Source organism: Schistocerca serialis, chromosome 4 (genome assembly GCF_023864345.2).
Source record: "Schistocerca serialis cubense isolate TAMUIC-IGC-003099 chromosome 4, iqSchSeri2.2, whole genome shotgun sequence".
Lineage (NCBI taxonomy): Eukaryota > Metazoa > Arthropoda > Insecta > Orthoptera > Acrididae > Schistocerca > Schistocerca serialis.
The window spans coordinates 156,047,951-156,120,039 of record NC_064641.1 but is presented as its reverse complement, the minus strand read 5'-3'; the positions used below and the strand labels follow the sequence as shown (position 1 = coordinate 156,120,039).

Below are 72,089 nucleotides of genomic sequence, written 5' to 3'. Positions count from 1 at the left end.
ACTCATCTTCGCGATTTCCTGCGCTCTTCTTCAATTGGTAACAGAGTAACCGCAGATCTTTTACGCGCGTCCAGTTTCGTAAAGAAACTGTGTGGCTTGCGAGCCAAATAAAGCCGACAGCTGCCGCTGGAGAGCGGTGAAAGAGGAAATCACATTAACTCGTTGGTCAGCGTGTCGACGGCCGTGTCTATTGTGAGGTCGGGTGTCTCGACCGCGTCCACGTCAACGTTACTCGCTCCTAGCAACATCTGCCGATAATCATCGCTACGCCTAAAACGGAAATACACGGGTCGAACAAAAATATAGAAAAACAGCGATAAATGCAAGCCTGAATATAAGTGTAGGTACTAATCAAGCCTACTGACTGTGCTGTTTTTGTCCACGAACGGCAACCGTACAACGTCCTTAATACGTTTCAATCGTAGTCGTGGTCAGGACAATGTTCTGTGCAGATGTGAGTGCGTTATGTCGGAGCTAAGTGACTTCGAACGCGGCAGATTGTTGGTGCTCGCATGGTAGGTACTTCCGCAACAAAGGTAGCCGAAGTATTGAGTGTTTCAAGAGGCGCCGTGGCGAAGATTTATACTGCACACAGAAAAAGTGGAAACACATCATCCGGCAAGTCACAACGCACACAAACGTGTGTACCGGGCGATCGTGACAGACAGTCACTGACGACGGTTTTGATGAAAGATAGGGGACGACAGCTGCAAAAGTCACTGCAAAAAAATCTCGCACTCACGAACCCTGTCAGCACCAAAACACGAAAGGAGCTTCATAAGCAGCGAATTTCAGGGCGAGCTGTAGTTCGAAAATCACTCACCACTGATGGAAATTCCTGTAGATGGAAAACGTGGTGCCGAGGCCATAAAACCTGAACTAATGAGCAATGGAAGAAAGTCATTCGGTCAGAAGAACCTTGTTACACACTGTTTCCAACTTCTGGTCCAATTTACGTCCCAAACGGCGGGGTCCGGTGATGATTTGGGTAGCCATACCGTGGTATTCCGTGGGCCCCATGGTTACTCCGCAAAGTCTCATTACTGCCAAGGGTTACGTAAATATTCTGGCTGGTCAGGTCAGTCCCATGGTACAGTGTGTGTTTCCCAATTGTGATGCTGTGTTCCTAGACGACAAGGCTCCTGTTCACACAGACCCCATCGTCCAGGACTGGTTTTGTGAGCAGAATGATGAATTGTCTTATCTCTCTGGCTACTACAGTCATCAGATTTCAATATTACACTACTGGCCATTAAAATTGCTACACCAAGAAGAAATGCAGGTGATAAACGGGTATTCATTGGGCAAATATATTATACTAGAACTGACATGTGATTACATTTTCATGCAATTTGGGTGCATAGATCCTGAGAAATCAGTATCCAGAACAACCACCTCTGGTCGTAATAACGGCCTTGATACGACTGGGCATTGAGTCAAACAGAGTTTGGATGGCGTGTACAGGTACAGCTGCCCATGCACCTTCAACACGATACCACAGTTCATCAAGAGTAGTGACTGGCGTATTGTGACTAGCCAGTTGCTCGGCCACCATTGACCAGACGTTTTCAATTGGTGAGAGATCTGGAGAATGTGCTGGCCAGGGCAGCAGTCGAACATTTTCTGTGCCCAGAAAGGCCCATACAGGACCTGCAACATGCGGTCGTGCATTGTTCTGCTGAAATGTAGGGTTTCGCAGGGATCGAATGAAGTGTAGAGCCACGGGTCGTAACACATCTGAAATGTAACGTCCACTGTTCAAAGTTCCGTCAATTGCGAACAAGAGGTGACCGAGACGTGTAACCAATGGCACCCCATACCATAACGCCGGGTGATAAGTCAGTATGGCGATGGCGATCAGTATGTGCCTTCACCTCGATGTCGCCAAACACGGATGCGACCATCATGATGCTGTAAACAGAACCTGGATTCATCTGAAAAAATGACGTTTTGCCATTGTGCACCCAGGTTCGTCATTGAGTACACCATCGCAGGCACTCCTGTCTGTGATGCAGCGTCGAGGGTAACCGCATCCATGGTCTCCGAGCTTATAGTCAATGCTGATGCAAACGTCGTCGAACTGTTCGTGCAGATGGTTGTTGTCTTGCAAACGTCCCCATCTGTTGACTCAGGGATCGAGACGTGGCTGCACGATCCGTTACACCCATGCGGATAAGATGCCTGTCATCTAGACTGCTAGTGATACGAGGCCGTTGGGATCCAGCACGGCGTTCCGTATTACTCTCCTGAACCCACCGATTCCATATTCTGCTAATAGTCATTGGATCTCGACCAACGAGAGCAGCAATGTCGCGATACGATAAACCGCAATCGCTACAATCCGACCTTTATCAAAGTCGGAAACGTGATGGTACGCATTTCTCCTCCTTACACGAGGCATCACAACAACGTTTCACCAGGCAACGCCAGTCAACTGCTGTTTGTGTACGAGAAATCGGTTGGAAACTTTCCTCATGTCAGCACGTTGTAGGTGTCGCCACCGGCACCAACCTTGTGTGAATGCTCTGAAAAACTAATCATTTGCATATCACATCGTCTTCTTCCTGTCGGTTAAATTTCGCGTTTGTAGCACGTCATCTTCGCCGTGTAGCAATTTTAATGGCCAGTAGTGTATTAAGCCTTTGTGGTCTACTTTGGAGACAAGTGTGCGTGATCGCTGCCCATCTCCATCATCGTTACCCTGAACTTGACAATGTTTTGCAGGAAGAGCTGGGTAAGATCCCTTTCAAAACCGTACGAGACCTTTATCTACCGATTCTGAGACGAGCGAAAACGGTTTTGAATGTCAACGTTTGTCCTACACCGTTTTAGACAAGGTAATGTGTTGTGTTTTTGTTATTGTTACGTTTTTGCCCACTCCTACAGTTCAAAGTCAATATGGAAGAAGTCACACAGAACCATCACGCTCAAATTGCCACGAAAAATAAAGGGATTTATCGGAATCACTAAAACCTCGTGAAATCCGTTTCGTTTACTGAACACCACCTCCACACTTTGATATGAGGCTCTTTCTACCCAGTAAGTCTACGCTCGCTATGCCGTAACACCCGCCGAGAAGTTAGTTGCATGTTCCTTAGACAACTTTAACGAATCTTATCGAAATGAAGTGGAACAAGTCAGTTTACAGGATAGGCATACGTGACATCAATGGACATATAATTTTTAGTCCTAATCACGGAAGTACACTTAAAACTAGTTTTCTAAGTGCTAACAGTTCTTAAATAAAAATTCGTCCATGGAATAGGAGATTCTAGGAGAAAAGATTTTAGACTGGATTTAAAACTTGCTTGTCTACCAGTCAGACATTTTATGGTATTGGGCAAACGATCAAAAATTTTTGTTGCTGCATATTGAGTGCCTTTCTGAGCAACTGAGAGATTTAAAAATGGGAAATAAAGGTCGTTTTTGTCTAATGTTGTTGGTATGGACATCGTTAGTCTTCTCAAATCCTGATTCATTATTTATGACGAATTTCATTAGAGAATATCTGTATTGTGCTAGTACAGTTAAAATGCCTTACTGCTTGAAGAGGTACCCACATTACGACCATGGGTGAACACCACGTGTCACTCGTACTGCTCACTTTTGTCTTTTTTCTAACCTACAACTCACCCCAAAACCCCACAAGCTCCCCTGACTAGAACTGACTCACAGCCACTAGTTCATTGCTGCAAGAAGCTCATACCCACCCACTCCCAGTTGCCCATTCTCTCTCACTTGTGCATTCTTTCAGCCAAACCCATTGTTATTATCTCTTTGTGTCTCTCCGCCGTTGTCTCAGTTGTCACAGTCCCCTTAGTTCCGTCCTACTAGTAAAGCCTCTGCCACTGCCACCGTATTTCTCGCTCGCTCTCTCTTACAGCTAACATCTCATTCCTTCCTACTGCTGTGCCCCTTCTATCGTTATCTCTCTTCCTCTTTGTCATTTTCATGCCTCTCATCTGTAATCGTCAATAGCTCTGACCAATCACCCCTGCCTCCCCCCCCCCCCCCCCCCCAACTGTCTCCTTCACCCTTTTCCTGGCACTGTGTTGTCACTGTCAACTGCACTAGTGTCCAAAATTGAAGCAACAAACCGCTATTTGCCTGTCCTATGTCTAATTCACGGCATAATCATACAAACTGTCACCACATGTCCGTACGATCGTGTTCTACATGGATGATGGCATTTCGGTCAACAGAAAACCACGCCAATGATGACGTCAGGATACCTATCAAACGGAATGGGGTTTGCCTGGTAGTCCCACAGCCACGCTGTGTACAAAGTCACATATGGTGCAGTATGGCATAGAGAAGACACCTACCACACACTCTGCGGTGGAGGGCCATAGGAAGAACAGAAACAGGACAGTGAAAATTAATTTGGCCCGATGGCTCAATGTAAATCGTTCAGTTGTTTCTCGGATGTGGCAGCAGTTTAGAGAGACCTAAACTGTACCCCAAATACCAGGACAGAGCCGACCAGTGTGATATCATTAGAAAGGGAGGACCGTTATTTGGCTTCAAGGGCACGACGGTACAGCACACCAATGGCCTCGGACATAACAGCATCCACTAGACGTGTCGTATTGAGGCAAACGATACAGAAAAGGCTTCGAAAGAGTGGTTTTACTGTCGGAGAACAGCTGTATGTGTGCCTCCGACATGTCTTCACAGAAGGGAAAGTCAAGAGTGGAGTCGTCAACATATCTCCCGATTAGGTCTGAAGAGTAACTCTCGACGGATTTGCATCTGGAGGGAATGTGGAACACGATTTCGAGATCCGAACATTGTGGAAAGAGACCGATATCGAGGAGGATCGGTAATGGTGTGGGTAGGGCTTATTTTACCACTCTAACACCTCTTCATGAAATTGTTCTGGTTAATCGAAAAGGTTTAACTGCTGTCGGGTATCGTGACGAGGTATTGAGACCTCATGTACAGTTGTTACAAGGTGCTGTGCGCCCTGACTTCGTACTGATTGACGATAATGGTCGACCTCAGAGAGCACGAGTGGTTGATGTTTCCTTGGAAACTGATGATACTGCATGTGTGGCGTGGTGTGGTGTGCTCGCTTTCCCGATTTGAATCCCATAGATCATGTCTGGGATGCAGTAGGGAGAGCGGCTGCATCACGTCAACACCCACCAACCACTCTCCAAGACTTGCGAGCAGCTCCACTGGAAGAATGGGTGTTACAGCCTTAACATGACATTGCTGACATTATTCACAGCATACTCCATAGTTGTCATCAGACCTGTATTGCTGCCAAAGGTAGTCACACCACGTAGTGAGCACATCAGCCAGTTGTCGGAATGTGTGTGAACATCTGTTAAGTTGGAAAAAAAGAAAAACGAGGAACATTTTCGTCTGCTGTTATGGATGTTGCAATTGTTTACGGTCTGTGTTCTTTACATTGTTTCTACTTTGCTATCTCCTGTTTATACTATTTTGTGTCACAATAAACGCAACCTTGTAAAATTACCGCTCGTTTCATTAATTTTGCACACCAGTGAATGTCCTACTGCTTCTCTCTCTCTCTATCTCTATCTCTCTCTATCTCTATCTCTATCTCTCTCTATCTCTATCTCTATCTCTTTCTATCTCTATCTCTATCTCTTTCTATCTCTATCTCTATCTCTTTCTGTCTCTGTCTCTATCTCTATCTGTCTCTCTATCTCTATCTGTCTCTCTATCTCTATCTGTCTCTCTCTCTCTATCTGTCTCTCTCTCTCTATCTGTCTCTCTCTCTCTCTATCGCTCTCTCTCTCTCTATCGCTCTCTCTCTCTATCGCTCTCTCTCTCTCTCTCTATCGCTCTCTCTCTCTATCGCTCTCTCTCTCTCTATCGCTCTCTATCGCTCTCTCTCTCTCTCTCTCTCTCTCTCTCTATCGATCGCGCTCTCTCTCTCCCTCTCTCTCTATCGATCGCTCTCTCTCTCTCTCTCTCTCTCTCTCTATCGATCGCTCTCTCTCTCTCTCTCTCTCTCTATCGATCGCTCTCTCTCTCTCTCTCTATCGATCGCTCTCTATCGATCGCTCTCTCTCTCTCTATCGATCGCTCTCTCTCTCGCTCTCTCTCTCTCTATCGATCGCTCTCTCTCTCGCTCTCTCTCTCTCTATCGATCGCTCTCTATCGATCGCTCTCTATCGATCGCTCTCTATCGATCGCTCTCTATCGATCGCTCTCTATCGATCGCTCTCTATCGATCGCTCTCTATCGATCGCTCTCTATCGATCGCTCTCTATCGATCGCTCTCTATCGATCGCTCTCTATCGATCGCTCTCTATCGATCGCTCTCTATCGATCGCTCTCTATCGATCGCTCTCTCTCTCTCTATCGATCGCTCTCTATCTCTCTATCGATCGCTCTCTATCTCTCTATCGATCGCTCTCTATCTCTCGCTCTCGCTCTCTATCTCTCGCTCTCGCTCTCTCTTCTCTATCGCTCTCTCTGTAACAAACAAAAATGGTTCAAATGGCTCTGAGCACTATGGGACTTAACTACTGAGGTCATCAGTCCCCTAGAACTTAGAACTACTTAAACCTAACTAACCTAAGGACATCACACACATCCATGCCCGAGGCAGGATTCGAACCTGCGACCGTAGCGTGTAACAAACACTGTCTACTATCTTTTAGTATTTGTTACTTTTCCCATCTCTTTGCCACTGCCACTGTATTGTCTCTCAATATAAAAAAGCGTGAATATGGAAGTTTTTGGAAATTTGTGGTAAGTTCCTATAGGACCAAACTGCTGAGGTCATCGGTCCCTAGGCTTACACACTACTTAATCTAACTTTAACTTACGCTAAGGGACACACACACACACACACACACACACACACACACACACACACACACACACACACACACACACACGCCCGAGGGACGACTCGAACCTCCAATGGTGGAAGTGAGCGAACCATGGAAAGGCGCCCAAGACCGCGCGGCTACCCCGCGCGGCCGCGTAAGTATGATTGCATGCCAAAATTTTTTTAAAGGTGCCATGGAAAATAGAATGAGACAGCTGATACCCCACCTTTCAGTCAGTCTTTCAAATAAACAGGGACGTATTTAATTACTATTAAAAACAGTCTTGATCACAATTTATTTTGCAAGGTGACCGGTTTCGACCACTGCTGTGGTCATCTTCAGACCTACAAGATGTATACAAAGCATTAATTAGAGGGCTACATGCATTAATGAAAATACATAGAGTTATACGGCTATAAAACGTTGAATTACCATTGAGTGGAAACCCCTTTCTGTTGGAGAATCACAACTGGAGAAACCAGTGCACGTCTTACTTTATATAATGGAGGCTCCACCCACTTCTGACTGCATGATGTCATTATTAACCAATGAGTTATAAGTCGAATTACAATTTAAAATTTCTTAGTTAAAAGAACATTGTCAAGAATTAGAAATAAATATACATTAAACTTTGCTTATTTAACAGCTATTGTCAATTAAAAAGCGTTAAAAATATTTAAAAATGTAGGAAAATGAACTTCAGTTTGGCAGTACATGGGTTGCCCTCTCGTGGCCTGTCAGTGAACCATTTGAAACCACTGGTTGCTATGGTGAAGTTAGACGCCGTTACAACGATGAAGGAGCAAGCTTTTTCCACTGAAGTTGTTGTAGAGTCGATAGTTGAACTAGTGGTTGCCATGGTGAGGACAAACGCCAATGCAAAGATGTGGCAGCAGGCTTCTTTCCAATGAAGTTGTGGCGTCAGACGATGTATTATTGAGCAGCAACTTGTCTTTATTGAAACGAAAAGAGTAAGCTACAATAATCTGTAGCTGATATATATAACTCATGCTGCACAAATACGCTATGAAGTAGTTGACTGTATATATAAAATATTATCTATGAAGTTAGTATGTAGATTACCAGTGCCATTTTTTTATAAGGCATTGCTATTCTTCAAGTTACATACCAGTCATATAAGCAAATAAAATTGAAAGAATTTAAAATTATAAAATTATTAAATTATGAGCCATTGTCAATAATAAAATAAAACGATGTGAATTAGCAGTCTGAAAGCATAAAAGCAATAATTCTAAAACAGGTAGTCAATCATAAAATAATGTTTGGTAAAATACAATTACAATGTAAAGATAAAAGTATTTGCTAAAAGTCTTAATAATTAGAAAGACCTTTTTTTAAAACAAATGCAGAAGAGTAGACATTCTAAAGCAGATCATCGAAAAGCTCAAAGAAATGTTTGTCTTTGAACTGAAGTTGTTCGTTTAAAACAGATAATGGATTACTTTTGTGATGTGAAAAAATTTCAATTTCTTCTAAGGTATTTAGCAGTGGTCCTTTTGGCACAGTATGTAATATTTTCAAATTCCTAGAAATGCAACCCTCAGAATGATTGTATTCATCAAGATGTTGACCGAATATTGATTTGATACGTGCAGCACCAGTAGTATGTTCTCTGAAACGTGTTAAAAAGTTACGGCCAGTTTGGCCAATATACTGTTTCTCACAGTCATTACATATTATTTTATAAACACCTGACTTTTGGTATCTATTTGAGTCTCCAATTGTGTGTTTCAGTTTCATCTGTAGGGGGTTATTAGTTTTAAATGCTATTGCCACGCTTGTGTTCTTAAATAATTTATTTATTTTATCTGAGATAGGTCCCATGTATGTCATTTGTGTAAATCTCTTCTTGGAATTTATAACGGCATCATTTTTTTCTTGTAATTTTTTATATAACAGATCAACCTGATGGGAATTATAATTGTTAGCAACTGCTATCTGTTTTAATGTATCAATTTCCTTTTGGATAGCATCATGTTGGAGAGGTAATTTCAGTATCCTATGTATCATAGTTTTAAAAAATGCCATTTTGTATCTTAATGGATGGCATGATGTAGCATTTATTATTACGTCGGTTGATGTGGGTTTTCTATAAATAGAAATATTATGTCTTCCATTCTGTTTTGTAATTGTGAGGTCAAGGAAATTAATACTATTTTTACTTTCATGTTCTACTGTAAATACAAGTTTTGGATGTAAATTATTTAAGTTGTTAGCGAAAGCATCAATTTCTTCCTTAGAGCCGTTATATAATAGCAGTGTGTCGTCAACATATCTTTTGTAGTATATAATTTTATTTGTTATTTCTGGATTATTTTTGAAAAATTGGATTTCAACATAGTTGACGAAGATATCTGCTATAGTGCTAGCCAGGGAATTTCCCATTGCAAGTCCATCTTCTTGTATGTATATTTTATTATTAAATGAAAAATAATTAAAATCTAGAGTAATTCTTAACAGTTCAATGAATTCTACTATTTCTTTGGGGCTCATGATTTTGTGATGCGTTAGGTTATCATTAATAATAGAGATAGTCTCTTGAATAGGTATATTTGTGTAAAGATTTGTGATGTCTAACGATGCAAACCTTGCGTTTTTTGGAATATCCACATCATAAATTAACTTAGTTAATTCGAAACTGTTTTTAATACTATAATTTTCTTCATAAACATAGAAGGATTTTAAGATTTGATTGAGCTTTTTGTTTAAGTTATAAGAGGGACAGTTGGTATTATTAACAATTGGACGAATTGGTAAGTTTTGTTTGTGTAATTTGATTTGCGATCTCAACTTAGGTAAAGTGGGGTTCATAACTTTAAGTGTTATTTTATCTTTAGGTGAAAGTAAAGAGTCATTATCATCAATCAGTTTTCTAATTTTTGTTTGAAATCTTGAAGTCGGGTCTTTATTAACTTCAGTTATTCCATTAGCGTTAAAAAATTGTGAAGTTTTAGAAACATAATCCTCTTCGCTAACAATGACTAGAGTATTCCCTTTATCTGCCTTGATTGCAATAGCTTTATTAGTTATTAACTTCTGGTTGATTTGCTTTACAAGTTTTAATTCATTATTATATTTATTTTTATCTTTTTCATTAGTAATAACATTCTTAGTTTTACGTGCAATGTCACATATTTCAGACCTACTAAATTGTGCATGTTTTGCAGCAATCTTTACATCAGCAATCACACGTTTAATATTTACATTGCTCAATTGTGGAGCTAAATTATATTTTAGGCCTTTGTTTAAAAGTGTTGTCTCGGCAGGAGTAAAAGAAATTTTGGTTAGATTGGTTACTCTTGGATGAAAGTGATGTACATTTGGTGAAACATCTTGTGAACACATATTTTGATGACTAACAAGGGCTGCAATTTTTTTATTATGCTTATTAAAAATAGTTTCTCGCACTGCATTAATTTTCTCATCTGTAAAGTTAAGTAGCTGTGAAAATATTAATGGTGACAACTGACTGCTAATTTTTAAATGTAAATTGTACATTTCAAGATTTAATGTATCTTTTTCTTTATATGCATCTCTAATTTCAGATCTGATCCACAGAATGCTACTCTTCTGTCGTAGAAACTTTTCTATATTTGATGACATCATGACATCATGACATCATGCAGTCAGAAGTGGGTGGAGCCTCCATTATATAAAGTAAGACGTGCACTGGTTTCTCCAGTTGTGATTCTCCAACAGAAAGGGGTTTCCACTCAATGGTAATTCAACGTTTTATAGCCGTATAACTCTATGTATTTTCATTAATGCATGTAGCCCTCTAATTAATGCTTTGTATACATCTTGTAGGTCTGAAGATGACCACAGCAGTGGTCGAAACCGGTCACCTTGCAAAATAAATTGTGATCAAGACTGTTTTTAATAGTAATTATTTACAATTTTATTGATCACTGCTGTTCCCATAATGCATTCAAAAGGGACGTATTTGCTACGATAGGAGTATTTTTTCCGCTGGTTCCCTTCTTTTCCCTGCACTGCAGGGCATGTAACTCATATGAAAAGAAATGTATTGGTTAGTGTAATTCTGATAATTTACTTGTGTCAAATAGAAATAACTCGAGACTAATTTTACACCTCAACCCCCATTTTACGCGGTTCAGTACTACAACACGGGGTTCCCAGATGATAACAGAGGCACTTATATTCTTCCCCATGCTACGTCACTACGTTTTGTCTTCACACCAGACTTTTCGTGCTTATTTTACGTGTACAGGTTGGATAATTTCGGACCTCTGTATCTCAGAAACGGATGAAGACGTGAAGAAAATTTTCAAGGTTGTTCGATATCGTGATCTTAGGAATACATCATTAAAACTACAGAAATTTCCTCTACATAGGAGTCTCCGATTCCGCGGCTATGTTTTGGCAACCAAAAAATAAGTTTTTGGGGCATTTCTCGATAACGGATAAACATTTTTGAAAACTGGAGTTGGATATTCCAGATAAATGTCTAGTGAATATACAGTTAAAATTTGTGCAATTTGCTGCAGTTATTTATTATTTAGATTTCGCCTCATACCGGCTTTTACTTGTAGACGTAGAGTAACTGTGAACCCTTGTATCTTGGATACATAGAAAGGTATCACGAAAATTTTCAAGGCTGTCTGTGATCGGGATTTTAGGAATATACCACAAAATTTTCAAGCATTTGCTGTGCATAGCCGTCCTGGAATCCTCGACTGGGATTTTGTCCGCTGGTGACGGCGAAAACATAGGGGGGAAAAAAGCCATTTCGTGGGGTTTTCCGAGAAACCGCCCATGGACTAATGGTGTCCCCGTAAGTCCCATCAAGCTCACCGTAGACCACATCAAATGCAAAAAGATCCAAGCGATTTGCTACATTTGCCTATACAGGAGGAAGTGTGTAATATTCATACTTTGTCGCTGTGCTGTCGGAAAGTGACCCCAAGACGATTCTTCTGTTGGATATACATACGTTCCTTAGCCCAAGGGCTATGCAGAACACTTGTCCCAACCTTTTTATCACCAATAATAGAACCCGAGGTATGAGCACCGGAAAATCCCGCTTTTATGCGCGGCGTCTTGGAACATATTAGGTACGCAAGCGCAGCCGTCTCCGGAGGCGCTATTTCGGAATGGACAACTTCTGGTTGGTCTGAAACGTTCCTTTCGCTTCCGTGACGTCACACACACTCCTTTGAATGTGCGTAGCGCGAGACGAATTACGAGGTCCACTGCTCCGCAGATGTAACTGAAAACATTCAGCGACTTACGCGAATCAATTCTCTCTATTGCAAAACATGTCCGCAGCTCGTGGTCTTGCGGTAGCGTTCTCGCTTCCCACGCACGGGGTCCTGGGTTCGATTCCCGGCGGGGTCAGGTATTTTTCCTGCCTCGAGATGATTGGGTGTCGTCGTCTTCATCATCGTCATTCATCCCCTTTACGGTCGGAGGGAGGTAATGGCAAATCACGGTGCGGGTCTCCCGCCCTGTCTCCCTACGCTCCTCGGAGTATGGGACATCATTGTTAAACATGTAACATTAGTTTAAATAAAGGACGCCATCCTCCCTAACCCGCAAAACAATGGTTAAAATTATCACTACTCTTATACCAGGAATAAACGCTCTGTAGCAGTCCAGTTACTTCCAAATACTCCGAGATCTGACTACTAGATTGGAAAATGAGCACCGCAAACAGTCACTACATCGTGTCCAACTGAATTACAGCCTCTACCGCTCATAATTTCCCACATGAACAAGTGGAGTACAGTGTAAGGGCATAGGGGAAAAGTCAAATTCAATACATTCGAATTGCCATGGAAACAAATAGAATTTACCAACTTCTATCAAACCTTGTCAACCCGACATTCTCCTCCAACACATACGGAGTCTGACAGTCGTCGTTTCTACGCTCTGTTTGCGAACGAAACATGAATGGCGGAAGTTGTTGCACACTGCTCTGCAAAACTTAAACACAACATTGAACGTTTTTGGAAGGTGACTATCAACAGTCGTCAAGTAATGTATAAAATGCATGGCGGACCATCAGCTGCTTTTATTTTAAACCTAAAACATAGGCCGGTTTCAGTCACGGACCATCTTCACGGATAAAGGTCAGAATGGTTTAAGCCACAACTTTACATCTGTCATTACTTAAATAACGTGGAGAGCATGTCACGAATATCAAGATACGACACAGGACTTTTAGAAGCAAACATACTAATTCGAAGTGTACACTTCGAAGCTATCATACCAATGCTAAGTGTACGTGTAGTATTTGTATGTTTGCTTCTAAGAGTCCTCTGTCGTATCTTGATATTCATGAAATGCTCTATATATTATTTAAGTAGTGACAAATGTAAAGTTGTGGCTTAAACCATTCTAAACCTTAACCGTGCAGATGGTCCATAACTGAAAGCGGTCGACATTTTGGGTCTAAAATAAAAGCGGCTAATGGTCAAACATGCATTTTATACATAACATTAACTACGCGCGGAAATGAATGAAAGCGAGGAAGCATATTGCAAGCGGCCCCCCAGTCGTGCAGGCCGCTTGGCGTGAGGTGATCACATGGCGTGAGGTAATCGTGACTACAGAGCCAAATGGGGCTGGCCACGCAATACGAGACAGTTTGAAGAAACAGGAGAAGACAGTGCGTGTCAATTAGCGAGCAGTTGCGGTGCACTGTGGTGGCCTTCTCCATTACAAAATGGCCCGGAGACATTTGGATGACTTCATACGGGGAAGCATCTCCTCACGTGTATGAGGAGAGTCCCGGACCACTGGTACTCCTGCCCGAAGAAGGGGAAGTGGTCGACCAGTTAACTACAGCAACAGATGGTTGTGCAACAGGCAACATGGGACGCAAGTCAAACAAGAGGTGTAACTGCGACCACAGGTAATAAGAGGTCTGCAAGGCACGCTCCACAGCGGCAAGGCGACTGCACGAGGGTGGTCTCGTTGACCGATGTCTTCCGTTGACACCAGCAAAACGGCGGCACGATTGCGATGGTGCCAAGAGCATAGGTCTGGACCAACGACGACTGAGTTCGCGTGGTCTTCTCGGATGAGAGCAGATTCAGTCTGACCAGTGATTCTGGACGTACCCTCATAGGGTGATAGGTGGGAACACCTAATGCACCCAGGAACATTGTCGAACATTATCGTTTTCGTGGTCCACGCGTTGCACGGGCGTAGCGGCCCCCAAATCTTTGAACACTGCACACACACCAGTCAGCGTTATTGTTGCAATGTACTCTTTCTCCACGGGCATCCGAGTATGTGTGGGATGCCTTGGATGATGATGATCGGTTTGCGGGGCGCTGAACTGCGCGGTTATCAGCGCCCATTCAAATTCCCAACTTTTGCTCAGTCCAATCTCGCCACTTTCAGGAATGATGATGAAATGATGAGGACAAAACAAACACCCGGTCACATCGAGGCAGGTGAAATTTCCTGACACTGCCGGGAATCGAACACGGGACCCCGTGCCCGGGAAACAAGTACGCGACCGCGAGACCACGAACTGCGGACGGCCTAGAAGAGATGTATTGCACCATGTCCACATGCACCATCGACCGTCCATCAGTTGTCAACTGCGCTAGTGGAGGAATGGCACGTTCTACCGGAAGAAATCCTTACCGACCTTGTGACCAGCATGGAAGCACGTTGTGGAGCATACATTCTCGTCCGCGGTGATCACGGACCCTATTGAGAACCATGTCACGCCGTTTGTTTTGTCCAGAGGACCTTCATAAACCGCGGTGACTTCACTGTAATTATCGCCTTTGAATAAAGGTGTAATTTCTGTCCGTCTCATAGCGTAATTCTGTCAGTTACCTCTGTACTATACTACAGCATTTCCTTGGATGTAATGTCCAAGTCTCAAAGAGCTATGTTACTTGGTAGTGTCATATGTGAAGATAACACAACAGAACGATATAGAAATTGTCTTTTTTGTTGTACTTTAGTTTCGCGATACATAGAAAAAAATACGTCAGGATAAGTTTTCTACAGCTATTGCTTGGCACAACTACGTTTTTGTTTACGCCACGCAGTGGTCATGAATGTAACTGCTATTTTCATTTTGTTCTAATGTTGCATTTTTTTTTTTTTTTGCTTTATTAACGAAGTCTATAAATTCTTTTTCCAAGAAACGGAGTAATCTGAGTCAGTGATTTTATAGCAAATTGTAAGCCAAAGTAATTGTTATTTTTGAAAGTGTATGGGATGAGCGGTGTAGAAGCATATCGATAGGTCGACACAAAGTATCAACAAAGAATCGGGAGCGAGAACATGAATGCGACTGTCGTGCCACCTGAGTGCTAGTGTGTGTGTGTGTGTGTGTGTGTGTGTGTGTGTGTGTGTGTGTGTGTGTCCGTGGCCGATTTAACTGCTTTGAACAGTGGTATTTATTGTAATTTTGGTATGTACCGCGTACAAACAATTATTTACGTGTCGCGTTGCTTATTAGTCAGAACTGCTATTCGGCACATTGAGCTTAAGAAAAGTGATGTGAAGACCGCTAAGCTGTGTGAACACTTACGCGCACTGTTGATTGTATACAGCACGGGCTGCTCATTACCGTAAATTTGAAACTGACCAGTGACAGCTAACGAACATTATGACGCGAGCCTTACTTTCGTCGAAGCTTGTAGATACCCTAATTACGACAGTTCTACAAACATTGCGCGTTCCTGCAACATTCGCAACGTTACAATCGAGTGGATCAGCACGCCGGTAAGTACTAGATTACATGCTCAAGGAATTACGGACCTCGACGCCTCGCCGACAGCACCAGCTAAGGGAAGATCGATTTATTACACCAAAAACCTCAACCCACGCGAGCTATTGATAAAAGAACTGTATATTCAACTTAACAATTTTGCGAAAGTTGTTACTTTTTCATGGTCCCTGTCTTTCAAATAACTGGAGTTGCGCTCAACATTGAGTTACACATTCTTTTGGTAGCTTTCAAAATTAAAGATTAAAATTACTTTTGTCAGTAAATCAACTGGTTTTAGATATGAATTTTTTTTTCACGCCTGTTATCTTGCGACATAGTGATTATTGCAAAAAACTGCAGTTATAATCAGTGAGACTGAAATTATTGTCTTTAATTTCATTTGCTTTAATTGCTGATGGATATATTTTTTGCACCAATTCTCGTGCCGATCATTTTGTGTTGCCCAGTTGTTCATTGTCCGCCTTTACATTAGCAACAGTAGCTAACCACAATTTACCCAGTGTGTTTAGTGAATAAATATGTTAAAGGCGAAACATTTTTGATTTTGACAGACGTGTGAGTACTAATCATGTTATAGTTTTACGTGATATGCTTGCATGAGAGGGCTTAATGTATAGTTACTGCTGGGTCAAGTTAAATATTTCTGGTTTCAGTTACTTTAAAACTTTTGTTTGCAAAAAATTAGAGGAGACAGATCAGGGTTTCGTTAGTCTTAGTAGTTGAACACGGTCGGTTCATGCCCAACCAATATTCGATAAGGTACTGTTTCGGATGAGGTAGCTAAATTTTGTGGCACCACAGATCCGTTATTTTCACATACGTCATGCGAAAGTTACTTTCATCGTTACGTTTTGCACAGCAGTGTATTGTGGAAACTAGACACTCGTCGTATGTCAAAGGCAGCAACTGAAAATGATGAAATGTTGATGAAACAGCTGAAGACCAGATAGACGTTTATGCACCTTACGAAGAATGGCTGAAAATCATTATGGATGAACCACTAACAAAGCTGCCCAAGGCCAGGGGAAGAAATTGGTCTGCTCTTGTAGCAAACATCCTGGTTTTCATCTGATGCCGTTTAGGGAGTCCATGGAAAATCTCTTACCCCATTCATCTTGAGGTGGTTCTTCTTTAGGAAAGTTCATTATTTGTTTTAGTGTTTGCTTTATCATTAAATATGATTTGAAGAACCTGCCTTTAACAAAATATAATTTGTTTTTTCTCTCTTTAGCCACAAATGTTTCTGTGATATTACACCATCATCAGTGGGTTTATTTGTTCATGGTGAGAAGGTCTCCTATTCAGAAACAGAAGAGCAGATTCAATGAGTCAAGATCCTGCTGTACAGCCTTTATTGTGATGACCGCTTTCTGCAAACTACGTTGCCATCATCAGATCTTCTTCACTACATTTCTTGACCAAATGCATCTTGTATCGTATCACAGAACAATATTTCATGAACATGAGAACAATAGTATATCAGAAAGTCAAGCATAAAATAAATAACTATTATATAAAACAACGTACATATTGCACTGATTATACAAGCTCATGTTCGCACATTAGTGGAATGAAAAGTACATTCTGCTAATATACGAAAATGACATTGCATAATCATTGCAATACGTGTGTTATTTTGTATAGTAGTTATTTTACGCTTGACTTGCTGATATATTGTTGTTCTCAGATTCATGAAATATCGTTCTGTGTGTTTTGATACGATACAAGATGCATTTGGTCAAGACTCAGTGAAATGCAGCGCAGAAGATCTAATGACGGCAAAGTAGTTTGCTGAAAAAGGTCATCACAATAAAGGCTGTACAATAGCGATCTTGGCTGTTTCAAGTTGAACTTTTTTGCATTGATCTAGATCGCCCTCTAGCTTGACGATGTCAAGCATATATGAAGGTCTCTATTCTTGGAGATCAAATCTTTTCGATCTTTAAATTTCGCACATACTTTCTCTTCTATTGAAGAAAATGCTATTTTCTTTTTCAAATGTTTTTAGCCCCACATATTAAGTACAGGTGCACTGTTGTGTAGTCGGGCTGTTCAAGGTACACTACAATTGCTCTGCCGCGCAGTACAATGTAAGAAACAGGAAGCCATCATGAGCTTACTTCGTTTTGCACAAACTGTGAACTACTGTTGTAAAGGATTGGATCGTTTGGGGGAAGAGACCAGACAGCGAGGTCATCGGTCTCATCGGATTAGGGAAGGACGTGGAAGGAAGTCGGCCGTGCCCTTTCAAAGGAACCATCCCGGCATTTGCCTGGAGCGGTTTCGGAAAATTACGGAAAACCTAAATCAGGATGGCCGGACGCGGGATTGAACCGTCGTCCTCCGGAATGCAAGTCCAGTGTGCTAACCACTGCGCCACCTCGCTCGGTACTGTTGTTAAGCACACGGAGGTAACGTTCTTGTTTGAGTTAGATGACAGGCATGTACACTGTGCTAGGGATACACTGTTTGAATTTGTTCTCGTGGGTGTTGGACCATTTCCTTCCTGCTGCACAATAATAGCGTTAGGAGAATGTGGAAAATACTGGTTACATTATTTCGGCGTGAAATTAGTTCCAACTATTGAGCATGAAGTCGTACAAGTGGTCAAAAGCAAAAGCCTTAATGCAAAATGTCAGCTGGTATAGATGTTCCAGTGTCATCCAGTGTCACTTATAATCTATATTGCTCCACAAATTGCAAAGCCCTTGGGGCTCACTTAATTTATCATTTACTGAGGGTGTGTTCACAGAAAGATTAAAAATATCAAAAATGCGACCTTTATTGAAATGTGGAGATCAGCAAAAATTTAAAAATTACTTACTCATTTAACTGCTCTCGACATTCTCTAAAGTAATTTTGAGATTAATGAAACAACGAATCGCTACGTACCTAGATGACCACAGCCTACGGAATAATAATCAGCATGCCTTTCGAACAGTTAGCAATATAGAAACTGCGATAAATTACTACTCTGGCGAAATAGTAATTTGGGTAACAACAATAGTGTTGTCAGAGTTAATTTAGATCTTTCTAAAGCTTTCGATAAGGTTAGTCACGAAATCCTTTTAGATAAGATGGATGCAACGGGGATAAAAAGAATAGAAAACATATTTGAAAATATGATTTCAGGTTGAGGAGCTCAAATCAGCTCACGCTAATTATAAAATCCGATAATCATCTGATGCAAGGAAAGTCGATGTAAGTGTACCCCAGCGTAGCGCCTTAGGTCCCCAACTTTTCCTTACTCATATAAATGATATACCCACCTCTGACACTGCTGCTGCCGCCAATTAGTGACATTAAGAAATCTCTGTCCACTACAACTGATGAAGTCCCTGCATTAAGGATCAATGCTTAACAGGATAACCCTAAATGTGCAGAAAGCGAACTATACGCAATTTGGGAAGGTGAGTCAGAACCAAGATCTCTGTCTGGTACTCGATGAGTTACAAAGGGTATGATGTGCAGGACTTTTAGGAATTTGTGTTGGCCAAGGCTTAAACTGGAAAGAACATACTATAATCATGCCCAGAAATTCAGTTCTGCTTGTTTTGCTCTGAGAATTATTTCTACAGCTTGCTCTCCAGGTGGTGCTAGAATGGCTCATTTTGGCTACTTCCAGTCCTTTGCAGCCTATGAAACAGTTTTCTGGCGTAAAATTATTAGTCGATTAAATAAAATGTTTAAATTACAGAGAATAGTTATTCGAATATTGTCACAAAGTTCGGCTAGGGCTGACTGCAAGACCCTGATTAGAAAGTTGTTTGCTTACTGTTCCCTCCACATACATACATACATAAATGTGTGATGATGACGAGGGCTAGATCTTGTGATCTGCAGACCAACTCCTATTAACATAGTTAAAATACTTGCAACTGAGGGTCCTCCACACAGAACTAGTTATGGCTCTGAGCACTATGGGGCTTAACTTCTGAGGTCATCAGTCCCCTAGAACTAGTTAGAACTAATCGCTCTCCAAAACAAGTGAGTCACTTTGGTGCCATTCTTTACAATGCGCTGCCAAGAGTTCAGAGACGGAAAATCCTCTTAGGTCAGAGTTAATATAAATTATTGTTGGTTTTACGATGTAAATGAATATGTTTGCTTATAGGATTACTAAGTCTTTATTCATTTTTTGGTTCTCTGATTCTTTTAACTATGTACCATCGATTCTGTGGTTTTCTTTGCAAAGAACGTTTCTGCTGTTGGGTTTCTGATTCCTCTGTTTCAGGCACAGTGCAATACACCTCTACTGGGAAAGAATCTGGCGCTAACGTCGTCGTGATAATTGCAGTGTCGGCAGGTTTCCGTGTATTCGTGCTTTTTACCTTTTAGCGGTGCTGCATAATTAACTCTTGTGTTTTATTGTTATGTTTTGTGGGGTGTTTTACATCAAAGTTTGATGTTTGACCTACATCACTGATTGACTTATTGTTCATTTTGTACTTTTCTGCATTGTTATATAATTTGTTCATGTGTTTTCTCTTTTTCAATACTGTTTTTGTTTACAAAATTCATTGCCCATTCAAATGGTTCTGAGCACTATGGGACTTAACTTCTTTGGTCATCAGTTGGTTGGTTGGTTGGTTTGGGGAAGGAGACCAGACAGCGTGGTCATCGGTCTCATCGGATTAGGGAAGGATGGGGAAGGAAGTCGGCCGTGCCCTTTCAGAGGAAACATCCCGGCATTTGCCTGGAGTGATTTAGGAAAATCACGGAAAACCTAAATCAGGATGGCCGGACCCGGGATTGAACCGTCGTCCTTCCGAATGCGAGTCCAGTGTCTAACCACTGCGCCACCTCGCTCGGTTTGGTCATCAGTCCCCTGGAACTTAGAACTACTTGAACCTAACTAACCTAGGGACATCACACACACCCATGCCCGAGGCAGGATTCGAACCTGCGAACCGTAGCTGTGGCGCAGTTCCAGACTGTAGCGCCTAGAACCGCTCGGCCACTCAGGCCGGCCCATTGCCCATTAATTAACATTTTGCAGGTTACATTCACAATGAAGATGATGTATTTTGTGATTGCCCTTCCAATCATGTACCGAACGAGGTGGCTACTCCAGTCTTAATGTATCGGACTCGCATTCTGAAGGACGGGGGTTTATTCCCCATCCGGTCATCCTGACTTGGGTTTTCCATGGTTTCCCTTATTGCTAAGGTGAATGCTGCGCTTTTCCTTTGATCAGGCCATGGGCGATTTTCTGCCCTATTCTCACATTATCGAATACTATTTTGTTAATGTTTTTATGCATATTCACTGAAGCGCCATAGAAACTGGTATAGGCATGCATATTCAATTACAGATATATGTAAATAGGCAGAACACGGCGCTGCGGTCGTCAACGCCTATATATGACAAGTGTCTGGCGCAGTTGTCAGATGGGTTAATGCTGCTACAATGGCAGGTTATTAAGATTTAAGTGAGTTTGAACGTGGTGGTGTAGTCTGCGCACGAGCGATGGGACACAGCATCTCCGAGGTAGCGATGAAGTGAGGATTTTCCCGTACGACCGTTTCACGAGTGTACCGTTAATATGACACTGTAATTCTGCCAGAGACAGCAAAGGACCTGAAGAGCAGCTGAAGGGATAGACAGTGCCTTGAAAGGAGGATATAAGATGAACATCAACAAAAGCAAAACGAGGGTAATGAAATGCAGTCGAATAAGTCGGGCAATACTGAGGGAATTAGATCAGGAAATAAGACACCTAAAGTAGTAAATGAGTTTTGCTATTTGGGGAGCAAAATAACTGATGATGGTCGAAGTAGAGAGGATATAAAATGTAGACTGGCAATGACATGGAAAGCATTTCTGAAGAAGAGAAATTTGTTAACATCGAGTATAGATTTACGTGTCAGGTAGTCGTTTATGAAAGTATTTGTATGGAGTGTAGCCATGTATGGAAGTGAAACATGGACGATAAATAGTTTGGACAAGAAGAGAATAGAAGCTTTCGAAATGTGGTGTTACAGAAGAACTCTGAAGTTTAAATGGGTTGATCATGTAACTAATGAGGAGATACTGAATGGAATTGAGGAGAAGAGGAGTTTGTGGCACAACTTGACAAGAAGAAGGGACCGGTTGGTAGGACATGTTCTGAGGCATCAAGGGATCGCAAATTTAGCATTGGAGGGCAGCGTGGAGGGTAAAAATCGTAGAGGGAGACCAAGAGATGAATACACTAAGCAGATTCAGAAGGATGTACGTTGCAGTAAGTATTGGGAGATGAAGAAGCTTGCACAGGATAGAGTAGCATGGAGAGCTGCAACAAACCCGTCTCTGGACTGGAGACCACAACGAACGAACGAACCGTTAATATCAGGTACCCGGTAAATCATCGAATCTCTGACATTGCTGCGGCCAAAAAAAAAAAATCTCAAGAACGGGACCAACGACGACTGAAGAGAATCGCTCAAAGTGACAGATGTGCAACCCTTTCACAAATTGCCGCAGATTTCAATGCTGAGCCATCAACAAGTGTCAGCGTGCAAACCATTCAACGAAACATCATTGACATGGGTTTTTTTGGTAGGGTTTAAGGGCGCTCAACTGCTGAGGTCATTAGCGCCCAGTCACTGGTGTTAGAGCAAATGGAATCTGCTAAAACTCAAGGGGATGGGGGGACACCAGAAGTACCTGACAAAGATGCAGATAAAATAAGTAAAAAGGTTAAATGTCTTTGGACAAGCCAGTTAAAGTTATAAAACGCAGAATATGAGCAGCTGCTCGAGCGTCATCAGCTAAAACATCCGGTAAAGTAGATGGCAGGGACAGGATAACACGAAATTGACTAAAACGGGGACACGACAATAAAACATGGCGCACTGTTAATGCCTGACCACAAGGGCACTGCGGGGCTGGATCACCGGAGAGCAGGTAGCGGTGGCTAAACCGGCAATCCCCAATCCGCAACCTGGTCAGAAGGACCTCTTCTCGCCGAGATGGTCGGGAGGATGTTGTCCAAGCAGTGGGGAGCGGTTTTACTGCCCTGAGCTTGTTTCCTTGGAGGGATGACCAAGCATCCCACCACAACGACACAAGCCTCTAACATACATCCCCACGAACGTCAGATGACGGGACACAATGGGAGGCTGGCCGAGGCAGGAGGACTGCAGCCTTGGCTGCAGCATCCGCAGCCTCATTCCCAGGCACTCCTACATGTCCGGGAACCCACAGAAAGCTGACAGAACCACCTTTATTAGTGAAAGAATGGAGGGTCTGCTGTATCCGTTGAATCAAGGGATGGACCGGATAGGGAGCTCCAAGGCTCTGAAGAGCACTGAGTGAGTCAGAGCAGAGTACATACGATGAATGGCGGTGGCGGCGGGCATACTGAACGGCCTGATGGAGAGCAAAAAGTTCGGCCGTAAAGCTCGAACATTGGTCGAGGAGCCGGTATTTAAAGGTGGCGGCCCCGACGACAAAGGCACAGCCGACACCATCGTCAGTTTTGGAGCCATCGGTGTAAATAAAGGTGTGACCGGCAAGTCGAGCACGAAGTTCGACAAACCGTGAGCAATACACTGCAGCCGGAGTACCCTCCTTCGGGAGTGAGCTGAGGTCGAGATAAATAGGAACCGGAGCCTGGAGCCAAGGTGGTGTCGGGCTCTCACCCTCTCTGAAGGTGGTAGGGAGGGCAAAATTCAATTGTCGAAGCAGGCGACGGAAGCGGACTCCGGGGGGCAGCAGGGCAGACACATACAACCCGTACTGACGGTCGAGAGAATCGGCGAAGAAGGACTCGTAAGAGGGGTGGTCGGGCATAGACAACAGCCGGCAGGCATACCGACACAGCAGTACGTCGCGCCGGTAGGTCAATGGTAACTCGGCAGCTTCAGCATAAAGACTCTCCACAGGACTAGTGTAGAAGGCTCCGGTCGCAAGACGTATCCCCCGATGGTGGATGGAGTTGAGCCGGCGTAAGAGGGACGGCCGAGCGGACGAGTAGACGAAGCTCCCATAATCCAGCTTCGATCGGACTATGGACCGATACAAGCGAAGCAGGACAGTGCGATCTGCTCCCCAAGATGAACCGCTAAGAACTCTTAGGACATTAAGGGAACGTGTACAACGGGCCGCCAAATAAGAGACATGTGGAGACCAACACAGTTTCCTGTCCAAAGTGAGCCCTAGAAACTTAGTTGTGTCCACGAATGGGAGAACAACGGGACCGAGATGTAAGGATGGCGGAAGGAACGCTTTATATCGCCAAAAGTGGATACAAACTGTCTTCTCTTCAGAGAACCGGAAGCCATTTGCCACGCTCCATGAGTAGAGGCTGTCTAGACAACGCTGAAGGCAGCGCTCCAGGAGGCATGTTCTCTAGGCACTGCAGTAGATCGCGAAGTCATCGACAAAGAGAGAGCCTGAGACATTAGGTGGAATGCAATCCATAATTGGATTGATCGCTATGGCAAAAAGGGCTACGCTCAAGACGGAGCCCTGAGGCACTCCGTTCTCCTGGAGGAAGACGTCGGACAATACGGAACCCACACGTACCCTAAACTTTCGATCCGTTAAAAAGGAATCAATAAAAAGGGGCAGGCGACCGCGTAGGCCCCACCTGTGCATAGTGCGGAGGATACCTCCTCTCCAACAGGTATCATAAGCCTTCTCCAAATCGAAGAACACGGCTACCGTTTGGCGCCTTCGCAAAAAGTTGTTCATGATGAATGTCGACAAGGTCACAAGGTGGTCAACAGCGGAGCGGCGGCGACGAAAGCCGCATTGGACATTAGTAAGTAGTCGTCGAGATTCAAGAATCCAGACTAACCGAGCATTAGCCATGCGCTCCATCACCTTACAGACACAGCTTGTAAGAGAAATGGGGCGGTAACTAGAAGGAAGGTGTCTATCCTTCCCGGGTTTGGGTATAGGAACAACAACGGCGTCACGCCAACGCATGGGGACTTTACCTTCGGTCCAGACGCGATTGTAGGTACGAAGAAGGAAGCTTTTGCCCGCCGGAGAAAGGTGTGCCAGCATCTGAACGCGAATGGCATCTGGCCCCGGAGCAGAGGACCGGGACAGTGCAAGCGCACGTTCGAGTTCCCGCATTGTAAAGGGGGCATTATAAGTTTCCAGATTCAGCGAGTGGAAGGAAGGTCGCCGAGCCTCTTCTGCCTCTTTCCTGGGAAGGAAGGCAGGATGGTAATTGGCGGAGCTTGAAACCTCCGCGAAAAAGCGGCCAAAGGCGTTGGAGACAGCCACAGGATCAACAAGGACCTCATTACCTGAGGTCAGGCCAGGTACTGAGGAGTGGGCCTTAATGCCCGACAGCCGGCGCAGGCTACCCCAAACGACAGAAGAGGGAGTGAAACTGTTAAAGGAGCTGGTGAAAGAGGCCCAACAAGCTTTTTTGCTGTCTTTGATGACTCTACGGCATTGCGCTCGGAGTCGTTTGTATTCTATACAATTCGCCAACGTAGGATGGCGGCGAAAGGTGCGTGAAGCACGTCGTCGAGCACGGATAGCGTCCCTACAAGCCTCGTTCCACCAGGGGACGGAAACGCGACGTGAAGAAGAAGTAGTACGAGGAATGGAACGTTCGGCAGCATTGATGATAACAGCCGTGAGGTATTCGACATGACTGTCACAACTGGGAAAATCGTGGTCCGGAAAGGTCGCCAGGGAGGAGTACAGTCCCCAGACAGCTTTCAGTATGTTCCAGCTCGAAGGACGTGGGGATGGGGTGTGGTGCAGGAGACGAACGACACAGGGGAAGTGGTCGCTCGAATAGGTGTCAGAAAGGACATACCACTCGAACCGACGGGCAAGAGTGGCAGAACAGATCGAGAGGTCCAAGTGGGAGTAGGTATGAGTAGAGTCCGAAAGGAAAGTCGGGGCGCCGGTATTGAGGCAGACAAGATTGAGATGGTTGAAGACATCCGCCAAGAGTGAGCCTCTTGGACAGGGCGCAGGAGAGCCCCAAAGGGGATGATGGGCATTGAAGTCGCCAAACAATAAAAACGGCGGGGGAAGCTGAACGATCAGGTGCATCATGTCAGCCCGACTAACAGCAGATGATGGTGGAGTGTAGATGGTACAAACTGAAAAAGTAAAAGCAGAAAGAGTAATGCGGACAGCTATTGCTTGGAGTGGGGTGGTCAATGGGATGGGATGGTAATAAACATCGTCCCGAACGAGCAACATGACCCCACCATGAGCTGGGATACCGTCCACAGGGGTGAGGTCATACCGCTCCGAGGTATAGTGGGTAAAGGCAATACGGTCAGTCGGGCGCAACTTGGTTTCCTGGAGACCAAGGACGAGCGGACAGTGCAGGCGGAGGAGCAGTTGTAATTCCTCCCGATTAGATCGAATACCTCTTATGTTCCAATGAAACAACGCCATCGCTAGTCAAAAGGTTGGGGGAACGAGACGGGGGAAGAGCTGGTCACCTCCACGGCCGCGGAGGGCCAGGTTGCGAGGGAACTACGCTACAACCGACGGGAGGCGGATCCGGTTCCATTGACTCGTCGCCAGCTGCAGCCGCTGTCCCTGGTTGTGTAGGACGGGCCGCATCATTTGCCGACGAAAGGCCGGCGGAGCGCCTGGCAGCAGAGCGTCCCGGCGAAACTGAGGACGGCCGGAAGCAGCGACTCACGGATGGAGCGTCAGACGAAACGCGCCGGGGTGGAGAGGGGGATAGAGACTACTTCTTGTAGGCCTTCTTGGAATGCCGAGGAGGCACAGGGATGGTGGGTTGGACCCGAAGAAGGTCCTCACGCGCGGGGTCCGTTTTGGAACGCCGGACCTCGGAAGCTGGGGTCCGGAACGTTTCCCCGATGGACACCTGAGAAGAGGATCGCTTCTCAGGTGGCGTGGGGGGAGGAGGAGGAGGAGGAGGAGGAAGGGTGGCCCCTGGGGCAGAGGGGGTGGGGGCCACGGGGGAGGAGGATTTGGAAGGGAGGGATTTGGGAGGCGGAGGCAGAGCCCCCTGGTGGGCGGAGGAGGTGGAGGGGGGACAGGATAGGGGTGCGGATACCGCGGAAGGAGTGGACACAACTGAGGCAAACGAGGTGGTCAATGGCACGGGATGGAGGCGGTCGTACTTCTTCCGGGCCTCAGAATAAGAGAGCCGATCCAAAGTTTTGATTTCTTGTATCTTCTTCTCCTTCTTATATGCGGGGCAGTCTGAGGATCTAGGCGAGCGGACGCCACGACAATTAACGCACCGAGGTGGTGGGGTGCATGTATGTTCCTCACGAAGAGGACGTCCACAATCGCCACAAAGGGGCTCAGCCTCACACTGTGATGACATGTGCCCAAAGCGCAAACACCTAAAACAGCGCATAGGAGGTGGGACGTAAGGTCGCACGTCACACCGGTAGCACATCACCTTTACCTTCTCCGGGAGAACGTCCCCCTCGAAGGCGAGGATAAAGGCCCCGGTGTCGATGCGACGGTCTTTGGGGCCGCGCTGGACTCGCCGGACGAAATGCACGCCTCGGCGCTCCAGGTTGGCCCTGAGCTCCTCATCAGATTGTAGCAGGAGGTCACGATGAAAAATAACCCCCTGCGTCCTATTTAGTGCCAGATGTGGGACAATGGATACTGGGATGTCCCCTAGGCGGTTGCACGCCTGGAGCGCCGCCGACTGTGTGGCGGAGGTGGTCTTGATAAGGACGGACCCTGAATGCATCTTGCTGAGAGCCTCGAGTTCCCCGAAGACGTCCTCAATGTGCTGAACGAAGAACATGGGCTTGGAGGTGGCGAACGTCCCCCCCATCGGTTCGAGAACAGACCAAATAGCGGGGGAAGTACTTTGCCCCAAGCCGGCGGGCCTGTCCTTCCTCCCATGGAGTGGCCAAGGGGGAAAGGGCAGGAGAACCAGAACTAGAAACGGTACCTCTTCTTTTGAAAGACTCGGCCACAGAGCGACCTGATACATGTTGACGTTTCATCTGCAAGACGTCCGCCCCGATACCACCCACTCCGACCAGGGGCTCTCCCCACGGGCGCCACCCAGCCGCAGCAAGGGCCACCTGGCAGGATGACCATTGCCGGGAGTCCTGATGCCCCAAGGAGATGGGCATCTACTCCTTGGCCGACGTGGGGGGGTGTGCAGCTCAGGTATCGGCAGTACGATCCCTGTGTTGTCAGGGGGCTACAACCTAGAGGGTACATGACGACCCCACCACAACAGGCTGGCTACCGTGCTGGATTTCTGGTGCCATGGAAAGTCCATCATGATCGCTGGTGCAGATGGAGATGCACTATGGGCGTAACTTGGGCAACCCATCAGGCGTTTAGGCCCAATTTGAGGAATAGTGGGTATGGTTACAACGCCGGTGCAATGCTGAGTGCCAAGGTCTTAGTGCACTTAGGACCAGTGGTACACCATGTAAGGTGTCCTTCCCCAAAAGGCTCGTACTTCTGTAGAATTTTGAAAAATGGAGGTCAAACCCCAAGGGGGACCATTACATGGAAGGCCGAAACGGTTGAAACTCCTTTTAGTCGCCTCTTACGACAGGCAGGAATACCTCGGGCCTATTCTTACCCCGGACCCGCAGGGGTCATTGACATGGGCTTTCGTAGCTGAAGGCCCACTCGTGTACCCTTGATGACTGAACCACAGAAAGCTTTACGCCTCGCCTGGGCCCGTCAACATAGACATTGGACTGTTGATGACTGCAGATACGGTCAATGGTTAGATAAGTCTCGTTTCAAATTGTACGGGTATGGAGACAAACTCATGAATCCATGGACCCTGCATATTAGCAGGGGACTGTTGAAGATGGTGGAGGCTCTGTAATGATGTGGGGTGTATGCAGTTGGAGTGATCTGGGCCCCCTGACACGCCTAGATACGACGAACAGTTGACATGTACGTAGCATCCTGTCTGATCACCTGCTTCCATTTATGTCAGTTGTGCGGGCTATTGCAGCACGACAATGCGACATCCCAAACGTCCAGATTTGCTACAGAGTGGCTCCAGGAACACTATTCTGCGTTTAAACACTTCCACTGGCCAGCAAACTCCCCAGACTTGAACATTACTGAGCATATATGGGATGCCTTGCAACATGCTGCTCAGAGGAGATCTCCACTGCCTCGTACCCTTACAGATTTATGGACAGCCCTGTAGGATTTATGGAATAAGGTCTTTCCAGCTCTACTTCAGACATTAGTCGAGTCCATGCCACGTCGTGTTGCGGCACTTCTGCTTGCTCGCGGGTGCCTATACCATATTAGGCAGGTGTACCAGTTTCTTTGGCTCTTCAGTGTATTATTTCTGTGTGGTACTGATATGACTGGTACTACAGTACTAAATGGTCTTTGGACAAATATATAAACGGAAAAAAAAATTAATAAACATCTATCGCAATTGCGGAACAGTGCCGAAACCGTCGCCCTTAAAAGTAATCGGCACAATTTCTGTGAACAGCGTGACAAGCAAAAGATTCCAAGATACAGTACCTGATCAGAAGACTGTGTACACCCCCATGAAATGTGAAATTCAAGACTTTGTCACGAGAGGCGAACTCACTCATTGTAACAGGAGACGGGGAGTATCGTACCGTAATTAGATTCTATAACGTGAGAGAGAGGACTTTTTACAGTTATCTTCAGTTAACAGTAGGTGGTTGCTACAGGGTGTTTCAAAAATGACCGGTATATTTGAAACGGCAATAAAACCTAAACGAGCAGCGATAGAAATACACCGTTTGTTGCAATATGCTTGGGACAACAGTACATTTTCAGACGGACAAACTTTCGAAATTACAGTAGTTACAATTTTCAAGAACAGATGGCGCTGCAAGTGATGTGAAAGATATAGAAGACAACGCAGTCTGTGGGTGCGCCATTCTGTACGTCGTCTTTCTGCTGTAAGCGTGTGCTGTTCACAACGTGCAAGTGTGCTGTAGACAACATGGTTTATTCCTTAGAACAGAGGATTTTTCTGGTGTTGGAATTCCACCGCCTAGAACACAGTGTTGTTGCAACAAGACGAAGTTATCAACGGAGGTTTAATGTAACCAAAGGACCGAAAAGCGATACAATAAAGGATCTGTTTGAAAAATTTGAACGGACTGGTAACGTGATGGATGAACGTGCTGGAAAGGTATGGCGACCGCGTACGGCAACCACAGAGGGCAACGCGCAGCTAGTGCAGCAGGTGATCCAACAGCGGCCTCGGGTTTCCGTTCGCCGTGTTGCAGCTGCGGTCCAAATGACGCCAACGTCCACGTATCGTCTCATGCGCCAGCGTTTACACCTCTATCCATACAAAATTCAAACGCGGCAACCCCTCAGCGCCGCTACCATTGCTGCACGAGAGACATTCGCTAACGATATAGTGCACAGGATTGATGACGGCGATATGCATGTGGGCAGCATTTGGTTTACTGACGAAGCTTATTTTTACCTGGACGGCTTCGTCAATAAACAGAACTGGCGCATATGGGGAACCGAAAAGCCCCATGTTGCAGTCCCATCGTCCCTGCATCCTCAAAAAGTACTGGTCTGGGCCGCCATTTCTTCCAAAGGAATCATTGGCCCATTTTTCAGATCCGAAACGATTACTGCATCACACTATCTGGACATTCTTCGTGAATTTGTGGCGGTACAAACTGCCTTAGACGACACTGCGAACACCTCGTGGTTTATGCAAGATGGTGCCCGGCCACATCGCACGGCCGACGTCTTTAATTTCCTGAATGAATATTTCGATGATCGTGTGATTGCTTTGGGCTATCCGAAACATACAGGAGGCGGCGTGGATTGGCCTCCCTATTCGCCAGACATGAACCCCTGTGACTTCTTTCTGTGGGGACACTTGAAAGACCAGGTGTACCGCCAGAATCCAGAAACAATTGAACAGCTGAAGCAGTACATCTCATCTGCATGTGAAGCCATTCCGCCAGACACGTTGTCAAAGGTTTCGGGTAATTTCATTCAGAGACTACGCCATATTATTGCTACGCATGGTGGATATGTGGAAAATATCGTACTATAGAGTTTCCCAGACCGCAGCGCCATCTGTTGTTGAAAATTGTAACTACTGTAATTTCGAAAGTTTGTCCGTCTGAAAATGTACTGTTGTCCCAAGCATATTGCAACAAACGGTGTATTTCTATCGCTGCTCGTTTAGTTTTTATTGCCGTTTCAAATATACCGGTCATTTTTGAAACACCCTGTACGTTCGCCGGAGGGGCACTGGCGTCGTTATCCAGTGCGGTCTAGTTGCGCGCCGGCACAGTAGCTCAGCGTGTTCGGTCAGAGGGTTAGCAGCCCTCTGTAATAAAAAATAACTGAGCTAATCGATCAACAACGAACTTGAGCGGATGTCTTACGACGTCCGCCCCGAGCAGATGCAACGAACAAAAGCGAACAAAATCAGATCTAAAAAAAATTGCTAGGATACCTGGCTCTCACCCAGGAGGCCCGGGTTCGATTCCCGGTACCGGAAATGCGCATTTTTGTTGCTACCCTTATGCGACTTGTCTCGACTTAAGAATGAATCAGCCATGATGGCTCAGTGACTTCGAATGCGAGCTAGTCATCGGATGTCAACTGAGTGGCACATCCATCAGGGACATTACAAACCTTCTAAAGCAGCCCAAGTCAACTGTTGGTGATGTGATTGTGAAGCGAAAACGCGAAGGAACAACCACAGCTGAATCCAGACCTCATGTACCTGACGGACAGGGACCATCGAGCACTGGGAAGTGTGGTTGTAAAATATGCACGAGATCTGCTGAAGGAACCACTCGTCAGTTCCAAAGTGCTATCAGCAGTTCAGCTACCACAGTATCTATGCGTAGGGAGTTAAGAGAGTGGGGAATCCTGGTCGCACAGCTCCTCACAAGCCACACATGTCTAGTCAGTGCTAAGTGACGGTTGAGGTGGTGCAAAGAGCGATGCCACTGGACAGTGGATGATTAGAAACGATTGACTTGGAATGATGAAGCACGCTATACTCTGTTGCAATACGATGGATGGGTTTGGGTATGGCGATTGACTGGAGAACGTCGCCTGCCATCATGTGTGTTGCTAACACTGAAGTACAGGGGAGGTAGTGTTACGGGGTGGGGTGTTTTTCATGATTAGGGTGTAGTCCCCTTATTGCACTTAACAAAATGCTAAATGTGAAAGGATAAGAATACATTTTACAACACTGTGTACTTCACACAGTAGAGAAACAGTTTGGGGATGATGACTGATTATATCAACATGACAGCACACCCTGTGATAAAGCGGCGTTTGTGAAGCAGTGGTTTGTGATCAGTAACTTTCCTGGAAGTGACTGAATTGCCCAGAGTCCAGACATGTAACCAATGGAACACCTTTGTAATGAGTTAGAACGTCGACAGTGCTTCAGGCCCTAGCGGCCAACGTCACTACTTTCCCTGGTTTCGGCTGTAGATGTCGGCACAGGTCATGTTTGAACGAGGATGTGGCCTACGTGGTGGAGTCAGGACATTGACAATGTGGGCTGAGGACTAGTAAGCTGTCTCTGACGGCGTGAGGGAGAGAATCTAATGGCTCTGAGCACTATGGGACTTAACTTCTGAGGTCATCAGTCCCCTAGAGCGTAGAACTACTTAAACCTAACTAACCTAAGGACATCACACACATCCATGCCCCAGGCAGGATACGAACCTGCGACATAGCGGACGCGCAGTTCCAGACTGTAGCGTCTAGAACCGCTCGGCCACTCCGGCCGGCCAGAAAGAGAATCTCCTAGGATGCTTAGCACAGGTGAATTTGTAAAGGAATAGACAAACTGGTGGCTTAATAGGAAGTGAATAGGGGTGCACCAACTTACTTCTCAATAGTTCAACTTTATTTGTAGAGATGTCTTCACAGTGGCTCGGCAAATCAATGGGCACACCCTACCATTCTACACGTTAGTACTCCCCAGAAATTCCGAGTTGTACAGAGCCTTACCGACAGCATTTTTATATCATCTTTCGTGACATGAATGGCTGGGCAAATGAGAGCAGGAGATTTTGACATACTATGTCCCGTCTGTCGCACATTATGTCAACGCGAAACACCCTGATGGTTTTCATAGCAAACAAAGTCCGCCCCAGTAGCTGAGTGGTCAGCGTGACGGATTGCCGTCCTCTGGGCCCGGGTTCGATTCCCGGCTGGGTCGGAGATTTTCTCCGCTCAGGGACTGGGTGTTGTGTTGTGTTCATCATCATTTCATCCCCATCCGGCGTGCAGGTCGCCCAATGTGGCGCCGAATGTAATAAGACCTGCGATATGGCGGCCGGACCTGCCCCGCGAGGGGCCTCCCGGCCAATGACGCCAAACGCTCATCATCATCATAGCAAACAAAATGATGTTAAGAATGAAAATTTGTTTTTGCTATTGATGCAGAGTCGATATAAAATACTTGCGCGATATTCTGTTCGAAGATCTTCGTTGACGGTGACTGCGAAACATGAAGACTTTGAGTACGATATTTCCAGTACTTTGAATATTTTGTTTGTAATGAGAATCAAAAAGCATGAGCATCGTTATGTAGTCTTCTTCACCGACAAATTAAAGCAATGCAGTTTCATAAATGCTACACAAAGGGCTCAATGGAGAAATAATTTGTTGGACAAGTCTCGTGTGTTTGTGTTTGTGTGTGTGTGTGTGTGTGTGTGTGTGTGTGTCGGCGGGAGAGAGGGAGAGGGAGGGAGAGGGAGAGAGAGAGAGAGAGAGAGAGAGAGAGAGACCACAGAACCTGCATTTAACGAAGGACAACAGTTGTAGAGGGTTAAGCGTTGCGACGCAGTCCTCAATGAGCGAATCGTCAATCTTTGAAGAGCATCTCCTCACTGAACGGCGTGACATTTACTGACAAAAACGCGGACCATCAAGATGATTGCTGTGCTTGTATATCCTAAACCTCTTCTGAACCAATAAGGAAACGGTCAGTTCCACCATGCAAAATACACACTTAACCATTACAAATATTTTTGGTGTTAAGCTTCCAGATATCTCCCGCTTAGAAACTAAGTAGTTCACAACAACGTTTCGTAAATTCACTGAAGATTGTTAAAGGTTGGATGAATCGCTTCCGTGCACGCAAAGAGCTGCTGGGTACCGGAAGTTTCTAGGTTATAATTCTTCTGTGTCCATGGACGACTTCCTCTTGATGTCTCCCATTATTGGCGATATCTATGAGTGGTGCACAACAATAACGAAGGTATAGCGCAGTCTACGACGCTACGGACAGACCTTGCGGGAAACGGCAAGGGGTATCAAACACTTGAACATATCCAACAGCTTTATAAGGCCACATGTTTCAGTGGAAAACTACTATTAACCCTATTCTTAATGACTCCAGTTTCGCCTTCACAGTATCAACGACGTACCGTAAATCCGATTGATGCTTTCTACAGTTTCAATGTTCGCTCCCAACTGCAATTCTTTCTCCACCTTCATTTAACGATAGGCTATATTTGAGTGAAATTTCAAACTTGTTTAAAAACTATTAACATGAAAGTGAAGTAGTTTGCATGATAACGATATCTGTTTAATGTTATTAAAGAATTTCTTAATGCATATACAGTAATAAAACTTTTCTACCTTAGGTTACACAACTGCTTCTTTGAAATTGTCTAACAGTAGCCTATAGAAAAGTACTATTAAAATAAGATACCGTTATACACGCCACTATCAAATAAGTTAATTGCATCCGATGCAAACTCACTGCACATCCCAATTTGACATTCTTGAGACATTTGATTTCTGGCAGAAAAATGCGCGACTATAAACAACGTAATGATGCGGAAAAAAAACTGTAATAAGTTTTATATCATACACAAGCTATCGCACTGCATTAATCGTATGTTACTTGGTTCAAAGAAGCAACAGTTTTTAACATTACAAACGCTGAATTTGTGTACAATTTTTTAAGACTCCTGCACTTCAGAGTCATTCCTACGAAACTACTAGATTATGCTAGCACGAAGCGTCCTTAAGACAGGCTTCTACTTGACGTATATTTTGGGAAGTTGTAATCTATGCATACAACGAGTATTGTACAGCGCAAATTCCGAAAGCAAACCATTACAGGTACGCCCCAGCTGCAGAATGCGAATGGTATATGGATACTATTAGTTTGAGAGACAAGTGTGACTTTCTTACTTGTGGAGCAGGACAAATAACACGTAATTATAATGTTTGGACACTTATGTTATAGAAAGATATGTGCGAAATCACACAAGCAAAGTAAACATTTTACTCATGACAGATGTAGAACTCACCTTCAAGCTCCACAACTTTCCCTGCTCGTTTCAGCGCCTTCACTGCCTCATCGTGAGTGGCTTCCCGCAGATCTTCTCCATTCACTGACAGAATCGCGTCTCCTACGTACAGTTGTTCTGTCTGATCGGCGGCCATGCCTTTAAATATTTTTGAGATCAAGATGGGCATTTTATTTTCTTTTCCGCCTTTTATAGAAATTCCTAGTCCATTGTTATCCGATTTCACTACTCTAACAAGTCTCTTCTGGTTAGCTACAGCCTCTGGGACATCAACTGCATCTAACAAGCCGCCAGTGTTATCAATATTATTGTTGTTGTTGTTGTTATTTAGACTTCCATTTAAAGTAGTTGAATTTTCGTAGCTCTCGTCTAGGCTGATACTGAGATAATCGTCTTCCAGTGTCACAAATACGCGGTACCACTGTCCCCTAACATGCGTCTCTAGCACTCCTGACCGGCCGTAGCCAACACCTGCCATCTCAACCATGGTGAACAAAACCCACTAAATTGTCAGAACATAACCTTAAAAACACGATACGCCAAATTTTCGGTGATTTATAATGCACAGAATTCGATCTGCTGTGGTGTGGTCAATATTTACAATGAGTACTTTTAATCACCCGATGTATTTCAATTAACAACAATGTTTACTATTAGCAGCAAATGCCACACACCGCGTGCTTCTAAGCTTCCACAAAGTCACGCTGTAACCAGTACGCACACGACTGACAACACTTCTGCAACTGATTCCATAACAAAATACACAGCCAACGTTGCCAACCGATCTGACAAAAACGTAAACAACGATATTCCTTTAGTCGCTGATTACCTTTTGTAGTTTGACGCCGGATTTCTGCATTGAGGTATAAAATTGTACAGCATATATTGTTTCGTTACATTTACTAAATAAATTGTATTAATTACTGTTTATCTTTGAAAAGCCAGAGCTGATTTATATTTTACAATATATCTTATTATCAAACAAATTATAAATGTGGAATCAAATTATTTGTATAATTTTGTTTCTCATATCATTCTAATAATTTTAATAACTTAGGGTGATTTGATGTAATTTAGACGCAGCGCTTGTCACAGGAAAAGGATATAGTTGGCTAACCTGTCCGTTTGACAAATGACAATGTGAGTTATTATCGCTGGTGTTGGGTGTGGGTTATGAGGAACAACAAAATTATCCGTTCATCGTGGTAGGGATTGCTTTAGTGTTGCAATACGTGATTTATTTTGTGAACAGGCTTAAGTCACAAGAGAAAATGGATGAAACAGACTACGAATCATCAGTATCTTCTTACGATGAGGAAGATGAGCGTCTGCGACCTTTATCTTCGTTGGTTCAGACGGTTCCACGTCCTGTGATAGACATCGACACCAGAAGTAATTTTTAACGTATTGTCTTTAAATTAGATACAGATAGTTTTTCTACTTTTTCTGAATGTTTCTCATATTCTATATAGAAAATATTACTCTAACATTAAACGCTCGATATCTGTTGGAGCGCGAATAGTTTAGCCTAGTTTACTTCTGTGTATAGATATGTCAGGTTGCCAGTTTTTATACAGAATAAACACAATGACTAAAACATTTACAGCTGATGCAAAAAATTAATATTGTAGTAATACTTAATAATGATAAACACCAAGAACCTGCATTAATTTACACACAGTTTTGCAGGTATCAGGAAAACGGGCAAAGTTACGTATTATACCTTACTGCAGGAAAGTACTAATACATTTTAAAAATCGTATTTAGACTAATATGTAGCATCAGACACCAAGTTTTTCCACTTGGTCTATACATTCTTGTCGTCCATCTTTTTAGAACTACACTTGGTATTAGTTTTTTTCCCTCCTCAGGAAGTTAGTTTCCACATGAAGCAGTCTCTTAGACAGTTTCCAATTTTAAATTTACCTTTGTTTTATGAATTTGCCTCTCACATTTTACATACCTTAAAAATGTTCGTTTCCTTTGGAAGATGCTCAGTTGCTTTATGCTATGCATGCTTAACTGTGCCTCTCTAGTATAAGCTTCTGAAGTTCTAGGTTCCCTGTCATTTTCAGCCATTTGTGACAGATATGGTAATTTTTGTAGTTATCGTGTTGTTACAAAAATCTCTTAAGAGGTGCTGCTGGGGTTGGATACCAGACCAATCCCAGGATTATTATCTCTCACTTAGCAATCCTTTCACTTCTGACAGTGTTTGTTGATGTGAACAATGCTGAGTTGCACTGTGGCTAGGCATACCATCTCAAACAGGACTGTGTGTCGTAAAGCACTGTGGTGTTCAAAGCACTTACTGGATTGATGACTGCTTTACTTTTCTACTGGTCACCAATAGAAGTATTGTTTCGTATATATGCAGACTTGGTACAGTTAATGTATTAATACTTTATATTTTTTTGCATAGTTTTCGTGGTGTTAGGTTCGCTATGCATTGGATGGATTTCTTATGAAAGTTTAAAATTCTCTGACTATGTACATCTGTTCCTGCTCCCCATATCAGTATACAGTACAGTTTGCATCAGAAGATAAGTCTGTAGTACATTTTTAGCAGAGTATCTGTTTCCACTGTATAACACATTTTCTTCATTAAGGATGTATTGCCGCGCGGGGTAGCCAGGCGGTCTGTGGCTCCTTGCCATGGTTCGGGCAGCTCCCCCCCCCCCCCCTCCCCAATTGCAAGTTGAAGTTCTCCTTCGGGTATGGGTGTATGTGTTGTCCTTAGCATAAGTTAGTTTAAGTAGTGTGTCAGCCTAGGGACCAATGACGTCAGCAGTTTGGTTCCATAGGAACTTACCACAAATTTTCAATTTCCAAGAATGTATTTTTACATAATTTTGAGCTTATCTGTGTGATTTTCCAGTGTCAGAAATTTTTCCTTATGTATCCTCAGAAAATCTATTACATTTTGCTACTTCTAGGTCTGCATCCCCAATGCTCAAAATAAAATCCTCTGATCTGATAGCTCTGTTTGTTTAAAATGTTGTACTGCTACATGTTATTTCTTGTTGTTAATAGATTGTTTTCCCTAAAATACCTTTTTTACCATTTGCATGTTCTCACTAGTTCTCCTTTCCAAGTTTTTTACTGAATCACTACATACTAATAAAATTGTTGTTGGCAAACATAATAACTTCTTTATTTACAGCAGTGGCCATGTCACTTGTATATAAGACAAAGAGCAGAAGTGTTAGTACTGACCTCTAAGCTACTCCAGACATTTTTCTTTGTATATATGGATTTTTGTTCTATTTTAGCTCACTGCTACCTGTTTTCAAATGAGGATTTTATAATGTTCACAGCCTTTCCTCTTCTGCCATAGCAGTGTAGTTTCTCAAGAAGAATTGTATGACAGACACAATCAAAAACTTCACATAAGTTTCAGTTTGTACCAGATACTTAGCTCAGTTCAGTCATGGCCTCAACTATATGAATGATCTTTACCATTGCGATCTTTGTGGGATCTCCCTTTTCTGAACCCGTATTGTGCTTGATTTAAGATACCTTGTTTCTGTGTGAAGTTTATCGGCCTGTCTTTAATCACTATTTCTGCTGTTTCAGACAGAACAGTCAATTCAGGTCTACAGTTTCTGGATCTCCTTTATCCATTCCTTTAAATGCTGGCACTAACATCTGGGCCGTTCACATCTGCCTGCTTCTCAACACGGTGGCCACCCGTGTTTCAAGCATATTCAAGATGGCAGTCACAAGATAGCTCATAATGCCCGCAAACAAACTTTAGCAACATGTGAAATATTTCACTCGACCAATAAAATGAAACTAACAGGATAACTGCGAGAATTGGAGGTTTGCCAGTGGGACAAACTAAATATATTACAATAAGAATAATGTTGTCATTCCAACACTAACACAAAACAAAAACGCATACATGAAATCCTTGAGAATAAATGAAACAAAACAACATACAATTGTAATTGAATATTTAATTTGATCTATATATAACTCAAAGATGATGATGATGATGATGATGATAATAGGAGACCCCCTACCATCCTCCCTCACAATCATAAAAACGGATATCACAAATTTCACGTCATCTATATAGATCACACAGTCAGGGATCCAAGAACCCACACACAGCTCAAACCTGCCATCGCAAATTTTGCTTTAGTTGTACAGCTCAAACAAAGCCCATGATACCACCAACCCATATGTAGCAAAACTATTATCAAAAAGTAATGAGACCTAAATAACTGCAATGATACCCACCACTGTAAACTACTAAATATAAACTTCAGCTACATATGCAAACCAAAAAAAACCATAAAAAATTACTCCAACACACATTTCGATACACACCTCTGAAAGGAAATTACAAACGTGAGAAAATTCACAATAATTCTTACAATAAAGGCCAAAAATAAGTAAAAAAAAATAGTTACCACCTGGTCAAGTAACAAATAAATGTAGACACGTGCATACGCATGTGCCCCCTTCACCCCCCCCCCCTCCCAACACGCGCGCGCGCGCGCGCACACACACACACACACACACACACACACACACACACACACACACACACACACACACACACTCTCACTCTCTCTCTCTCTCTCTCTCTCTCTCTCTCTAGAGAAATTTAATTGTGGATGCCACATGGTCCCCCATGGTAGCAACCAACAGACAACCTAGTAAATTTTGTTGAAAGCTCCATATCTAGTACCAAATGAAATACCAAGGAAATAACTGTCAGATAATGAGCAACACAACAAACTAATAATTTCGAAACCACAAACAAAACAGAAGCCAGTAACTTCTTCTTTCGCTAATGCCTTTATCACACATTGGACGCAGGGTCGGCAGGGTTATGTATGGATTTGGCATGGTTAAGTTACGGGGTGGCCGGATATCCTTCCTGCTGCCACCCCATACCCCCCGGGACGGAATTAGTGTACCCCAGCTGTCTGCATGTAGTGTAAATCGTGAAATAGTGTGAATGTGTTTCAAATGTCTGTGAGTCGTGTAACTGAGGTGGGACGTGGGGACCAGCCCGGTATTCACCTAGCAGGTTGTGGGAAAGTGCCTAAAAACCACATCCAGGCTGGCCGGCACAGCGGCCACCATCGTTAATCCGCCGGACGGATTCGATCCGTGGCCGCGGCGCGTCTACCTGAGTCCAGGAAGCAGTGCGTTAGCGCTCTCGGCTATCCTGGCGGGTAAAACAGAAGCCAGTAACTAACAACATTAAAATAGTTCACTGACAAGATAACAAAAACAAACATCCAAAACACAGCATTCAGTCCAGTGCCACACTAACATTACTCACAGTCAATGTAGAAACATAAACATTCCACACTAGAGTGCACCACCACTCTTAACACCCTCTCTACAAACACAGTTGTGATGTCACGCAGCACAAGTGCCTAAAAGGCCAAAGCCGAGAAGTGGGCAAACTGTTGACCCAAGTGTATCACCATTTTGTGTGGTTATGCCAACCAGGTCCCCTCCTTTTTTTATTTTTTAGTGTGGCAGTTATTTTTGAAACTTGGTCTGCAGGGAGTAAGTTTTCCATGATCTTCGGTACTGCACGGGTTTGTTGCTGCAGTTTCTCTGCTACAGTTATATGATGCTGACTGATGCTATTACACACTTGTTTGGATCTGTCTCTTCTTTCTACTCCTTTGTGAGTATGGTTTTAAACGTGGCTGTTTCTCAGCAGCAACTGTATGTAATTTTCAAACATAATAATTATACAGCCAGCTGGTTGCAAATAACTACTTGGTACAGTGACCTATTTGGCACCTACTAAGAGTGTCTTCATCATAATGAAATTTCGAGAAACAGTAAAATTACACTGCTTTCTCACAATGGTCGGAATTTAGAGCAGCTATGCTCAAGTCAAAAATAAAATAACACACATTCCAGCCTTGTCACATGTGCCTAGCTAGTAACATCAGAATGTTGTCCTAGCTAGGCATATGTCTCAAGGCTGGAAAATGTTTTGTTTTATTTTTGACTTGAGCATAACTGCTCTAAATTCTGACCATTGCTTTGTCACAATGTAATTTTACGATTTCTCAAAATTTCATTCTGGTCAAGACACTTTTAAGAGGTGCTGAAACGTAGGTCAGTGTACTAAACAGTTATTTTCAATTGGTTGGGTGTAAAATTCCTTTATCAGTATTAGATTTGTATCCCTTAAGACACGTGACTCTTGTCAGTTTTAATTTGTATAATTTCAGACAGTTTCATAGATAGAAGTAGTTTGTATTTTTACTTTTTGGTTGATGGCCTTCGCTATTCTCAACATTGTAGTACATGCTTTCTTCTTGTACATATGTAAGGCTCAAGGCAGGTATGTCCTTTATGTATCTGGTAATTTTTGTAAGGGACAGTCACTTTATTTCCTTCTTTTTTTTTTTAAAAAAAAAAAAAAAAATTCCATTCTGATCCATTTCGTGTTTGGTTTACAAAAAAATAATTCTGCGTACTTTAAGATGCAGTAGTACCTTAATGTGGTGTCTTAATATTTCAGATTTACAGCTCGTTTGCACATTGTCTTCTACATAAATGTCGCCCTATTTTTCTACTTTTAGCAAAATTTGTAACCTACTCAAATTATCAAGTTTGTTGTTAAATAAGCTTACTCATAACCAACCATTCAGCCACTATGTTGTCCTCATCAGTTCTATTATCACACAGTTCAGTTATTTGTCGAAACTGGTCTGAAACAACTGTATTCACAACTGAATGTTTTGTATAACTGTAGGTATATATGGTCTGTTAACCTGCCTGATGTTCCTATACATCTTACTGGATTTTCACATGAAACTGGACATTGTATGTTCTCATAATGTAATGAAAACTTATTGTGTAGCAATTGTCTTTCAGCATATCTATATTTTTGTGCTATTGTGTCAAAAGTGTATTTCTTCATGATTTTGTACTGTAGTATATCAACTACCAGTTGAGGTTATTGATTGACATATCACTACTAAAATGCATTTTTCCCCCAGAAGTCTATTTTTACTGCTGCTTCTTTAAAGCAAAATGTTTGAGATCTGTTGTGGAGTACAGTCACCTACGTAACTGGCAACACGGATTGCTACTCCCCCACGTTTTTGTGTCGCATTAGACAGAAAATCTTTAATTCTCTCTCCTGTAAACCATTCTCTGTTTGTATGAAAATATTGGGTACTTCACCACCTAATAATACTTGAAATTCTTCTCACTTTTTAGATGCAAATTGGACATTTTGATGCATTGTTTTTAAATAGAATTTGTGGCTCAATTTGTTTGATTCCCCCCCCCCCCCCCCCCCCCCCAAAACTTCTGGATACCAAAGATTTGGCTCTTCTGTGTGGGCTTCCCATTCCTGATGCTTTTTTCACGGGTACAGCTGTCAGAAAAGCTGCTGCTGGTGTTTGCTCTACTGCTTGTGACACTGATAGTTGTTCATCATCTTCCCGAACTGCTGCTGATACTAGTGATGATGTTGCTAGTGATCGTTTCACATGCTGATACCGATGTAACTTCTTCCTCATGTGATGTAGCTAGATATGCAGCTTCCTCATATGCCGTTAATGGATCACTACCTTCTTCCAGAATTGGCAGTGAGCCTGTTGCAGGCAGTGTAATTTTTACGTGGCTGTTGACTCCTGTAGTATTTATTACATGGAAAATTTCTTTGGACGAGATAGTGTATCTTTCAACTAATGAAACAAGAGTCCGTTCAAAATGCACCAGTTACTCTCACCTGTAGTTATATATGGACACAATTTGCCTTTCTGCATTCCTCATGTCTTGAACACTGTTAATACTTAATGTTATGGAAATTTTTAACAATAATGAATCTTCAATTTTCTTTGTATAAATGTTTATAATAGTGCTTCACTTCTGGGGCAATAAACTTGCTCTTCACCATAATTGGGATTTAAAGATCCACTAATAACTAAATACAGGGTGTCCCTCCCGCCCCGCCCCCCCCTCCCCCCTCCTCCCCCAGGTGATTGGTATAATGCGTCCCACTACGGAATTCATCTCCTCTGTCAACCCGACCTGGTACGGATCCCACACTGATAAGCAATACTCAAGTATAGGTCGAACGAGTGTTTTGTAAGCCACCTCTTTTGTTGATGAACTAAATTTTCTAAGGACTCTCCCAATGAATCTCAACCTGGCACCCGCCTTACCAACAATTAATTTTATATGATTATTCCACTTCAAATCGTTCCGCACGCATACTCTGATATTTTACAGAAGTAACTGCTACCAGTGTTTGTTCCGCTATCATATAATCATACAATAAAGGATCCTTCTTTCTACGTATTAGCAATGCATTACATTTATCTATGTTAAGGGTCAGTTGCCACTCCCTGCACCAAGTGCCTATCCGCTGCAGATCTTCCTGCATTTCGCTGCAATTTTCTAATGCTGCAACTTCTGTATACTACAGCATCGTCCACAAAAAGCCGCATGGAACTTTAGACACTATCTACTAGGTCATTTATATATATTGTGAAAAGCAATGGCCCCATAACACTCACCTGTGGCACGCCGGAGGTTTAACGTCTGTAGACGTCTCTCCATTGATAACAACATGCTGTGTTCTGTTTGCTAAAATTCTTCAATCCAGCCACACAGCTGGTCTGATATTCCGTAGGCTCTTACTTTATCAGGCGACAGTGCGGAACTGTATCGAACGCCTTCCGGAAGTCAAGAAAAATAGCATCTACCTGGGAGCCTGTATCTAATATTTTCTGGGTCTCATGAACAAATAAAGCGAGTTGGGTCTCACACGATCGCTGTTTTTGGAATCCATGTTGATTCCTACAGAGTAGATTCTGGGTTCCCAGAAATGACATGATACGCGAGCAAAAAAACATGTTCTAAAATTCTACATCAGATTGATGTCAGAGATATAGGCCTATAGTTTTGCGCATCTGCTCGACGACCCTTCTTGAAAATTGGGACTACCTGTGCTCTTTTCCAATCATTTGGAACCTTCCGTTCCTCTAGAGACTTGCAGTACACAGCTGTTAGAAGGGGGGCAAGTTCTTTCACGTTCTCTGTGTAGAATCGAATTGGTATCCCGTCAGGTCCAGTGGACCTTCCTCTGTTGAGTGTTTCCTGTTGCTTTTCTATTCCCTGGACACTTATTTCGATGTCAATCATTTTTTCGTTTGTGCGAGGATTTAGAGAAGGAACTGCAGTGCAGTCTTCCTCTGTGAAACAGCTGTGGAAAAAGAGGTTTAGTATTTCAGCTTTACGCGTGTCATCCTCTGTTTCAATGCCATCATCATCCCAGAGTGTCTGGATATGCTAATTCTGAGCCGCTTACTGATTTAACGTAAGACCAGAACTTCCTAGGATTTTCTATCAAGTCGGTACATAGAATTTGACTTTAGAGTTCACTGAACGCTTCACGCATAGCCCTCTTTACGCTAACTTTGACATCATTTAGCTTCTGTTTGTCTGAGAGGTTTGGCTGTGTTTAAACTTGCAGTGAAGCTCTCTTTGCTTTCGCAGTAGTTTCCTAACTTTGTTGTTGAACCTCGGTGGGTTTTTACTCGGCACATACCTGTCTAAACCCATTTTACAATTGCCTTGAACTTTCTCCATAAACACTCAACATTGTCAGTGTCGGAATAGAAATTTTCGTTTTGATCTGTTAGATAGTCTGAAATCTGCCTTCTATTACTCTTGCTAAACAGATAAACCTTCCTCCCCTTTTTATATTCTTATTTACCTCCATGTTCAGGGATGCTGCAACGGCCTTATGATCACTGATTCCCTGTTCTGCGCTTACAGTCGAGAAGTTCGGGTCTGTTTGTTATCAGTAGGTCCAAGACGTTGTCTCCACGAGTCGGTTCTCTGTGTAATTGCTAGAGATAATTTTTCGGATAGTGCACTCAGTATAATGTCACTCGATGCTCTGTCCCTACCATCCGTCCTAAACTTCTGAGTGTCCCAGTCTATATCTGGTAAATTGAAATCTCCACTAAGACTATAACATGCTGAGAAAATTTATGTGAAATGTATTCCAGATTTTCTCTCAGTTGTTCTGCCACTAATGCTGCTGGGTCCGGAGGTCGGTAAAAGGAGCCAATTATTAACCCAGCTCGGTTGTTGAGTGTAACCTCCACCCATAATAATTCACAGGAACTATCCACTTCCACTTCACTACAGGATAAATTACTACTAACAGCGACAAACGCCCAACCACCAGTTGCATGCAAGCTATCCTTTCTAAACACCGTCTGTACCTTTGTAAAAATTTCGGCAGAATTTATCTCTGGCTTCAGCCAGCTTTCCGTACCTATAACGATTTCAGCTTCGGTGCTTTCTATCAGCGCTTGAAGTTCCAGTACTTTACCAACGCAGCTTTGACGGTTTACAATTACAATACCGATTGCTGCTTGGTCCCCGCATGTCCTGACTTTGCCCGCACCCTTTGAGGCTGTTGCCCTTTCTGTACTTGCCCGAGGCCATCTAACCTAAAAAACTGTGCAGTCCACACCACACAACCCCTGCTACCCGTGTAGTCGCCTGCTGTGTGTAGTGGACTCCTGACCTATCCAGTGGAACCCAAAACCCCCCCACCCTATGGCGCAAGTCGAGGAATCTGCAGCCCACACGGTTGCAGAACTGTCTCGGCCTCTGATTCAGACCCTCCACTCGGCTCTGTACCAAAGGTCTGCAGTCAGTCCTGTCGACGATGCTGCAGGATGGTGAGCTCTGCTTTCATCCCGCTAGCGAGACTGGCAGTCTTCACCAAATCAGATAGCCACCGGAAGCAAGAGAGGATTTCCTCCGATCCATAGCGACACACATCATTGGTGCCGACATGAGCGACCACCTACAGATGGGTGCACCCTGTACCCTTCACGGCATCCGGAAGGACCCTTTCCACATCTGGAATGACCCCCCCCCCCTCCCCCCCCCCCCCCCCCCCCCCCCCCCCCCCCGTATGCACACGGAGTGCGCATTGGTTTTCTTCCCCTCTCTTGCTGCCATATCCCTAAGGGGTCACATTACGCGCCTGACGTTGGAGCTCCCAACTACCAGTAAGCCCACCCTCTGCGACCGCCTGGATCTTGCAGACTGAGGGGCAACCTCTGGAACAGGACAAGCAGCCATGTCCGGCCGAAGATCAGTATCAGCCAGACAGAGCCTGAAACCGGTTCATCAGACAAACTGGAGAGGCCTCCCATTCCAGTCCTCCGGGATGTCTTTCGCCCCCCCTGCCACACCTCGAGACGACCTCCCACTCTACCACGGGTGAGGGGTCAGCCTCAATGTGGGCAGTATCCCAGGCAGCCACAGCCGTAGTCCGATCGGGGGATGTGTGGGACTAGCTGGCCGACCCCGACAAACCCCCATCCGGACCCCCACAGTGATGCCCATTGGCAACAGCCTCAAGCTGTGTGACCGAAGCCAACACTGCCTGAAACTGGGAGCGAAGGGATGCAAACTCAGCCCGCATCCGAAAACAGCAGTCGCAGTCCCTCTCCATGCTAAATACTGTTGTGCAAAGAACGTCTGAACTAATCTACAGAGAGCACAAACAATTTGACACAAAATTGAAACGGTTATTAAAATAAAAGATTGCCTAGTAAATGCAGTAATGCTGCTACTTGCGCACTGCTGACACACTGCTCGGCGGCAGAAGGAGACTATGCGATTTTACACTATTCAGGTACTAAAATGCGATGCTACAACTTTCAAATACTATAATACGCCCGAAATTTATGAATTAAACAATGCAAGTACTCAAAACACGCAAAGAAATTAAGAATTAAACTATGTAACAAATAAGTGAGCTAAGAGTACACGACTTGATGCTGGCAGCTGCTTATCCAACGGTGGCAGGGAGCACACTGGCCGCTTGGAACAAAAACAGAAGACAGATGACTACGCGAATTTACACTGTTCAGGTACTAAAACGCGATGCTACAACTCTCAAATGCTATAATACAGCCGAAATTTATAAATTAAACAATGCAAGTGGAAATTGTAAAAGCATTACCATTCCATTCACAGTAATACAAATCGAATAAGGGTACATGAGATTGCTCATGTTTCTTTCTTGTATGTGATTAAGTGTGTTCTGTTGTCACTTTCTTTAGTATTACTTCTCTCTTAACCTTTTATCAGATACAGTGACTGCAGTACTTACAGACGAATAGACTGAGTGGAATGATTTATTCAGTTTACTATTAATAGCTTGTAAAGGATCTTGTATCCCAACAGTCAGATATCGACGACTGAAGGGGGCTGGTGGTTAGCTGTGTGTCAGTGATGGTTAATTGTTTTAAAAATCATGTAATACAGAAGTGGAAGGCGGGGGGGGGGGGGGGGGGGGGGGGGGGGGAAGTGTTTCCAATGGAACAGATGTTGATGCAGCAACTGGATTGTTGTTAGAGATGGTTTGGATTGTATGACACCAGTTGTGTCTGTAATATAACTGGGTAGACAAAAAAATCTACTCTCCAGTGGCAGCAGGAGAAGACGCACAAAAAAGTGAAGGAAATGTGCCAGCTTTTGAAGCAAATGGCCCCTTCTCCTTGTAGAAAGATTGAAGGTGAAGGAAGAGGGATGAAGGAAAAGGACTGGTGAGGTCTATGAAATAGTAAGAATTCAAAAAAGTTGCTTTGGAACCCAGGTCAGGGGAGACTTACTGAATGGGATGAAAAGGAAAGATGGATTTTTGGGGACTGGACTTGAGAACCTTAGAGCTTCGAGAAGGAAGCTTTGAGAAGGAAGATAGAGTAATAAGCAAGAAAGAGATTACTGCCAAAACATTGTGACGAGTTAAGAGCAGAAAGCTAAGTGTGTTATATGTGTAGACAGGAAGAGGGTGAGGATAAATAGATAGGCCTAGGTCAGAAAATAAAACATACAGAAAGCTAAAGAGAGCGAAGAAAAGAATAGTTATTGAAAAGAAATAATGAGACTGAAGAAGTAAATGTAAATTAAAGCCAGGGGAGAGGCAGGAACCAAGACATGTTGTAATTCCAGTTCCCACTTGTGTTTTAAGAAACTAGTTTTAGGGAAGAAATTCCAGTTGGTACATATTGTAAAGCAGGCACAAAGGTCAGGACTTTTGAGTTGTAGAATGTAGAGCATGTTCTGCAACAGGACAATGCATGTTGCCAGTATACACTATCTGTCTATGCTCTTAGTGACTTGGTGGTAGTCATACCAATGTAAAAGGCCGAGCAATATTTATGTAACAGCTGGTACACTGCGTGTCATTTCACAGGACTTGTATAGGTTGTGGTAGGAGGGTGCATAGTGCAAGTCTTACAGTTGGAAGGATCACAGGGGTAGGAGCAATTGAGTAGGGAAATGGGTGCAGGAGCAGCTTGGTGTCTGACCAGGATATTACAGAGATTTTTTTTTTTTTGGGGGGGGGGGGGGGGGGATGGAGAAAGAGCTATTCTTGATGTGTGAAAAAGATCAGACAGAATGGATGTCATTTCAGGGCTTGATTTTAGGAAGTCATATCCTTGTTAAAATAGCTGATTGATATATTTGATGTCATGACAGTACTGAGTGACAAGCGATGTTCTCCTGAGTTGCTTCTTTCTTTCTCTTTCTTTTTTTTGTTTTGGGATCATCAGTAATAGAACTGGATGTGATAGCTGGGGAAATCTGCTTTTGAATAAGGCCACTGTGGTAATAATATGCTGTAAAGGCTGAGGTGAGAATGATGGTGTATCGCTATAAAGAGTCTGCTTCTGGACAAATATGTTTGCCTCAAATGCAGGGTTGTATGGGAGGAGACATTTGACATGGAAAAGATGGCAACTGCCAGAATGTAACTACTGTTGTTATTAGGTTTAATGTGAAAAGAAGTGTTTAGCTTATAACACTACAGTCTGCTACTGCTATACCATAACCTCGAAACTGGAGACAGTTTGCAAACAGAATTATTATGTTAAAGTAATTATGGTATAACGCAACAGAGCAGTGTTACCCTCCGAGAGGAATTTTGCTAGGTTGACCATGCTGTACCTAATGGGACTGCCTTATCGAAAATGAAAGTCAGAATTACGTAAATATTTGAACAGTACAAACAAAATTTTGCCTATCTGTACTGTTCAACTGATAAAGAAAACGGTTGCCAGCCTAACTAGGCAAGAGAATGATTAACATTCTCATTTAAGAAAATAGTTATTAGTAATTTTAACGAATAAACACAACCTATACTTTGTCACACGCAAGTGCAATGAACTCTGACACATACATATGTTTACGGTAAGATTGAAACTAACAGTTAGAGCAGCAGAAACTATTTGCAAAATTATAAGAGATACCGAAACACCCTATTACTTTCAGGCTTTAAAGAAATTATGGTTTTTTATAATTAGTGGTCTTTCCATTACTAATTACCCAGCATTAATACAATGGACAAACTGTGGATCCTGTTATATTATTAATATGCACTTCCTATACACAAGAGATACATACACTTAACAAACATGAGTATATAACGTTTCACAACTGCAGTTTTCCACTTTTACTACAGCGAAACACAATGTTGACAAAATTGCAAGAAACTGACTCACCTTTTTGAATTTACTACAGATATCAAGGTGATCATTTGCTAAGCAAAACTTTAGAAACCTCAGTCTTAAGAACTTTTAGTTTTGCAGTTGGCAACAGCACTTTAATAAGCAGTTTTAATAGGAAAATTATTTTCAGCAAACAACATTTACTTTAACTCACTCTCTAGCCACATTAACTTTAACTTTCTTTTTACTAAGTTCAAGGGGCATTAATTAGTATAACATTGGTCATAAATGTTCTTTCAGTAGGGACACTTGGTAATTACTTTAGTTCAAACGAAAAGGAACCTGAGAGATGTTATGATAAAGAGAAAAATCAAGGTAGGTACATAAATTCAGATATAAATTACCTTATATTTGAGCACAATAACACATAACACATTAAGCTGATCCTTCACTGTACATCATTATAGCATTCCGATGCAATGACTGCGCAATATGGTGGCAACTGCATGTTGGTAGGTGGAATCGCAGGTAGAATTGCTGGAATCAGTCATTTCTTGGTGGCGACGACAGATACAAATTCCAGAATAGTTCCAGCTATTTATCCATCCATCCTTCCATCTGAGGCATTGGAAAGCGGCAGGAACAGCCTCTCTCGAAACCAGCACGATATGCAACATTTACATGACAGTGCACAGTTCTGTAGCTCGTCCTCGACTGGTAGCTCGTCCCCGACTGACTATTAGTTCCACGTTTTCTACATAGGCCAACCACAATTTGCGTGCACTACACAGTTCCGTTCCCGAGGGGAACCACTACGCCGTTTACATACAAACTAACTAAGAACCCTAAGTGAGGATCAGCAATTTACATAACAGCAACCAAATGCATTAAATAAAACAAAACATTTACACATATTGACATCTCTACAAAAAATTATTCGCACAAAATTACAATTATATACAGTAAGTTTTGTTCCCTCCAAATGGGACAGAGAGTTTAAATGAAAGATACACTACTTTGCATTGAACCAAACCATGACATCAAAGTTTGTATAAAGAAAGCAGTATACAATTTTGTGTTATCTGTTCAATCAAACATATTTACAGAAGCTCAACGATGTAATATTAAATAAAACAAAAGCAAAATAAATCAGTCGAGTATTAGAGCTATGGTGTTACAAGCTGACCCTTGGTGAAGTTGAAGTCAGTGTCAAGGAAATTGGCTTGGGATTTGGAATAGAACCATGTGAATTTTAATTGGGTGAATGTATTTAGGTTCCAAAAATTTTAACAGGCCAACCTCACTTTGAGTCTATTTTGCAAAGATGTCATCAAAGTATCTAAACCAAACCAGTGGCCGAAGGCTTGCGGATTCCAGGAAAGCCCCCTCTAAGCGACTCGTGAAAAGGTTGGCATAGGAAGCAGTGGAGCCTTCCTTGTTTCCATGGCCGTGCATGTAATCTGTTTGTATGTCTGCTCCTCAAAGCTAAAGTAGTTGTTCATAAGTATAAAGTTGATTGAGGTGAGTAGGAAGGACAACATAGGTTTGGAATCAGATGGACACTGGTGGAGGTAATGTTCAGCAACAGAAAGACCACGAGCATGGGGGATGTTGGTACTGAGGGAGGTGGCGTCAGTGGTGACAAGCAAAGTGTGTGATGGGAGTGGGATGGACACAGATTTCACATCATCTTTGAAATGGTTGTCTTGAATGTAGAAGGGGAGTTTCTGTACTATAGGTTGCAGGCAGGCGTGTGTTCACTGGGTGCTGTGAAGCCAATAACTATGGGATGACCATGGTGATTGGGCTTGTGGAGCTTACGAAGATGGCAAAAGGTGGGAGTGCATTGTTTTGGGAGGAAGGGGGTGATAAGAAGTTCTATGGATTGAGATGTTAGTCCTTGTCAGGGACCTGTGGCTTTAAGGTGGAACAGACGGTAAGTTCGCATCATAGTGATGGGATCTTGATGCCGGATGCTGTAGATAGAAGTCTCTTCGCTGGTGTAGCTTGTGTGTTCCTGTCAGTCAAGTACCACAGTGGTAGATCTTTTGTCTGGCAGGAGGATAATGATGAAGTCATGTGAACTCTCCCTTACTGTCTCTCAAGTACCATTAATGGTAGATCCGTTGTCCACCAGCAGATTAATGATGGCGTCATCTTTATTTACCCTCCTGACACCAGTTTCTCAGAACTCCACAGGTGAAAACTGGTGTTGCAACATGTCACTGGTTCTCACCACCCACCTGGCCTGAATTTACATTAATTTCAGTTTCAGAATTTATTTTCAGTAACTATTCCTTTCTTTGCTCCCTTTTAGTTTCCTATATATTTTATTTTCTGACTTGTCGGTTTTTCGCTGCACCCTCCCACATCTATCACATACAGTGCACTAAGCTTTCTGCTCTTTTTAACTCTTGCATGATGTTTTGTCAGTAATCTCTGCTTTCTTGTTACTCTATCTTCCACCTCTAAGCTCTAAACTTCTGTGTGTGTTTTGTCTTCCACCTGGTGAGTGTATTTTTTTGTCTATCCAATTATAAATTTTCCAAGGACATGTAGGGTGCAATCTTCTTAAGGAGTAAGGAAGGCTTAGGGGTTATCTGGGATTTCGCATTGATTGAGTTGTGGGCAGCTTTAATCTTTATCTTGGGCCATAGTTGTGGATTTTGATGATGTGGGTAAGAGTGGGTGCCAACTGGGTACTATGGCTGGTTAATAGTGTATGATAGATTTGTTGTTATCATTGAAACAAATTTCAATGAAATAAATTTCCAATGTAGCTGAGGAGAATATGTTAGAAATAGTTAAATATTAAGATTTTATGAAACATTGCATTAATTACCTGTTTTCAGTTACAGATAACACAGTACCCACAAGCTCGAGGTCATATTCCCATGTGACCTCTGACATTTTCTGTGAGAGGACAGCATCCAGTTCATCATCAAATCAGCACACTGCTTCAAAGGCTACAGCAGAGAAGAGTCCTGAAATAAGCTCTACATCCTTACAGGATCATCTTTCAGCACAGAACGTTAGTGCAGTTGACATTGATCCAGCAGTAATTATGTATTCAAAACCATTCATGAAGGATGCGTCATGTCAGACAATTGTGACAGGAGACATCTTGTCTTTGAATTTCTTTCAAGGAGATGGTTGCTTGATGGATAGAGAATGGACATCATTTAGTGATGTATTTTCTGTTCTTATGAGAAATGGAAATTCCGATTTGTATATTTGACAGTTGTTTAATCAAAGATAAAAATATTTCTCAGTTTTCACTTTAATGCAATTATGAATGGAGTATTTTTGTGGTAGTTGGGACATGTTGTGACATGTTGAAGATTCCTATATTTTATTGGATATTTAATTTTAAAATTTGAATGATACCGAAAGTCATATTCCTGTTACGTGACTGCCTGTTCGCTAATACTGTCATTATGGCTGTGATTTCGTGAATACAAAGTTTTCTAACTATACTTTTTTACTGTTTATTGTACTGAAATGATTAAAAGTGTATAATTCTTTTGTAAGAGGATTGGGGACAAAAGCATTTTCAGTACATCTGCACTTTCACAAAGTTGTTGTAATTTAGTAGTGTGGTGCAGCATACCATGACCTGTAAGAGGGAAGATTGTGTCTAATATTTTTCTACTTAAATGATTCACAATAAACTGTTAACAAGCACATTTCTCCTGCTTTCATTTTTATGCCTTTTTCTTGGAGAAACCAGTCAACATTTAAACTGACATCAGAAACACCCAGTTTAAGAGAAGATGTATTTTAGGAAAGACAACATATTTTGGGAAACATGGTGTAACATTATAGCCTTTTGTTTTTTCTTAGTTTTATATGAAATCTTGTAAATAATGTTAGTTTAAATTAAGTAAAAAAAATCACTATCAGTAAAATTGAAGCTGTAACAGCAAAAACAATTCAGTAGTGGACTAATTACGCTAAGAAACGAACTATTAGATTTAACAGTTAATAGGCCCCCAGTGGGAAGTACCTTTACCTTCACCATCACCTGGAATCAAGCACTGGCTGCCATTAAACTAAAACAGAAGAAATAAGAACTTCTGATTTATGACTTGATGCAGTGCAGTGCTGAGATTAAATTCAGCTGTTAACACAGGAATGTGTGGCAGCATAGTCATTGCCCACAACACTCACATGGAAGGCCACCCCCCTTGACCCCCACCCCATACCAAGATTCAAGGTGCGCTCTGTAACAGGCCTGCATATGGAGCTAGTGACAGCCATCTATAAAAAGTAGATCACTTCTAAATATCTCTCATATAAATAATTTCACTGTCAATAATTATACGTTTTAACTGGCAACTGTCTCTGGTTGGCTTTTGTAAAGAATTCTACGCAAAGAAAGCCAAATATGATTTAAAAAGAATCCTAGCAAAACTTGACAGCATAAACTTTTGATTCATGTGGAGTGGAATCATAACCATTGTGGTGTCCACCAACAATGAGCGTGTATCTTTTTAGCCATCACTCACAACTCTGTGCCCACTGTCATCAACCTTTGACGGTTCGGTTCCTGGCAGAATGCCCTTTTTTTAACCACATATGTACTAATGTTTGCTGTCAGAGCTGTTGGCTATTTTAGCAAAAAACGCATACGCTGTTGACCGCATTTTACTTTTGATTTATGATAGTGATATGGAGAAGGACAACCATGTGCTCTTCTACACCTCGTGCGGACAACGTATCCTTACCCCCTCCATGCAGACCCCTGGCAATGCACCACTTCATGGGTCTGCAGCACCTCTGCCATCGCCACACTGCCACTCGCCTTTCCTGTGATGCGGCAACAGGTGTCTGTTGACGTTTTCCTTGACTGCTGCCCCAAAATGTGGTTTGCCTTGATTGATAACCTGTAGGACAGCCATTGAACTCTGTCAATACACACTTTGTATGGTTGGTTAGCCACATAAATGACGAATCAGACCTCATTAGCAACCTGCTGCTGAATCTGCTCTCAAAACATAAATATGCAACAGCTCGGTCCTGCAATATCGAGTGCCTGTCGTGTCCTCCTGCTTAATGTAAAACTGCAGGATCATACTTCATCTCAATTATTGTCATCTCCACACCAAGGTAATGCCCAAATGGCTGTCTGATGTTGCACTCTGGACCATATGGCTAGTTAAATTGCGGTCTGCTCTTCAATACATCTCCTGTCTCACAAATTTGATGTTTTACAGGAGAAACTGAGCAGGTGTAAAGTATTATTTGGCATCGCCAGCTCCTCCCTCCAGTAGCACTCATGTGGATTTAGAGGTTGGCAACACGCCTCCAGACCCAGTCCAGGTACTGCCTCGCCTGGCAGTTAGAGGTTGTGCTCATGGTATGCGCTTCCAGCAGGTACCTCGCATGCCACCTGACAATTAACCTTCCGCACTACCTGTGCCACTGGCACCTACTCCCTGCTTTTCTCCTGTGGCTGAGCAAGAATGCAGGGCATCCTGCAACTCGGTTAATGTGCAGTGGATGCCACATCCTCCATACCTATTATGTTGGTACCGCCCTACATTCGGTGACATCTCACTATCTTGTCCTCCATTTGCGTACCCAAACTCCAGCCACGACTTTTAAGTGCTGTGGCTCTTGGTGACACTACAGGGCTCCGTTCCACTACTGTCATCTGACATGCTGGCTCTGCCCCAGAGCATGGTCTAAATTTCTGATCTCACTAGCACTCGCAACTTACTCATCAGCACTGGTAACCCCCTGCGGGTCTGGGGATTACAGTAGGTCCAAGGTATTCCTGCCTGTTGTAAGAGGCAACTAAAAGTCTCACATGTTTTGGCCTTTATGTGATGGTCCTCAGTAGGGTTTGACCTCCATCCTCCTAAATTTTCCCGAAGAGTGAGCCAATTGGGGAAGGGCACCTTACATGGTGCATTGTGTCCATCATGCACTGAGACCTCTCGCATCCTTCATCAACGTGGATCTGCACTTCTCCAGCTGTTGGGTGAGGTCACCCTCCTGGATACATTTTCCTCCATCCACTGTGCAGTATAGCTTTCTGTGCTGACGTTGATAATGGACTACTTAGCTCGTTTGCACCTGATATCCAGCATGGTAGCCAGTCCCTTGTGGTGGGTCCGCCATGTGTCCTGTTGGTTGTAGCCCCCCTACCACACAGGGATTGTTCTGCTGATGCCTGCACCATTAACTCCCCACGTATGCCAAGGAGTAGATGCCTGTTCCCCTAGGGCATTGGGACTCCCGGTAATGGCCATCCTGCCAGGTGGCCTTTGCTGTGGATGGGTGGTGCCTGGGGAGGACCCTTGGTCAGAGTGGATTGCATCGGGGCAGATGACATGCAATGAAGTGTAGTACATCATCTCTTGCTGGTGGTCAAACAGCAGCAGTCTCTTAAGCATATATGGGCTCAATTCAGTGCACAGAAGTCGACCCCAAATCGTTCCCCTCCGTGGACACACCATGGGAGGAATGCCAGGCTAAGGATGGCAGCGCATCTTATTTGCCTCGGTACCTTGTATGTTCGAGAGCTGATGGGGATTCTTTCATGATGATGAAGCTTCAGTTTTTTGTTGAGCAATTTGAGCACAAGTTTGGGGAGGTTGAGGGATTGTCCAAAATGTGATCTGGGTCGGTCTTCATCAAAACAGCATTCTCTGCACAGCCACTGGCTTTACTCACTTGTGACAAGCTGGGGGATGTTTCCGTTTCCATCACACCCCATAAGAGATGAAATATGGTCCAGGTATCATATTTCACAGGGACCTTCTTTTGCAGCATGACAATGAGCTGCGTGCCAATTCAGAGTGGTAGGTGTTCATTTCAACCGGCACGTCAATCGGGTTCTCAGGGATAATCGGGTTGCCACCGGTGTCTTCATCTTGGCCTTTGAGGATGGCACATTAACTGAGAAGGTCAAGGTGGTGATCTGCCACTGTGATGTAAAGCAATATATGCCTCCCCCAATGTGGTGCTTTAAGTGCTGGAAGTTCGGCCATATGTCTTCCCGCTGTACTTCCAGCACCACCTGTTGGTACTGTGGACATCCTTCACATCCCAATACTCCATGTGCCCTGCCTCCCATCTGTTTCAACTGCGGAGAGTACCATTCGCCTTGCTCACCAGACTGCAGGATTCTCCAGAAAGGTAGGAAAATAATGGAATACAAGACCCTGGACCGGCTGACCTACACTGAGGCTAAGAGGAAATTTGAATGCCTACATCCTGTATGTATGACATCGTCTTAAGCCGCAATTACAACAGTTCTACTCCCTAGGGGGCTCGCAGTCCTTTCGTGACTGTGTGTAGCGAGCATGGGGCTCCGAGCTATTGCAGCCTTCCTTCTTTCCCATTCTGCATTTCCTTTCCCTTCCTCTCCTTTCTTGCCCTTGCTCCTTCCCCTCCGCCCTCGCCTCTCCTCTTTGTGTCCTTGTTTATGTTGACCCCGCTATCGTCCTGGTTGTGTTGACTTTGCAATTTGATTTTGTTGAATAATTACCTCGTCATGTTGGAATCCTCTGGTCCCCCTCTGGGTTTGACCTCCATTACTAAATTTCTATTCTGTAGTGTGAGCCATTTAGGGAAGACCACCTTACCTAGTGTCTCCCACACGTGCCCTCCTAGTTCCTTCCATCTTTTCCTTCACGTTGTTGTCTGATGCTAGGGTGCATAGCCAGCACGGTAGCCAGCCCGTGTGGTGGGGCCACTGTGTACCCTTTTGGTTAAGCCCCCTGAAAACACAGGGTTCACATTTCTGATACCTGAGCTGTCACCACCTCATGTAAGCCTTAGGAGTGGTTGCTTGTCATCCTGGAGCACCAGAACTACCAGCAATGGGCGCTGTGCCAGACAGCCTTTGCCGTGGCTGGGTGGCACCCATGGGGAGATCCTCTGATCGAAGTGGGTGGTATCAGGGCGGACACTATGCAAATGAAACGCATGCGGGTCCAGAACTCTGGCCGTTCTGCTACAGCCGTCTCTTCGAATGGAACTGATTCTTTTAGTGCTCCTTCTTCTGGCCCTTTGGCCTTCCGTTCATGGCTACCCCCCTGGGAGGAGGGTCAGGCTCGTCGGCTAAGGGGCGAAACCTTTCCCCCGCTATCTGGTTTGCATCAGCACTGATGGGGATACTTCCACCAATACCAAACCTTTATTTTTTGTGGAACACATAGAAGATAAGTTTGGCGAAGTGGACACTCTGAGCAAGATGCGGTCGGGTTCATTGTTGATCAAAACTGCTTCAGCTACCCAGTCTGTGGCCCTTTGTGCCTGTGACCGTCTTGGCACAATTCCTGTTGTGGGGCGGCTGGTAGTAAATTTACTGTTGTATAAAATGTTTTGTGATGTAGAAAAGATGCATTTCCCGGCCGATTAACCATATGTGCGGCGGCGGGTGGAATTATTGTTGTTAAATGTTCCTATTATTTATGCTGTCTTTTGCCGTTCTCAACACTGGCTCTCTAACTACAATATTGGCAACCAGAAAGTGATTAGCAAAACGTGAAGCCTGTAGTTAGAATTCCTAGTGCCCACTTCATCTGAGAAACACACTTACAGCTGCAGCTTATAGCTCTGAGAAATTAGGAGATTGTCTGGGATTCATAATCAAAAACGATTTTCTAAAAATTCTTTGTATTCTGAAAGTCACAGATGAAAAGAAAAATCCACACAATCTAACAGAGCCGTTCAGAGTCTATGCGCTGATGCAACTATAACTGTTCAAATTAAATGTTTAAGTGAATGCTCGCCATAATTTGATGATAATGTTCATCAAACGCCACGCTAAATAATGGTAGAATGTCTGTCCCACGGCGGCACGTGGAAATATGACATACGCAAACTGAAGATAGGTCAGTAGTCATCCCAGAATTAACACTTCACTTGAAAACGATTTCATGGTTACGCGTATCCCGAGTAACTTATTACAGCATCCGAGGCTGTTTATAGCAATGATACCGACGCGACGCGACTCCCAGCGCAGGTGGTGCACTAATCAGCGTTTGGCGAGAACTGGGGCCTTTTTCTCTTGCACAGCGTTCTTATATATAAAGCCGCGGTGCGGACGGCTAAGGGAACGCCTGATCAAATCCGCTCTCCCGACTAGCCGCTGGGTTAGTAATGCAACACTTTAAGTTACCGAATAAATCATAGCTTCTTTTGCTGATGGCCGATGAAACTCTCAATTTAAATGTGCATACAACACACAGGTAAGTAATCATAATAAAAGTTTGACGTGGCTAAGTTAAATATTTTGGGTGAGAGAATTAATTTAATTAAACTGCACGCAGTAGACGAGCTCTGAGCTTGCCCTTTGGAGATATGCTATCGCTATAGTTTTATAGTTATTCAAATGAAACTTCTCACATCTTTATGGTTATAGCGGATCTCCTTTCTACTTAAATATAAACATCCTAGCCTTATTTATTAGCCAACTTAATCTATCTTGCTTCCTTAATTTTTAAGACAAAAACCAGAAAGTTATGAATTTCAACTAAAATCTTAATTTGTGAGATCCAAAGTACTGTTTTTATTAAATTATTATGGAAAAGGAATCTAAATATAAATTTTTAAATCTCTAGCTCTTTTCTGTTGCGCCAATGATCTTTACAGAAAAACGTCCAAATTTCGAAAATGGTTAAAGTTATCGAACTGATATTCAACACATTAATTTAGTATTACTCCTGACATGCTAGAAACATTTCAGGTTATTTACTTGATTTTTAAAGTATTGCGCAACATTTATGACGTCAGAGCTAGTTACAGCGGACTAGGCTGGCACACAATGGTAAGACTGATGTGAAATTACTACGGCGTGAGTAGGCTGCTTCCCTACACTGTGTCCATTACCCTCCACCAGTCTTTGAATATGGTTCAAGGTGTAATTTTTCACAGGTACCTCTTCCTTCAAACTGACGAGGAACTTAGGGTCAGTCTAGGATGGCCGGGTGTTAACTTCATTCGGCCAGAAGGGCCCGAAGGACAATCGCATTGATACTGGTGCCTTTATTCTGGTCTTTGAAGGGGATACCCTCCCTTAGAAGGTCAAGATTATGGTTTATCGATGAGATGTGAAGCCGTACATCGCACCACCTATGAGATGTTTTAAGTGCTTGCGCTTGGGACACGTCTTCCAACTGTTCGCAGACCCCTCTCTCTGGTGACTGTGGACGTCCACTCCATGAGGGGAGTTCCTATGTCGCCCCTCCTGTGTGTTAATTGTCATGGCAATCATTCTCCATGCTCACTGGATTGCCTGGCTTATAAGAAGGAAAATAAGATACAGGAGTGTAAGACCCTTGATTGTCTAATCTACACTAAGGCTCGTAAGAAGTATGCACCTCTTCATCCTGTGTCAATGACATCTAGCTATGCTTTAGTTAAGTCTTCCTCCCCCTTCCTCACCCCAGTCCCGAACACCTCTCCTCCCCCCTTCCCCTGCAGTTCCCACACCCTCCCCTCCAGGCGCCGCTCCCCCTCCCCAGCTGGAGAAGTGTCCCACTTCTTTGGAGTCTGCTGATCGAGGGCGCCCCTCTCGGGACCACCCCCCCTCCCCCCTTCCCTACACCTTCCAGGCCATAGGTCTGCTGCCACATGACAGTCACAAGAACTACGGTCTGTGGGCCACAAGGTCACCCGCTCTCTTTCTGATCAAGATCTTCCTGCAGCTGACTCCCTTTTGCAGTGCAGCCCTCCTTAACCCCAAACAGAAAAGAAGAAGAAACATAAGTCTCAGGACAAGGAGCCTCTGGTGTTGCCAGAGATCCCATCCCCACCTTCGCAACCTGACTCTGACCTGCTGTTCATGGATTTTGCCTCCTCCTTGTTGGTGGTGGATGGTGACCCGGTGGCATGACTGGCTTCAGCCTGTTCACCCCCCCCCCCCCCCCTATTTGAATCATCGTTCTGTGGTTATCCAATGGAATTGTAATAGATATTACCATCACCTTCCATAGTTGAAATCCCTTATTTTTTTTACTCTGCAGCTTGTGTGGTTCTACAGGTATCTCATTTTACTGATGATTACTCACCGATTCTCTGTGGGTTCCGTGCTTTCTGCTGAATTCGGGTTAGACCCCTACGGGCCTCTGGTGGTGGCTGTACGTTGGTCCATACGGACATTGCTAGCACGTGGATTCCTCTTCAAACTACATTGGAAGCGGTTGCTGTTAGGGTCCACCTGGACTCTGGGGTCACAGTTGGCAATCTTTATCTCCCTCCTGACAGGACTCTTACACCTGCTGCCTTAACTGCCCTTCTTCAGCAACTTCCTCCTCCCTTCCTCTTTCTCAGGGATTTTAATGCTTATCATCCTTTGTGGGGCAGTGCATTTCCGTCTAGTCGGGGTCTTCTCATAGACCAGTTTCTTGCATACCACGACTTGTGCCTTCTTAATGATGACTCCACTACCCATTTCAGTGCTGGTCATGTTGCCTTTTCTGCCATTGATCTTTCTCTTTCTTCTCCCTCCCTTCATTACACTAATTGCCATTTGCGATAGTGACCATTTCCCGTTGATTCCCTCAGGCAGGTTTACCGGTTGGGCTTCGCCGTGATTTACAGCTTCCTTCATTGTCCTGTCTCCCATGTTCCCTCCCCAACACCCCCCCCCCCCCCTCACGGTTAGTTCCTTGGCCCTGGATTCGGATGGATCCCCGTCAAGGTCCAAAAGATTCTGTTCCCTCAATGGTGTTCCATTGTTTTTTCCGCCACATTTTGTTACGTACAGACTCCATGAGTGGCCATCACGCTATTGATCAGTATTTTTCCCACCATCCCTTGGTCTCGGCCATCTATGACAGTCTTGCTGATCTTCACCATGCTGCTTGTTCCGTTGATTTCCTTTGGGTCCCTGGCCATGTGGGTATCCCAGGTAGTGAGCTCGCTGATCGTTTGGCTGGGGGGAGCAGTCACTTACCCCTCCCCTTCCCCCCGCCCCCTCCTCTGTAACCCCTCCTGCAGCGGATTTACGGCTTCATATCAATCCCACTTTGCACAGTCATGGGCCAACTCTAGGGAGGCTACCTATCTGTCTAATAAACTTCGTGTGATTAAGGTGACACCTGTCCCATGGCGTTCTTCCTTCCACCTCTCCCAGAAGGATTCGACCACCCTGTGTCATCTCTGCGTCAGCCATACCAGGCTGACCCATGGTTTTCTTTTGTGTAATGAGACACCCCCACTATGTGGTTGTGGAGCCTTCCAACCAGTAGCCCATATTTTGGTGGAATGCCCCCTTCTTTTGGCTCTGCGTACTAAGTACAGACTTCCCTGCACTTTACCTATAATAGTGGATGACAATCCTGGACGGTTGAACTGGTTCTCAGTTTCCTCTGTGAAAGTGGTTTTTATTATCAGTTCTAAGGTTTTTAATCTCCCTCTGGAGTAGGGGCGGGGCAGTGAGGGTTGGGGTGTCTCTCACTGTAAGCTGTGTTTAGAGATTCCCGACTCCCGTCCCTGGCCAAGATCCTCTTTTTCCCTCCCTTTTACTCTGTTTTTATCGCTTTTCAGATTTGGTTAATCTCCTTTTACAATACGCACTTTTACATTCTAGCGGTTGAACACTCTTGAATAGTAGGTGGTCTTGCCTGTACTGCATCTGAGGTGGGATATTTCCTGCCTCTAGCATAGCCTGGGGGGTTGCCCACTTGCTGACTTCCCTCCTTTTGCTTTCGCCATTGACAACATGACTGCACTTTTACTTTTTTTACCTTCTATCGTTATGACTCTTCTGAGATGTAAATCCATCTGAATGGACCACCTTTGACGCAAGGGACTGATGACCTTGCTGTTAGGTCCCTTAAACCCCAATCAACCAACCAACAACAGTTCTAGCCATATCAGTTCCACAAACTCCAGGCATCTCTCAGAGCCAGGAGACTACACCTGTGCCCCCTTGATGGTGGGGGGCACTTCCCTCCCTGTTGCTCCTGCATCACCTACTTCAGGAGCACTACCCCCCCCCCCCCCCCCCCCCAACCATCGGGGACACCTGTCCGCACTTCTCAGCTGGAGAAGTGTCAGTCTTCTTCAGCTCCTCTCGCTAGGAAGGAGTTCCTTGTGTAACTCCCTTCCCAGGTTTCTACTAGTGGGAAAAATGACACCCCGCCAATGGCTGAAGTGCCCAAAAGCAGCTGGTCGTAGGGCTTCATGATCATCCTCAGTCCCGGAGACTGAATCAGTGAAGCCCTCAGCCAGACAAACCCAAGGAGCAGCAAGAGAAATAAAAAAAGAAGACCCCCAAGACCAAGGGAATTGCGGTGGCACCCACACCACTGCTACCTACAAGCTCAGCATCTGAGGATGAGGTGAAGATTCTGGCATTCGCAGAGGACCTAGATCTCGCTGGACCCTCTCGGACACAATGGGTATAGACTGCTCAGGAAATAAGTTGGTGGTAGCAGGTGAGGCCGAGGCATAAACTGCCTCACTGAATATTCCGTGCCTTCCCAGCTTCTTGATATTGTCATCCTCCAGTGGAATTGGGCGTTTTTTTCTACCACCTGGATGAGCTATGGCAACTGTCAAGCTTTACTCTTGGTTTCTGCATTGCCCTCCAGGAAAACTGGCTCACAGCAATGTGGAGCCCTGCACTTCACGGCTACAGGGGATATTACAGGAGCGAATATGATAGTGTCAGGTGCAGTTTGTGTCTATGTACTGAACTCGGTATGTAGTGAATCTGTGCCCCTTCAAACTCCTCTTGAAGCTTTGGCTGTCAGGAGATGGACAACACAGGAAATAACTGGTTGCAACATGTATATCCCACCAGATGGTGCAGTACACGTGAACGTATTCGCTGCACTGATTGATCAACTCCCTAAACCTTTCCTACTCTTGGGAGATTTTAACACGCATAACCCCATGTGGGGTGGCACTGTGCTGACTGGTTGAGGTAGAGATGTCGAAAATTTACTGTCACAACTCGACCTCTGCCTCTTAAATACAGGTGCCCCCACACATTTGTGTGTGGCACATGGCACATATTCGGCCATTGATCTCTTGGTCTGCAGTCCTGGCCTCCTCCCATCTATCCAGTGGAGAGCTCATGACGACCTATGTGGTAGTGACCACTTCCCCATCTTACTGTCACTCTCCCGGTGTCATGCCCACAGATGCCTACCAAGATGGGCTATAAACAAGGCAGACTGGGTAGCCTTCACCTCTACTGTCACCGTTTAATCTCCCCCACATGGTGCCATGGATGTTGTGGTTGAGCAGGTCACTACAACTATTGTTTCTGCGGCAGAAAATGCGATCCCTCGTTCTTTAGGGTGCCCCCAGCGAAAGACAATCCCTTGGTGGTCACCGGAAATCGCTGAGGCAATTAAAGAGCATCGGCATGCTCTACAGCAACATAAGCAGCACCCTTCCCTGGATCACCTAATAGCCTTTAAGTGGCTCCATACCTGCATTCACCAGCTTATAAAACAATGGAAATAGGAGTGTTGGGAGAGGTACGTGTCGACCATTGGGGTGCCATACATCACCTTCCCAAGTGTGGACAAACATTTTTGGGTGCCAGACCCCAACAGGTGTCCCTGGTGTTAACATCAATGGCGTGTTATCTACTGATGCAAACGCAATTGCCGAGCACTTCGTTGAGTGCTATGCTCAAGCCTCTGCATCGGACAACTAGCCTCCAGCCTTTCGCACCCTCAAATGGCGGATGGAAAATCCTCTCGTTCACTACACGCCACAGTGAATCCTATAACGCCCCATTTACAGAGTGGGAGCTCCTCAGTGCACTTGCACATTGCCCCGACACAGGTCCTGGGCCGGATCAGATACACAGTCAGATGATTAAACATCTCTCCTCTCACTACAAACGATAGCTCCTTGTCATCTTCAACCCGATCTGTTGCGATGGTGTCTTTCCATCACAATGGCAGGAGAGCATAATCATTCCGGTGCCCAAACTCGGTAAAAACCGATGTGATGTGGATAGCTACTGGCCCATCAGCCTCACCAACGTTCTTTGTAAGTTGCTGGAATGTATGGTGTGTCGGCAGTTGGTGTGGGTCCTCGAGTCACATGGCCTATTGGCTCTATGTCAGGGTGGTGGCTACCACCAGGGTCGCTCTAAGACTGATAAACTTGTGTCTATTGAGTCTGTCACCTGAACAGCTTTTTGCAGACACCAACACCTGGTTGCCATCTTTTTTGACTTAGGTAAAGCATACAACACGACCTGGCGACATCATATCCTTGCCACATTGTATGAGTGGTGTCTCTGGGGTCCGCTCCCAATTTTTATCCAAAACTTCCTGTCAGTCCGTACTTTCCATGTCCAAGCTGGTGCCTCCCATAGTTTCCCCCTTAGTCAGGAGAATGGCGTTCCACAGGGCTCCATATAGAGTGTCTCTCCATTTTTAGTGGCTATTAACAGTCTAGCAGCAGCTGTAGAGCTGGCGGTCTCATCTTCTCTGTATGCTGATGACTTCTGCATTTCGTACTGCTCCTCCAGTACTGGTGTTGCTGAGTGGGACCTACAGGGAGCCATTCACAAAGTGCAGTCATGGGCTCTAGGCCATGGCTTCCAGGTTTCAACTGCAAAATCGTGTGTTATGCACTTCTGTCGGCATCGCACCGTTCATCCAGAACCAGAATTTTATCTTAAAGACGATCCACTTACTGTAGTGGAGACATATTGTTTCTTAGGACTGGTTTTCGGCACCCGATTGACTTGGATACCTCACCTTCGTCAGCTTAAGCAGAAGTGCTGGCAGCACCTCAATGCCTTCCGCTGTCTGAGCAACACCAACTGGTGTGCAGATCGCTCTACGCTGCTGCAGCTCTACAGAGGCCTTGTTCAATCCCACCTCGACTGTGGGAGTCTGGTTTACAGTTCGGCGGTGTCCTCAGCATTGCACCTAGCGACAAGAGCTTTTAGAACAAGTCCAGTGACCTCCATTGCAGATCTGACATGCACAACTGCTCGCCAGTTATGTTGTACACATTTACAGTTCTTCTGAGCGTCCGAATTATCGTCTCCCTTCCCCCACCCGCGGCAGTTCATCTCCCTCACCGGCGGCCCCCATCAGGGCTAACGATTGTGGTTCATGTGTGATCCCTTCTGTCTGAACTGGAGTCCTTCCTTTTACCACCTCTACTTGAGGTCCATTCTCATACACCTCCATGGTGTACACCTTGGCCGAAGCTTTGTCTGGACCTTTTACATGGCCCTAAGGATTCTGTTTACCCCGCTGTCACTTCCTCTCGATTCTTGACATGTTCCAGGGCTCTGAAGTTGTTTACACCAATGGCTTGATGGCTGATGGTAATGTTGGCTTCGCCTATGTCCACAGAGGCCATATCGAACAGCATTCCTTGCCCGCTGGCTGCAGTGTATTCACTGCAGAGCTTGTGGCCATATCTTGTGCTCTTCAGTACATCCATTCCTGTTCTGGTGAGTTGTTTCTTCTCTGTTCTGACTCCTTGAGCCGCTTGCAAGCTATCAACCAGTGCTACCCTCGCCATCCTATGGTAGCGACCTTGCAGGAAATCATCTCTGCCCTGGAATGGTCCAGTCATTCAGTGGTGTTTGTGTGGACACTAGACACATCGGAATCCCAGACAATGAACTTGTTGACAGGCTGGCCAAACAGGCTAAGCAGAAACCGCTTTTTGGAGATGGGCATCTCTGAAACTGACCTGCATTCTGTCTTATGCTGCAAGGTTTTTCGGCTTTGGGAGACAGAATGGCATAACAGTATGCACAACAAACTGCATGTGATTAAGGAGACTATGAATGTGTGGAAGTCTTCCCTGCGGGCTTCTCGCAGGGAATCAGTTGTCATTTGTTAGCTCCGCATTCGCCATACATGACTAACACATGGTTGCCTCCTCCATCGCGAGAATCCACCTCAGTGTTGCTGCGGCTCACAAATGACGATCGTCCACCTCTTGGTGGACTGCCCTCTTTTAGTCGCTCTGTGACTTTCCCAGCACCCTACCATTGGTGTTGGGCAACAATGCCTCAGCAGCAGCTTTAGTGTTACATTTTATTCATGAAGGTGGGTTTTTATCATTTGATCTAAGTTTTAGTGCATGTCGTTTGTTCCTCTGTGTCCTCCACCCATGTGCTTTTAGGGTGGAGGTTTTAATGTGCTGCAGAGTGGCTGGCTTCTCCTTTCTATTCTCATGGACAGCCAGCCATGGTAATCTGCTTTCTTGTTTTAATCTCTTCTATCTCTTCTTGCATATGTCTGTGGTTTTCTTGTCCTCTTTTGTTCTTTGTAGTGTTGTCTTTCTGTCGTTCTTGTTGTATTTCCTTCCTTTCGGTATTGTGCTCTACATCTCGTTTTTCTTCTTTCCCCTGTCGATTGTTTTAACAGGAACAAGGGACTTATGACCAAGCAGTTTGATATCTTTCCCCCCTTTTAAACCAACCAACCAGCCAGCACTGGTACCAATGCCAGCTTCATCTTACTGTCATGTGTTACTTCGAGCCTTGTGCCTGCATCACTGCTACTTCATGCAGCCAACAACTCCGACATACCTGTCCACAGCTCAGCTGACCTTCATCTCCAGCTTGTTTCTGTCCTACTCTTTCTTTGGGTGTGTCAGATTGCTGACTTCAACAGCCACATACTTAGGATCGATTTTCTGAAACATTTTGCACTCTCACCGACCTTCAATTGGCCACAGTGTTTCACCACGCATTGCCTCGTGCATTCCAGATACCTTTGCCCCCCTCACCACCCTCCTCTTGACATTTGAATAGTGCTACATACCTTATGGTCTCAAAAATGCCGTGCACAAATGGCAATGTTTTAATGACTACTTTTTGTTTTTCCCTCATTTTGCTGTGCATCCACTCCTCCACTGGAGAACAGAAGCTCCATTTATCTTGAATTCTCAAAGCACTTACGGACAATGGTGGCTACATAAACCATAATAAATCTTAGCACGTGCTACCAGGTGCCATACTGTCTTCGCTGACTCTATTCACCCCAAGTCTTGTGGCATCGCATTCATCTGCAATTTGCCATTATGTGAGACATTCTGTGACATTCTTCATTTTCTTGGAATGATTAATTTTTTCAGGCATATTTCACATGCTGCATCTTTACAAGCCCTTCTGATAGACACCTTGGCAGGCAAAAGCACTTGTGGCACCTGCCCCCCAGGGGCTCCAAGTTCTCTCGTGAGTTCATGCGTGGTCATCATGGGTCCCCGAGCTATTGCAACCCATTCGTCCTTCCCAGGCTGCATTTCCTTCAAAGTGCCACTACCTCCCTCCCCATCCTGGCTCCTTCCATCTGGCTCCCTGTATTCCACGCAGTTTTGTTCCTTTTGCCTGTTCTTTCATCCTTTCTGGCATTTTTGGTCCCCCCTTGGGGCTTGACCTCAACTTTTAAATTTTCTGTCCTTAGAGTGAGCTACTTGGAAAAGAACTTCCTCCCTAGCTTCTATGGCATGGATTCCTCTCTCCCTTTCTTCCCCTCTTCTCTTCCCCACCATAGGTCCCATCTGCTCTGCTAGTCACCAGCATGTGTAGCAATTCCGTGTGGTGGGGCTGTTGTGTACCCATCTGGCTGAGCCCTCTAACAACACGGGGATCGTACTACTGATATCTGAGCTACTCCCTTCCCTTGTATGCCAAGGAGTGGTTGCTTGTCATCCTGGAGCACTGGAAGTCCCAGCAATGGCCGCCATGTCAGACAGCTGTTGCTGTGGCTGGGTGGTGCCCATGGGGAGAGGATCGGGTGGTATCAGGGCGATGCTTGGTACATGAAGTGTATCAAGCTGCAAAAATCTGGCTGTTCTCAATCGACCATTTCTTCAAGTGGTAGCGGACCGTTGAATGCTGCTTCATAGGTAGCCTTCTGTGGCTACACCCTGGGAGGAGGGCCAGGCTCACCGTCTTGGGCTGAAACACTTTCCCCGCTACGTGGTTTGTATTAGGACAGACGGGGACACATTCACCACCACAAAGCCATTGTTTTTTGTGGAGAATATCGAGAAAAGTTTGGCGAAGTGGAGTGCCTCAGTAAGATGTGGTTGTGTTCCCTGTTGATCGAAGCTTCTTGTCCCACTAACCTTCGTGCTTGTGACCCCTTTGGTGATGTCCCTGTGTCTATTACCCCTCATCAGTCTCTGAATATGGTCCAGGGAGTGATTTTTCATAGGGACCTCATCTTGCAAACTGATGAACTCCCGGCTAATCTGGAGCAACAAGGCATTAATTTTGTTCGACATGTGCAGAAGGGTCATAAAGACAACTGCACTGATACTGGCACCTTTATTCTGGCTTTCGACGGGACTACCATCACTAAGAAGGTGAAGGTTGCTTGTTACTGCTGTGACAGGAAGCTGTATGTCCCACCATCTATGAGGTGTTTTCTGTGGTTGCATTCTGGGCATATGTTTTCCTGCTGTACGGCGGACCCTCTGTGTGAAGACTGTGGTTACCCACTCCATGAGAGAAGCCTCTGTGTTCCGCCACCTGCGTATGTCAACTGTCATGACTGCCACTCTCTATGCTCGCCAGATTGACCAGTTTACAAGAAAGAAAAGAAGATCCAAGAGTAAAAGTCCCTGGATCATCCACCTTATGCTGAGGCTTGCCAAAAATACGACTGACTTCACCCAGCAACGACTTCTTCTACTCCTGCATCTATTACACCCTTTCCCCTCTTACCTCTTCATTACCCTAGCCCTGTCCCCCTGTCATCTCCCCCTCCCCTGGGATTCCCACACCTTCCCCCCCTGGGTGCTACTCCCTCCCAGGTAGAAGAAGTGCCCCTCTTCTTTGTCATCCGCTGGTGATGGGGATGGAGCTTCCCCCCCTCCCCCCCCCCCCCCATGGCCCCCCTCCCCCCCATGAGCACTCCTCCCGCCGTCTCTCAGGCCGGAGGCCTGCTACCACAGTTCGGCCATGGTATGCGCTGTCTGTGCACCCCAAGGTCGACTGCTCTCTTTTGGTTTTGGATCTTGCAGAAACCTGTTCTCATTCTGTGCCCTGCCCACCTTAACCTCTGAAAGAGAAGAAGAAGAAGAAGAAGAAGAAGAAGAAAAATAAAAAGGAATGTAAGTCCCAGGACAAGGCCCTCCTGGTGCTCCCAGAGGTGCTATCTCCCTCTTTGCAACCTGAGTCCAACATTTTATTTATGGATGTCACCCCATCCTCGTCAGTGACTACCACTGACCCAGTGACATGATCTCACAGCTACTTTATGTCTAACATGGACTCTTGCCACACGATAATCCAGTAGATTTGCGATTGATATTACCATCATCTACCAGAAATACAACAATTTGTTTCCTCTTATTCTGCATTCTATTTTGCTCTATAAGAAATGCACTTCTGCGATGACCACTCTCAAACTTGTTGTGGTTATCGAGCATTCTGTTGGAACCGTACCGGCCCTGGGATAGCGTCTGGAGAGGTCTGCACTTTGGTTTGCACTGATGTCGTTAGTGACTACATCCCTCCAGGTAGGCCACTTCCTTATGTTGACCTCCCTACTTTAATTCAGAAACTCCTGCCCCACACCCCCTTCTCATGGACTTCAATGCAGACCACCCCTGTGGAAGAGTGCCACTTCAACAGATAGGGGTGTTCAAGCTGACCATCTTATTACGGTCTTTGATTTGTGTCCTCTCAATAATGGTTCCCTACTCACTTCAATACCACTCATGGCACATTTCCTGCATAAATCTCATGATGTCCTCCCCTGGTTGTATGATTTCCCTACATTGGTCACCCCCTGATGATATTTGTGACAGTGACAACTTTCTGGTGATTCTGTCATTCCCCTGCCACCGCCAGGCAGGCAGGCCCCCATGTTGGGTATTCCACAGTGCCAACTGGCCTTTTCATGTGTCTGCTGTGTGCGTAGATACCTCTCTCTCGAATTGCATTGATGCAGTTGTGCAAGATGTCTCTGCCACTATTTTACATACTGCTGGCTGGCACTGCTATCCCCCTATCCACAGGTCCCCCTCACCACCTACTGGTGCTGTGGTGGACAAAGGATATAGCTGTGACTGTAAAGGATGGCTGACAGGTACTACAGTGATTTATTGGAATGTCTCGGTAACTTTTGATTTTGCTCAGCATGGTTTTCGTGACTGTCATGTTGAACAATCTCATTTCTTTTGTGACTCGTGAGTGGATTCTCATTACAATGAATCATGTATGTAAATGTTTTTCTCACTACCAGGCAAAATGCATGTATGAATTTCCTTGTGTGTTTCCCTGTTGGTAACACTTTTATATACTATTAGCCACAATATGTCATGGACTGATCATGTGTATAAATTATAAATGAAATTGTTTAATGCTTCAGTTGCTTTTATTTAATTTTGGATGTAGATGTATGCTATATACAGTCCTTTTTGTGTGGAATCAAACAATGGAACACCCAGGATGGAATGTAACAGTATTATGAAAAAGATACTTGCTACTCACCATATAGTGGAGATGATGAGTCACAGTTGGCACAACAAAAAAGACTGTCAGAAAGTGAGATTTTTTTCCCCCAACAAGGCCTTCATCGGAAATAGACAAAATGCACACACACACACACACACACCCACACACACACGCACGCACGCACACTCTCTCTCTCTCTCTCTCTCTCTCTCTCTCTCTCTCTCTCTTTGGCTGCTGAAACCAGACTGCGAGCAGTGACATTTGCTTGGAGAGGCATCTGGGTGCCGGGTGATGGGAGTGAGGAGGAGGCTGGGATGGGGATGGGGGGGGGGGGGATGGAAGGGCGGGGGTGGGGGATGGTAAAGTACTGCTTGTGGGTGCATACATGGATGAGGTGGGTAGGGCAGATAGGTGCAGTTGTGAGGTTAGACAGAAAGGGGGGTAGTGGAAAAAGACAGAAGTGGCTGCATTGCTGGAATAGAGGGCTGTGTAGTGCTGGAATGGAAAGAGGCTAGATGGATAAGGACAATGACTAATGAGGGTTGAGGCCAGGAGGGTTATGGGAACAGGATATATCGGAAGGATGAGGCCAGGAGGTTTAAAGGAATGTAGGATATATTGCAGGGAGAGTTCCCACCTGCGCAATTCAGAAAAGCTGGCATTGGTGGGAAGGATCCAGATGCCACAGGCTGTGAAGCAGTTATTGAGATGAAGAACATCATGTTGGGCAGCATGCTCAGCAATGGGATGGTCCAGCTGTTCCTTGGCCATAGTTCGTCAGTGGCCATTGATGCGGACAGACAGCTTGTTGGTTGTCACACCCAAATAGAATACGGCGCAGTAGTTGCAGCTTAGCTTGTAGATCACGATTGGTTTCACAGGTAGCCCTGCTTTTGATGGGATGGGACAACACTTGCATTTAGGTCTATTGCAGGGATATGAGCTATGAGGCAAGGTGTTTGGAGCAGGGGTTGTGTAGGGATGGATGAGAACATTGTGCAGGTTTGGTGAACAGTGGAATACCACTGTGGAAGGGCTGGGAAGGATAGTGAGTAGGACACTCCTCATTTCAGGGCATGATGAGAAGTAGTCGAAACCCTGGCGGAGAACGTGATTCAGTTGCTACAGTCCTTGGTACTACTGAGTCACAAGGAATGCTCCTCTGTGGCCAGATGGTGGGACTTTGGGAGATGGTGACTGACTGATGAGGTAAGGCATAGGAGATCTGTTTCTGTACGAGGTTGAGAGGGTAATTACATTTTGTGAAGGCCTGAGTGAGACCCACGGTATATTTTGAGAGGGGCTGCTCATCACAACAGATGCAACAGGTTGGCTAAGCGTTAGGGAAGGGACTTCTTGGTGAGGAATGGATGGCAGCTGTCAAATTGGGGGTATTGCTGGAGGTTGGGAGGTACTGCTGTAACCACT

The 72,089-nt window shown here is 44.5% G+C and overlaps 1 protein-coding gene across 1 annotated transcript; it reads left to right on the top strand.

Annotated features, from left to right (window-relative positions):
• The first annotated feature begins 35,935 nt into the window (after positions 1 to 35,935).
• On the top strand, positions 35,936 to 52,968 carry LOC126474154 (uncharacterized). Its single transcript, XM_050101610.1, has 2 exons — positions 35,936 to 36,179; positions 52,135 to 52,968. The coding sequence occupies exons 1-2, from the start codon at positions 36,059 to 36,061 to the stop codon at positions 52,518 to 52,520; spliced, it is 507 nt and encodes a 168-aa protein (XP_049957567.1). The 5' UTR covers positions 35,936 to 36,058; the 3' UTR covers positions 52,521 to 52,968.
• The last annotated feature ends 19,121 nt before the right edge of the window (positions 52,969 to 72,089 follow it).

Coding starts and splice junctions, on each gene's coding strand:
- LOC126474154 (XM_050101610.1), top strand. CDS start 36,059: ATGGATGAAACAGACTACGAATCATCAGTATCTTCTTACGATGAGGAA. Junction 36,180..52,134: donor GATAGACATCGACACCAGAA/GTAATTTTTAAC, acceptor ACCTGTTTTCAG/TTACAGATAACACAGTACCC.